At 43.0% G+C, this 72,089-nt stretch overlaps 2 protein-coding genes across 3 annotated transcripts in view; one reads left to right on the top strand and one right to left on the bottom strand.

The window, feature by feature from the left end:
- The first annotated feature begins 22,261 nt into the window (after positions 1-22,261).
- On the top strand, positions 22,262-54,873 carry CCDC197 (coiled-coil domain containing 197). 2 transcript variants are annotated; one of them, XM_054971860.1, is made up of 10 exons: positions 22,262-22,601; positions 30,710-30,755; positions 33,074-33,250; positions 34,468-34,625; positions 37,957-38,039; positions 40,416-40,588; positions 41,876-41,986; positions 48,357-48,473; positions 50,224-50,367; positions 53,489-54,873. In XM_054971860.1, the coding sequence occupies exons 1-9, from the start codon at positions 22,516-22,518 to the stop codon at positions 50,332-50,334; spliced, it is 1,062 nt and encodes a 353-aa protein (XP_054827835.1). In that variant the 5' UTR covers positions 22,262-22,515; the 3' UTR covers positions 50,335-50,367; positions 53,489-54,873. The 2 variants fall into 2 exon arrangements, with proteins under 2 accessions (XP_054827835.1, XP_054827834.1); XM_054971859.1 differs by lacking the exon at positions 53,489-54,873 and having other exon boundaries at positions 50,224-51,078.
- Positions 54,874-70,778: 15,905 nt separating this feature from the next.
- The window catches only part of DDX24 (DEAD-box helicase 24), a 21,734-nt gene continuing 20,423 nt past the window's right edge, over positions 70,779-72,089 (bottom strand). Inside the window, exons 8-9 of the mRNA XM_054972316.1 lie at positions 71,599-71,728; positions 70,779-71,194 (exon numbers count right to left, since the gene is read on the bottom strand). Of these exons, the coding sequence (XP_054828291.1) occupies positions 70,950-71,194; positions 71,599-71,728 (375 nt within the window). The 3' untranslated portion in view covers positions 70,779-70,949. The remainder of the gene's footprint in view (positions 71,195-71,598; positions 71,729-72,089) is intronic.

Below are 72,089 nucleotides of genomic sequence, written 5' to 3'. Positions count from 1 at the left end.
GACTGTCGTTCGTATTCTGGTTCTGTGGCTCCTACAGATGGTAGCAATCCTAAGAATACTTTCCTAGGAAAAAGAGTCCCATTGAATATAACGTGACATGCTTCCAAGTAGATAAGTTTAGTATTGCTGTCACTGTTGTTTAGGTCCACGCTGTGAGAAGATTCATCTGCTGATATCTGCAGGCAGAGCAATGGGTCAGACAACCCAGGCTCAAGGAATAAGCACATATAATTGAAAACAAGGCCATGCCCCTCTTGAATCTGTCTGTCTGTCTGTCTGTCTATCCAATCTCATCTTCCTCTCCAGTGGGTCGCAAAGCTGCTTACATCATTCTCCTCTACAAAGCTGAAGTTGGTTCCCAGTTCCCCGTTCCTTATTCGCAGTTCCTTATTCCTTATTCGTTATTCGCAAAGCCAAAGAAAAATATTGTGGGAAAACTGAAAAGCTATAACTCCAAAATGAAGTTTGCAGGGGCACATATTATACACCTCGATATTCAGAAGACTCAGCACTCTAAGTGGGCCTATACTGGGTCATCCTACAAAACCCAGATCTTGAGTAAACAGCTTCAAAATAGGATGCCCACAGAACATTTCAATAAGAAGAAAGGGGCAGCAGCTGCAGCAGAAAAATACTTTGGATCACCCCAAATCAAACAGATCAGACCTCCAGAGACTGTCCCCTACAAGAGGACATGTGCTGGTGCTGATCCAGTCTCTGGTTCTGGACCTAAGGCCTCGAATGTGGCCTGTCTCCAAGCACCCTGTATTAGACATGGCTTTGAATAAGGAAGTGGTGAAAATATAAGCCCTCTGAAACCCAAAACAATCTTTGGATCACCCCAAATCACACACCCCTGAACTCCAGAGACTGTCCCCTACAAGAGGACATGTGCTGGTTCCGATCCAGTCTCTGGTTCTGGACCTAAGGCCTCAAATGTGGCCTGTCTCCAAGCACCCCGTATTAGAGATTGCTGAGAATAAGGAAGTGGTGAAAATATAAGCCCCCTGCAACCCCAAATAATCTTTGGATCACTCCAAATCACACAACCCTGAACTCCAGAGACTGTCCCCTACAAGAGGACATGTGCTGGTGCTGATCCAGTCTCTGGTTCTGGACCTAAGGCCTCGAATGTGGCCTGCTTCCCATCACCCTGAATTAGACATGGCTTTGAATAAGGAAGTGGTGAAAATATAAGCGCCCTGCAAACCAAAACAATCTTTGGATCACCCCAAATCACACACCCCTGAACTCCAGAGACTGTCCCCTACAAGAGGACATGTGCTGGTGCTGATCCAGTCTCTGGTTCTGGAACAAAGGCCTTGAATGTGGCCTGTCTCCAAGCACCCTGTATTAGACATGGCTTTGAATAAGGAAGTGGTGAAAATATAAGCCCCCTGCAACCCCAAATAATCTTTGGATCACCCCAAATCACACACCCCTGAACTCCAGAGACTGTCCCCTACAAGAGGACAGGTGCTGGTTCTGATCCAGTCTCTGGTTCTGGACCTAAGGCCTCGAATGTGGCCCCTCTCCAAGCACCCAGTACAAGATATGGTTTTGAATAAGGAAGTGGTGAAAATATAAGCCCCCTGCAACCCCAAATAATCTTTGGATCACCCCAAATCACACACCCCTGAACTCCAGAGACTGTCCCCTACAAGAGGACATGTGCTGGTGCTGATCCAGTCTCTGGTTCTGGAACAAAGGCCTCGAATGTGGCCTGCTTCCAAGCACCCTGTATTAGATATGGCTTTGAATAAGGAAGTGGTGAAAATATAAGCCCTCTGAAACCCAAAACAATCTTTGGATCACCCCAAATCACACACCCCTGAACTCCAGAGACTGTCCCCTACAAGAGGACATGTGCTGGTGCTGAACCAGTCTCTGGTTCTGGACCTAAGGCCTCGAATGTGGCCTGCTTCCAAGCACCCTGTATTAGACATGGCTTTGAATAAGGAAGTGGTGAAGATATAAGCCCCCTGCAACCCCAAATAATCTTTGGATCACCCCAAATCACACACCCCTGAACTCCAGAGACTGTCCCCTACAAGAGGACATATGCTGGTGCTGATCCAGTCTCTGGTTCTGGACCTAAGGCCTCCTAAGTGGCCTGCCTGGAAAAAACTTGTATTAGACATGGCTTTGAATAAGGAAGTAAGGAAGTATAAGCCCTCTGAAACCCAAAACAATCTTTGGATCACCCCAAATCACACACCCCTGCACTCCAGAGACTGTCCCCTACAAGAGGACATGTGCTGCTTCTGATCCAAAGATTGTTTTGGGTTTCAGAGGGCTTATATTTTCACCACTTCCTTATTCAAAGCCATGTCTAGTACTGGGTGCTTGGAGACAGGCCACATTCGAGGCCTTAGGTCCAGAACCAGAGACTGGATCAGCACCAGCACATGTCCTCTTGTAGGGGACAGTCTCTGGAGTTCAGGGGTGTGTGATTTGGGGTGATCCAAAGATTGTTTTGGGTTTCAGAGGGCTTATAGTTCCCCACTTCCTTATTCACAGCAATGCCTAATACAAGTTTTTTCCAGGCAGGCCACATAGGAGGCCTTAGGTCCAGAACCAGAGACTGGATCAGCACCAGCACATGTCCTCTTGTAGGGGACAATCTCTGGAGTTCAGATCTGTGTGATTTGGGGTGATCCAAAGTTTTTTTCTGCTTCAGCTGCCGCCCCTTTCTTCTTATTGAATTGTTCTGGGGGCATCCTATTTTGAAGCTGTTTACTCAAGATCTGGGTTTTGTAGGATGACCCAGTATAGGTCCACTTAGAGTGCTGAGTCTTCAGCTTCTAGGTTAACGATAAGTTTAAGGATTGGGACAAGTTAAATTTGCCCTGGGCTGAAAAAATACTGCTAGTCAAATCCATGATTTTACCTCTTTTCTTATTTAACTTTCGTATGCTTCCTATTCATCTCACGGATCAAGATATCCAGTCATGGCAAAGTCTCATAAATAAATTTATCTGGGCTAACAAACGCCCTAGAATCAACTTCTCAACCATGAAACGTGTCTCCAATAGAGGTGGATTGGCTATACCTGATTTAAAACATTATTGCATGGCTGCTCAATTAGCTAATATAGTGCTTTTGTTAAATCCTACAGAAAATTTAGACTGGAGCTATGCTGAAACGACACACATTTCCCCACATGACATAAAAGATATAATCTGGACAGATCATAAAAGCAGACCAGTTCAAACATTTACCAATCCTTTTCTGAAATCAACTCTAATAACTTGGGACAGGGTAAGGCAGTATCTAGCCCCCACTCCTTCTCCGTTATCATCCTTCCTGGACCAATCTTGGTTTCCACCTGGAAAGGATTTAATCTCATTCCAGAAATGGAAGATACTTAAGAAAAGTAGAATTATGGATATAACCAAACAAGGGGCTATCCTAAGTAAAGGGCAAATTGAAAAAGATGCAGCTGATACCTTGCCATGGTACCAATACTTACAACTGTCACACCTTATAAACAGCCAACCAATTGCAAATGCTTTGAAACGTGAGCTAACAGACTTTGAGCTCCTGCTAAAACAAATATCATCTCAACATAAGGGACTTATAGCAAGAATTTATTCCATTTTAAACCTAAAAAAATGAACATCCACCCTTAAAATACCAAATGAAATGGAATAGGGATTGCAAGAACATACTAACGGACAACCAATGGGCCCTGATTTGGTCAGGCAGACACCTAAAAACTAAAGCAATCAATATTAAAATGTCATCTTTTAAAATAATGTCGAGATGGTACGTGATACCTAGTTCCCTCCATCACCTTAATCCTACTATAGCCCCGCTTTGTTGGAAGCAATGCGGCCAGATTGGAGATTATATTCATCTCTGGTGGACGTGCCCTAAAATCCAGTCATTCTGGGACTTAATCTTGAGGTCTGTTACAGAAATCACAGGCTATGATGTACCTAAAAATCCTGAGACAATCCTGCTGGGTCTCTGGGAAGACCCAACAGTACCAACGATCAGGAGAAACTGAATACTCTTGTTATTAGCTGCAGCGAAAATGCTTCTTGTGTTATACTGGAAACAAGACAGACTTCCAAAATTGCAGCAGTGGTACAAGAAAGTGTGGCATATCTTCTCCATGGAGAAAATAGCGGATTATCTTCACTCTACTGATAATCCACAGCATCATTCAACGTTCTTTACACAATGGATACCTTTTTTGAACCATCTTCATGCTACCAATAAACTGCCGAATGCAGATATGAACACTTTCAGCTTTTTTGCAATCTTATGAGTCTTCTCTAGTATTGTACCTTCTCTAACAATAATGTACTTTTCAGTGATAGCTGATCTCTTATTGACTGTTCCAAGGTTCACTGTTTATGTTTTTTGCATGTTATGTGTAAAATTTTTGTTTAAATTGTTATGTATTCCAGAAAATCAGAAAATAAAAAGTTCAAAAAAAAAAAAAGAACAGCAGACAGCAGGGTTTTCTGCAGTGGCTCGGGGCTTTATGTGCACCCAGATCAGGTTTTCAAACCCCCTCCCCATTGTCTGGAGTTAGCCTGGGGCTTAAAATATGGCTTCAAGCCAATACCGGTTGCCTGGCTCCAACAGACAATCAAAAAGAGATGTCCTATCTATCTATCTATCTATCTATCTATCTATCTATCTATCTATCTATCTATCTATCTATCTATCTATCTATCTATCTATCTATCTATCTATCTATCTATCTATCTATCTATCTATCTATCTATCTATCTATCTATCTATCTATCGACAAGTGTCCTGACTGACTCATCAATGCCCAGCCCAAACCCCTGAACCTAAAAGCATGAAATTTGGGGAGAACGTTCCTTTTGTGGTGTAGAGGCTCACTAAGAAGGGATTTTAAGAAATTTGGCCCCCAAGGAGGTAAAAAGGGGTAAAATGTGTTTTTCCATAGGGATACAGCTTCCCTGTGTGGCTGGGAGGCTGCTCATCCCACTCCCCCTGCCAACTGCCAACTCAGCCGCTCTGCCCTGAGGTCATTTGCATATGTGGCCTTGATTGGTCATCATCCCAACATTCTAAACAGTACTCAGGACACATTCAATGACTCCCTGTAGAGTTCCTCAACATGCTCAACCCTCCTGACTTCCAAGCCCACAAGCTTCTCCTCAAAGTGGGGGCTCCAAAGTGGGAGAAAACCACCCGTGAGGTTTATAAAGAGGTCCTTCAGTAGAAAAATAAGGTTGTACGTATTTTTCACTTTATTTCTTGCACTACAATCTTTTCCTTTTAAAAATCTCTTTAATAAATGTTCTATTTCGAAATTCACTTCATCAGTTTTAGGCATCAACACCCTTCGCTTTATTCAAACACTTTTGTGAAGCTCGGGTACTATGCTATTATACTACAAAACCAACTCAACCCGCCCCCCCAAACCAAAAACGTTACTTACCCATAAATATTATAACTGGATTTTAAGTAGTTAAATACCATAGCGAAGCACAGGCATCAAGCTAGTTAATATATATAATCAACCAAACAAAGGAAACTGCTTCCCCATAGATCAATTCAGTCAGTGGGTCAAAATGAAGGTGAATGAAACAATAATGGAAAGGGGCTGTGTGTGAACATTGAACAGTGGATGAATGTGAACAAAACTTGGCGACATGTCGGTCAGAAAGCTGCACAAAGCTAGAAGAAGTGATATTACAAGAAGGTAAGAAAGAAATTTCAAAGATTTATAAAATACTCCTAAAATGGTACATGGAGGATGAAACAGTGAAAGTACAGATGATGAAGTGGGCAATAAATTTTCATAAAGAGATAACAATGGAGACATGGGAGCATCTGTGGAAAAATACAATGAAGATTTCAACTTGTACGAACATTAAAGAGAATCTATACAAAATGATGCACAGATGGTATCTAACACCAAAGAAAATTGCGTTTGGAAATTCTAATATGTCAGATAAATGTTGGAAATGTAAAAAACATGAAGGATCATTGTATCATATGTGGTGGACTTGTGAAGTAGCTTGGCAATACTGGGATGACATAATTGAAGCAATTACTGAGGTGTTACGTACCCAAATCAATAAGAACCCAGAATTGCTACTACTGAACTTGGGAATGGAAGATGTTCCAACGCAGCACAGAACATTGCTATTTTATATGATTACATCAGCAAGACTTTTGTATGCGCAGAAGTGGAAAGTACAAGAGGTACCAACTGTAGAAGAGTGGATTTACAAATTGCTGTACGTGGCGGAGATGGACAAAATGACAAGAAAACTTAAAGATCTTGATCCAGGACAATATGTGGCAGATTGGGGGAAGCTGAAACAATTTCTAGAAAAAAAATGGGATGTGAGAGGGGAACTGTGGCAGTTTGAGAATTTTTGAACTGAGATATTATAAACAGAAGAGAGAAGTGACTTTACCTTTAAGAGAAAATTATAACTATTTTAATCTAAGCTAGGATTATAGTTAAGTATATTGTAGAATGTATTTTATTATTAGAAAGTAAGATTGAGATTCTAGTAAATTCAATATAACATATATATAGTATAGGAAATTGCTTAGACTAAGAAATATTTACATAGAGATATGTATGGTAGAAGTATTTAAGATAAAATATGTTAAGTAATAAGGGGGGTTAAGGGTTGGAAAACTGTTGGAAGTCGATAAGGAGGGGGGAAAGGGTGGGGATAAGATTTAAATTAGATAGGATGGCGATATAAACAATGTTTGGAAATTATACTCACCAATAAAAAATGTTTTTAAAAAAAAGAAAAAAAAGAAAGCTGCACGAAGTGTGGGTATTTGGAGAGGGATTTGACTAAAGCGTCAGTAAGTGCACGGAGAGATGATTCAAGCATATAGAGGAGAACAGCAGAGCTGATTTGAAGAGCGGGAGACTGGATAAGATTGCCAACCTCCAGATGGGGCCTAGAGTTCTCCTTGAATTACAGCTGATCTTGGGGTTCAGATGGAACGCAAGTTAAATATGAGCAGCCAGTGTGATGCAGTGACAAAAAAAATTATATTGGAACAGATATTAAACACGTCTGTATGCAAGCATCTGATGGACAACATAGTGATATGCGGAAGTCAGCATGGATTTGTCCTCAATGGGTCCTGCTAGACCAACCTCATCTCCTTCTATGATCAAGTGACAGGCTTACTGGATCATGAGAATTGATGTAGTTTATCTGGATTTCAGTAAAGCTTTTGGCAAGGTTCCTCATGATGTTCTGATGGGTAAACTAGAGGACTGTGGACTGGACTCTAGGATAGTTAGGTGGATAGGGAACTGGTTGGAGAACCGCACTCAAAGAGTAGATGTCAATGCATTTCATCTGAATGGAGGAAGGTGCCCAGTGGGGTGCCACAGGGCTCGGTCCTGGGCCTGGTACTTTTCAATATTTTTATAAATGATCTGGATGAGGGTGTGGAGGGGCTATGCATTAAATTTGCAGATGACATTGAATTGGGAGAAGCAGCAAACAAAATCAGTAGATAGGGATAGAATTCAATGAGATCGGAACACATTGGAAAAGTGGGTGGATGTGAACAAGATGCAATTTAACAAGGATAAGTGCCAAGTTCTACATCTGGGTAGCAAAAATGAGGAACACACATACTGGATGGGGGATACACTTCTGGTTAGCAGTGTGTGTGAACAAGATCTTGGGGTTCAGATGGAACATAAGTTAAATATGAGCAGCCAGTGTGATGAAGTGACAAAAAAGGTGAGTGCGATCTTGGGGTCTGTCAACGGAGGCATAACATCCAAATTGCATGATGTCATAGGGGGACATGATTGCTCTCTTTAAGTATTTGAAGGGCTGTCACTTAGAGGAGGGCAGGGAGCTGTTCCTGTTGGCAGCAGAGGATAGGGTTTAAATTATGGGCCAGATGATACCAGCTGGATATTAGGAAGCACAGTAAGATGGGCTTCGGAGGGGTATAATGCCACAGGCACTGACCTCCAATGACACCATTGTCTCCAAGAGAGATAACGTCACCATATGGAGTTCAGTTGTAACGGAAACAGATCTCCAGGTGGGTTGGCAACTACTGTAAAGAGGTGCTTCAGACACCCCAGTTGCCAATACCCAATACCACCATTGTCTCCAATTTAGGTAAAATAGGACATATGGAGTTCAGGTGAAATGGAAGGAGATCTCCAGGTATGGCAATCATAATATGGAGGGTCCTCAGTGGGGTATAATTCCACAGAAGCCACACTCCAAAGCCAGCATTCTGTTTGAGATAATTAAAACTTGTCATTTGAAAGTCATTTGTAACTCTCGGAGTTCTCTAGGTGGATTGGCATCAATTGTCAGGTAGTACCTATGTGGGGTATAATTCCACATAGGCCAGCCTAAGAAGCCTCCATGTCTCGGAGAATGTTAAAATCTGTCATTTGGGGATCAGTTGTAATTTGTGGGGATCTCCAGGAGCGTTGGCAACCACAGTGTCATCAAGCCAGGCAGCCTTAGCATGGACCTGCCTGCTGTCAGACCTGCCGCTGTCTCCCAAAGAACCCCAGGAGCAACGAAGGCTGAGGGTAGGGGCAGAGGCATGGACCAAGCACAGGAGTGCATGCCTGGCAGCCCATGGCCTTCCCCCTGCTGAGGAAATGTCAGGAGAGCCAGTACAGGATCTGATCTACTCCTCCTGAGTAGCAGAGATGAGCCAGCTTGGAGAAAGAAGCTTAATGAACCCAGCCTGACCTGTAGGAGAAACTCCCTTTATAAGGCCGCAGCTAGCATGGGATTAGCTAGTCACAATTGTGGTATTCTGGACTTGGCTGTTGGTGAGCTCTTAGGTTCTGGCTGCCTGAGCCTTGGTGGGTCACAGTGTTTGATTTTGGAATCTGTTACTTGACCATGGAGTTTGACCTGAGAATCTTTGTTGTTGGCTCTGTTGTTGTCAGAACTTGCCTCCAACCTAGCGAGCAGGATACTTTTAATCCTTCTGTTTCTATTTGTTGCTCTCCATTATACCCTTAGGTTATGTTGCTGCTGTTTCTGTGGGTTTGTCATGAAAATATGGTTTAGAGCACATTATACTAAGTGATACATGTGTATTCTAACGAACTTTGTTTTAGAATTTCATTAGGCTGTCTTGGTTTGGGGCATAAATTGAGCCAAATGTGTAAGTTTGGTTTTCTATAGTGCCTTTAATAAATATGAATCTGCCTTTTGGATCTCTTAGTGTATCTTTATGTTGGAAGGGTAAATATTTTTACTTTACCCTTCCAAAATAAATTTTAAATTTCAGGCATGGGAGAGACGGAGCTCTTTCAATGTGTTATCATTCTCTTCAACACCGACACCACACCCTCCACTTTTCTCCATTTCTCAGCTTCTTCTGGTGGTAGCTAGGATAATTCATCCCATGAAGTAGGTTCAGGTATTTCTGCTATTCTTAGTGCAGAGGTAGTCAAGTCACATTTATTATTATAGTCTGCGACCAGTACATATAAAACCATTTGCAAATCAGTTTAAAAACAGTCGAGATTGGATACAGGGGAAGAATGATGAATAAATATAAGAGTAAAAAAATAAGATCATCATAAATTAGTTGTTTAAAAGGTTAAAATACATTCAGTCTGCCTTATGCGATTTATGTTGCTTGTAGACCTGGCCACAGAATCTTGCTACTTGATGTGTTGTCTGGTGATTCCGATCAGAGAAAAGATAATCAAGTTTGATTTTATTTGAACTTCCAGGGAATCTTTCTACTAATGGACTGATGGTTTCTGCTCTAATTTTACTGTGACTTGGGCAGTTAAAGAAGATGTGCTCCATTGAGTCAGTTTCTCTTAGGGGATAGGAGCAAAGCCTAAGAGAGTAAGGGACAGCTTTAAACTTTCCTTCCAGAATGGCAGAGGGTGGAGTTGAACTCCTAGCTAAAGTAAATGCCCTTCTGGAGTTACTGGATTCAAGAAAGTAAAAATAGGCTGCAGGAGCGGCAATATATTTAGTAGTATCTGAAGAAATAAAACCTGGTGCTCTAAGTAAATCTGTTTGTCTTTCAATGTCTGTCACTCTCTGCTTAATGAGTGATTTTGCTCGGTCTAACCCCATGACTAGCAAACTTTGAGGGGAAAGACCCAATTTTCCCAGGGATTTCAGAGTCGCCTTTTGCCAATTAGATTGAAATTTGTCTTGGAATAACAGAAGGAGCAGACCTTGTGGGTTTAGACGTCCTGACAGCCATTTGAAAATGGAAAGGATGGTGATTCTGGCCTCTACCCTTAACATTCCTGTTTCCAGTCTAACCCATGAGTTAGGCATGCATTTGGGCACTTGTAATAGGGCTCTAAGGAATTTGGACTGCACTCTCTCAAGTTGAGAGAAAGAGGAGGATGGCAGCCCTAAGAATGATCCGTATACTAATTGGGCCAATGGTTTGGCTTTAAACAATCTGAGTGCAGCTGGTTCATACTGCCCCCCTTGTGGTCGATAGAATTTCAGTATATCGTGTGCTGTTTTTTCTCCCACATCAGCAATGAAGCGGCTATGTGTTGTTTTGATACCTGAGGCTTGCAAAACTATACCCAAATATTTGAAGCTGGTAACTTGTTCTAACTGATGCCCCTGAAGCTCCCATCGTCTGATCTTTGGATTTTTACCAAAAGCCAGGATCTTAGTTTTTTGGTAATTAGTTTAGAAGGTGTTCAGTATCACAGAATTGGGAAAAAATTTTTAGGGCTCGTTTCAGCCCTATGGGGGTCCTAGAAAGTAATACAGCATCATCTGCATAGAGCAGTACGTGAATGTGCCTATTTGCTAATTTGGGAGGGTGCAATCCAGGGTCATTCAAAAGGTTTACCAAATTGTTGATGTAGAAGATAAACAGAAAGGGGGCTAGAAAGCACACCTGCCTGTAAGTTTGAATGGGGTCAGTCAAATGCCCAGTTTGGCTGCACCTTACTCAGGGCAGTTTGGTTGTCCATAGCCCCAAAAAGGAACAGCAGTCGCCTATCAATAGAGGAGGCCTGCAGTTTCCTCCAAAGTCTATTTCTAGAGACTGTGTCAAAAGCTGCTTTTAAATCAACAAATGCCCGGTAAAGTGATGCTTGGTCTCCTGTAGCATATTTCTCTACAAGGTGTTGCATTACTAGGCAGTGATCTATTGTTGACCTGCCAGCTCTAAACCCAGCTTGCTCATCAGCAATTATTTCCTCCTGTTCTAGCCAGTCTAAAAATTTCTCCAGCAGATGTTTTGTAGACAACTTGCTTACAATGCTTAGTAAGCTGATTGGTCTATAATTGGATGGATCCTCCTTCTTTCCCTTCTTATGGAAGGGGACTACTATAGCCATTCCCCAATCATTGGGGATGTAGCCGGTTTCATCAATATAAGTAAATAGGGAGGCTAGGAAAGTTGCCCACCAGTCCTTATTTGTTTTTGTAATTCTGGAGATAGTCCATCAAGCCCAGGGGCTTTTGCATTCTTTAACTGGCTAATATAAGCTTTTACCTCTTCGGCATGAACTGGGGGGCATTTGGCCAGATTTTCTATTGTTAGGGCAGGAGGGGGTTGAATAGGATCATCATACATTTTTTGGAAAAAAGAAGTCCATTTATCTGGGGGGATACAGGAAGCCAAGGGGGAGGCGGCTGTGGAGGCGCGGTTTGACACTAGTTTCCAGAACACCACTGAGTTTTTGCTCGTAGCTGCTTCAGTTATATTGGCCCACAGTTTTCTGGTATGTTCTTTCTTACAGCGGGCAACCAGTGATTTATCTTTCTTTTTTAAAAATGAAAGAGAACGATATGCATCCTGTCTGGTCTTTTCATCAGCTCTCAGTGCTAGCTTATAGGCATAGATTAAAGCATTTTTAGCACAAATACAGCTTTGATCAAACTAAGGTTTAGATGACAAATTGGTCTTGACCAGTTTTCCCTCTCGAGCACCTACCAAAAGTGGCCTTAAGGATTGGACGAGGTCATCATAACTCTTTAAAGGATTTTCAGATTTTGAGGAAACCTTAAAAGCTTGACTATATAGTTGTAGGTTCTAGTGCAGAGGTATTTTTCCCTGCACTTGTTCCTCTGCAGCAAGTATGCTCTGCGCATTGCTACAGTAGAATTTCCCTACTTTCCTCCCTTTTATTGCAGCCATGAAGCTGACTTTCTGCCCATTTCTTTCCAGACACAGCAGAATAGCTGTGAAGATTTTAGTGTTTTCCACTCTGCCTCTTCTCTTGGTGTTGCTGGGATACAGTTTGCTCTATGAAGTGGGTTTTTTTCTTAGCACTGGAGGCAGTTTCCCACCTTTTCCCTTTTGTTTTCCTTCTCACTTCTTGCTTGGCTTCCTCAAGTTGCTGAAAAGTTTCTTTTTGTAGCATTGGAAGCTATTTCCCCACCTTTTTCCTGGCTGGCACAACTGAGTGTCTTCAACTCCCACCCCCTTCTCATGTTTGCTGTGAGACAATGAGAGAATTATGTTGTACTTGAAAAGGAGATACTTTTGTCTGCAGTTACTTTGTTTGCTTGCTTTCTTCTTTTTAGCTGGCTCTCTGGAGAGCTAAAAAGGAGTAGTTTCAGTAAGGATTGTTCCTCTCAAGTTGACTGAGACTTCTGAGATAACTTTGAGTCTCCTAGACTATTTTGAGATGCAGCAATGACTGGCAGTATTATCTGAAAGCAGGATGATATAACTCATAAGGTTTGCCTTTTTCAAGAGCTAATGATCTCATATTGCCTATCCAAAGCCATACCATACTGCTGTTATTCAAAGAACAATATACACGAATTGCTAGCATCTTTTTCACCTTAATAATTACTTCAACTGGTCCACTTTGTTGGGGGAAAAGGTTAAAAAATAGCTTTTCTTCAGAGGTGCAATGGATCTTGAATCAATAGAGAGTCAGCACACGAGTTTAGCTTTTAAAATCATTTACTTCTAAAGGAAAAAAGGTTAACAGGATTGCCTACAAAATAACAAACGCCTGGAGCTACATTCTCACTACTGGTTACAAACAAAGAGCTGGGATAACTGAATGGAGAATCTTCTTCTTCCTCTGTCTTCTTGACCCTGAAAGAAAGTCACCTGACCTGTTGACCAATAACAGTTTACAAACACTCTCAAGTTTCCCGGGCTTGCAGATTATTGGCTTTGAGCCAGGTTCCCCTTCCAGGTCAATCTAAACAATAGCATGGTAGGTAAATACATTAACCCCATAATGACTGAATCTCAGACCTTGCAACACACATATATTCCAACACATTTATGGTACAGGTTTCTCATACTTGTTTTACATATTGGTAAATGTCTTGTTGGGGTAGTGGTGCTCATTCGAGAGTCTTTCTCCATCAGGCTGCTCCCCTTGCCAAAGATTGCTGGCATTGATTGTGTGGGCCTGGTGTGGGATGCCGAGGAGAGTATAGCCATTTGTCTGGTGTACCGATCGCCCAGCGCACCAGCAGATGCTGTGCCTGGCCTGTTAGAGGCGGTGGCTGGCTGGGCCTTGGAGTACCCCAGGCTTCTGGTCTTAGGGGACATCAATGTCCATGCCGATGATGCTACCTCCTCACAGGCCATGGACATGATAGCCTCCATGGCAGCATTAGGACTCTCCCAGTTTGTATCAATGCCCACACATCGAGCAGGACACACACTGTGCCATGGTCAGACCACCTCATCCTGTGGGCTTGTCTGGGCACCATGACCCCCTCCTGCTTGGGCGACGAGCTGATTTATGCTCACCCGTGGAGTCAAATGGATCCAATTGAATTGCTGAACGCTCTGCAGGATCCGATGCCCCCTGGTGGCTCATTGGATGAGCTGATAGAGGACTGGAATGCCCGTTTCTCTGAAGCTATTGATGAGATCGCTCCCCGTCGCTCTCTCCGCCCCCGAACTAGAGTCGCTCCTTGGTATACTGATGAGCTACGACAAATCAAATGGGAGCTGAGACGGCTAGAGCGGGTGTGGCGGCGACTCCATGATGAAGTGACAAGAACATCTTATAGGACGTTTATGAAGGCCTATGAGATGGCACTGAAAGCTGCAAAGAGAGACTACTATGCAGCTTCCACTGTGTCCACTAGTTCTCGCCCAGCACAACTTTCCAGAATGATTTGGTCTTTAATGTCCCTCACACATGGGCAAATAAAAATGTAAATTCAGTAATAAGCTGTAAGGCTTTTGGAGACTATTTTGCGGATCAGATCTTGTCACTCCATCGGGATCTGTCCACCACAGTTGATGCAGTATGTGTACTGGAGGCCCCTTGGTTGTCCTCAGGGTTGATATTAGATCAATTCAGGCCACTCTCCCAGGAGGAGGTGGGCAGGGTCCTGCATGCTGTGAAACCTACCACATGCCCATTGGACCCATGCCCATCATGGCTGGTGAAAAGTGGTGGTGATGGGATTTGGACACCATTAGCTGACATCATTAATCTTTCTCTGAGTTCTGGTTTTTTTCCAGACTCACTGAAAGAGGCAGTGGTGTGGTCCTTATTAAAGAAACCATTACTGGATCCTGCTGATCCAGCCAATTATCGCCCAGTTTCGAATATTCCATTCCTGGGTAAGGTAACTGAGAGGGCGGTAGCGGAACAGCTGTAGGTATACCTGGGTGATGCCTCTATCCTGGATCCATTCCAGTCCAGCTTCAGGCCTGGCCATGGTACAGAGACGGCTCTGGTTGCCCTCACAGATGATCTGCGGCAACACCTGGAACGGAGTGGGTCGGCACTGCTGATACTTTTAGATCTTACAGCAGCATTTGACATGGTCAATCATAATCTTCTGACCCACTGCCTTGCCGATGTGGGGATTCGTGGAACAGCCCTGCAATGGCTGAACTCCTTCCTTCACAATCTAGGACAGAGGGTGGCACTCGGGGAACAGATGTCTGCTTACCATTTTTTGGTATGTGGCATCCCTCAGGGGGCGATTCTTTCCCCGATGCTATTTAACATCTATATGTGCCCCCTTGCCCGGTTAGCCAGCAGCTTTGGGCTAGGTTGTCACTGGTATGCGGATGACACTCAGCTCTATCTGCTGATGGATGGTGTTATGAGCTTTACTTTCTCCAGGGGAGATTTTTCTTTTAATCTATCCCTTAACCCTCTGGGTAGTCTGCTGCCACCAGGAATATTTTATTCCAAGATATTTTATTTAACGTGGTCTTGGCATTGTAGTTCCTGACGTTTCGCCAGCAGCTGTGGCTGGCATCTTCAGAGGTGTAGCACCAAAAGACAGAGATCTCTCAGTGTCACAGTGTGGAAAAGATGTAGGTCATTTGTATCTACTCAGGAGGGGTGGGGTTGAGCTGAGTCATTCTGTAAGAGTTTCCCAGGGTGTGGAATGCTAATGGCGGGAGGCTTCATTGTATCCTGAGGAGGTTCTTTTGCATATGGATTGGTGCTTGATGCAAAAGAACCTCCTCAGGATACAATGAAGCCTCCCGCCATTAGCATTCCACACCCTGGGAAACTCTTACAGAATGACTCAGCTCAACCCCACCCCTCCTGAGTAGATACAAATGACCTACATCTTTTCCACACTGTGACACTGAGAGATCTCTGTCTTTTGGTGCTACACCTCTGAAGATGCCAGCCACAGCTGCTGGCGAAACGTCAGGAACTACAATGCCAAGACCACGGCAATACAGCCCGGAAAACCCCCAACAACCATCGTTCTCCAGCCGTGAAAGCCTTCGACAATACATATTTTATTTAAATTTTCCCTTTGGTAACGTTCCTAAGCGTCAGGCTCCTTCGTGGTTCTACGTGGCCCTGAAGATAGGAATGGGATATAGCAATGACAGCTACACTGGGATATAACAAAACAAAAATAAACTTTTATTTAGTCAAGAAGCGTATCGGTTTCATAAATGTAGTTCTCGGTTCTTAAAGTTACTTCATTGACTCTCATTCACACAGCTGGCCTCTCTTTCCCTGACTGAGTGTCCTTTCACAAACATGCTCAGTTCAGGTTCCACACAGGTTATATTTCTCTCATAAACACTTCAACATATTCAGGCAGCACACAGCTAGCCTGCTTTCTTCTGACTAAAAATTTTCTCTCTACTCTCAGTCTCAAACTGCATTTACTCCGCCCACCCTCTCAGTCCTCAACCAATCATATCACTCACTCATCCATCTCCTTCACCCTCCACTCTTCACCTATCTCATCAAGCATTTAAAGATACATGCACACATTTACTTGGAATCATTACAGATGGCCAGTCCGATCTTGCTTTGGATTCCTTGGTCAAGGGTCTTGAGGCTGTGACGGTATGGTTACATCAGAGTCGCCTGAAATTGAATCCCCTGAAGACAGAGGTTCTGTGTCTGGATCATGGGGCAATCGAGCTGGGAACCGGCTCCCAGCCCTCGATGGGGTACAATTGAAACCTTCACTGATGGTGAGGAGTCTGGGTGTGACCTTGGATGCCACACTTTCAATGGAGGCCCAGGTCACGACTGTTGCCAGGTCTGCCTTTTTTCATCTTCGACAGGGCAGGCAACTGGCGCCCTATCTTTCACCCCAGGACCTGGCCACAGTAATCCATGCAATGGTCACCTCCAGGCTAGACTACTGCAACTCACTCTATCCTGGACTGCCCTTGGGCCTGACCCGGAAGTTACAGCTGATCCAGAATGCAGCGGCACACGTCCTTACCGGAACGCCCATCCAAGCGCACATTCATCATGTGCTGTGCCAGCTGCACTGGCTTCCAGTGGAGTTCCAGATCCGGTTCAAGGTGTTAACCTTGGTATTTAAAGCCCTTCATGGACTGGGACCTCCATACCTGTGGGACTGCCTCTTCCATTATGTCCCCTGCAGGGTGTTGCGCTCTGCAGACAAGCAACTCCTGGTGGTCCCTGGCCCAAACCCTGGCTCAACCAGGGCAAGGGCTTTTTCTGCCCTGGCCCTGGCCTGGTGGAATGCTCTCCCCACTGGAGATCTGGGCCCTGTGTGACCGGTTACAGTTTTGCAGGGCTTGTAAAATGGAGATGTTCTGCTGGGCCTTTGGCTGAGTGCCAGCGAGTGTCCTTCTTCTTCCATCTAAGACCACCATTTCTTCCGGAGCTGCCCTCAGCCGTCTGCCATGCCTGTATACGGACTCCCAATTTATTTATTTATTTATTTATTTATTTATTCAATTTATATACCGCCCATCCCAGGGGCTCTGGGCGGTGAACAGTTAAAATTGATAAAAACAAAAACTAAAATCAATATACAAATAATAAAACAAATTAACAAGGTGCAGTGGTGGGGAGAACCTTCCCCACCCCAAAGGTGGGAGGCTGACATGGCACCGCCCCCTTCAATCACCAAACGCCTGGCGGAACAGCTCTGTCTTACAGGCCCGGCGGAACGATAATATGTCCCGCTGGGCCCGGGTTTCCATTGACAGAGCGTTCCACCAGGCTGGGGCCAGGACTGAAAAAGCCCTGGCCCTGGTTGAAGCGAGGCGGGCTTCCTTAGGGCCGGGGACCACAAGTAAATATTTATTCGCTGATCGGAGCGATCTCCGGGGAACGTACAGGGAGAGGCGGTCCCGATATTTGTTTAAATAGCCTGCTCCTGGAGTATTTTAATCATTTTTTAAAAAATATTATTGATTGTATGTTTCTGTGATTTTAATGTGATTTTCTGTGATTTTAATGTATTTTTTAATGTTGTTAGCCACCCTTAGCCCATCTGTGGGGAGGGCAGGGTATAAATCAAATAAATAAATAAATAAATAAATAAATGTTACGGTGAGCTTTTGAGCTGCTTGATGTCTGTGGACAGGACCATTTAGGGGGTGCTCAATAGGTTTTCTTAGTTGCATTTTTTTCAAGAAAGTAATCTGTATAAAACTATGCCCCTCCTGAGGTCTGTGCCCAAGGCGGCTGCCTAGTTGGTCTAATGGTAGCACCGGCCCTATCTATAGTTATGGCAAACAGAAATGGGGAAAGGGGACAGCCTTGTCTAGTTCCCCTTGCTATATGGATATCTATCGAATGTACATTGTTAGTCCTAACTGTAGCTTTTGGAGAAAGATAAAGACCATTAATGGCATTTTAGAATTGGTCACCAAAACCCATTTTTTGAAGTAAAAGTTTTAGATATGGTATTTCCACTTAATCAAATGCCTTCTCTATATCAAAGGCCAGAAGTAATGCAGGGGTTTTGTACGCTTCACAGAAATTAATTATAGTTAAAGTGTTACATGTATTGTCAAAAAGATTCCTTATTGGCATAAAGCCAGTCTGGTCAAGGTGAATGTAGTTGGTTATTTAAATTTAGAAAATCTTTTGGCAAATATGCTTGTAAAGATCTTTTGGTCTTGATTCAGTAAGGGTATTGGTTAATAAGATTTAGTATTTGTAATATCGTTGTCCTTTTTTGAAGTAACTACTATTTCAGCCTCTGACCAAGATAGAAGGATGCTACCTCCTATCATAACAGAGTTGCATGTGGCAGTTAGTGGAGTTGAAAGTAGGTGAATGTATTTTTTTGTAAAAATTTGGCAGGGAATCCATTCCTGTCTGAAGCTTTATTATTTTTTTCAAGGATTTGATATTGACTGTAACATCTTCTGTTGTGATTGGTTGGTCCAGATATTGTTTATGTTCTTGTGAGTTTTTTTCCAAATAATTTCCTATGATGATAAATAATTTAAAATATGATTAGTGTCAGGATTGTCTGATGTACAAATGGTTTGGTAGTATTCAGCAAATACATCGGCTAATTTTACAGAATTAGTTTGAGTTTTTCCTGGGTGCCTTTAATAGCTTGTATAGAATGTGAGGAGGTTTTTTCCTTTAATTTTCAAGCAAGTAAGTTTATAGATTGGGTGGCCTTTTTTGTGTTCATCTTCTAGTTTTCTTATTCTAGATATCATTTCATTTCTAATGTTTTCTTTTTGCTCTTCATGACAGGAGGCAATGGAGATTAATTTCCCTCTAAGTACCACTTCCATAGCATCCTACACGTGGATTTGAGGAATGCCACATAGTTTATTTGTTTCTATTGTTTAATGTCTAAAAAGACTTCAGAAGAAATTTATTTGTTAAATAAAAGTGATTTATTTAGTTTCCAATTTGTTTGATGTCATTTATTCTCAGTGTACATTCTGTCCAAGCATAGTCTGTCCACAACTTGTCACCAATCCTTGATATAAAGAGTTTGACTAATTAATTTAGGAGATAAGAATATGTCATTTAAATATGTAATTTAGAAGATAAGAATATGTAATCAATCCTTGTGTGTATATTGTGGATAGAAGAGAAGTATGTATAGTCTGTTACCAGTGGGTTTTGAAGATGTCACTAGATCAATAGATAAAGCCTAAGAGCCATTAATTGATCTTAGCAGCTTAGTAACTATATTGTTAATTTTAATTGCTTTGACACGATAGGCAGTAAAATTTAAAAGGTCATTCAGAGAGGAGTGATACAAATGTTTACTGCTGACACATTGATTTACCCATGCTGAACGAAAGCAGAATTGAAAGCCAAGAGAATTAAGTGCACTCTGCATGAAGACAGCTCGCCAGGTTGTTTTGATCTACAAGCAGCTCTCCACACTGAAAGCAGTGAAAGCAGCTTTCTCAGTAACCATGCTTTGCGGTATTATCCAATACAATTTTTAAAGTTTGTATATGTACACTCACACATTATGCAATGCATTTATATTTTGTAGCATTTTCATATTTATCAAAATACTTAATTTCACAGGTCAAGGGATGGTGTCATGGAAATATAAATAATAATAATAACTGTGCTTAGATACCGCTCTTCTACACATATTAGTGCCTCACCCAGAGCAGTGAACAAGTTAGTGTTATTCTTATCCCCACAATGGAGCTGGGGCTGAGAGGAGTGGCTGACCCAAGGCCACCTACTGAGCTCATGTCAGTAGTGGGATTCAAACCAGTAGACTGCTGATTATGGTTTAGAACACATACTTAGTGAAACATATGCATTCTAAATAACGCTGTATGAACTTCACTGTTGTTCTTTTTCTAGTATGGTGTATAACTGGTGCTTCTTTATCTTTGACAGCCAATTAAAAATAGTGAACAGTATCAGATAACTGTTCTGTAATTGTTAGCAGAGACCAAGGATGATCTGGTCATGTAACTTTTCCTGTCATTTTTACTATCCATCTCTCTTATCTTGCAGCTGGGCATAGTGGTACTTCTGGCTAGGTAGAATGTCACATGATTGGAAATAGTAAAAAAGAATTAAATTATGATTGGTTTGATATTTATCTATGTTATCATATGAAAAGATCTTAGATTTCTGCATAAGATAATATATAAAAATGGTAATCCAAATAGCAGATCAGGGTTTTGGCCAAAAGGAATCTCATGAAGATCTAGGCAGGAAAGTTACCCTTGTAATATGTGCTACGGCAACTTGAATGCATTTCATCGTTAATCTGACTGAGTTAGATTTCATTAAGAAATGTTAGGAAACTTAATTCTTGTTGTATTCATCTGTTCTATTTTTCTATGTTTTATTTAAATAAAGATTTATATTTTGATACCTCACTTAATGAAAAAGATTAGCGTTTGTTAATGAAAGAAGCCATTAAACTCTTAGGAGGAGTCTGTCTCCTGGTTGGGAGAGTGCAACAAAAACATCCATCCCGTTTATTTTGTACTGACAAACAGTTTTTCTAAAACAGAGAAACGTGTTTTCAGTTCTCACTTGAAGGTTTCAAGCTGCTCAGGATTTAAGATAAAACCTTCAACCCATCTCTACCGAGTATTTAATACTTTTTACTTAATGTTTAAAAGTTATGTTTAATATTTATGCCTAATATGATTATAGAAACTATACTGTTTGAATTATCTATACACTTATTTGAGTTGGATTGTTAGTAAAATTACAATTTTATGAAATTTTTACCATTTTATAACATTACAACTTTGTACCACAGAAGTTTTAAGTTTTGCATGTAGAAGAGGTTGCCAAAAATAAATTTCCGCATCCCCATCCCCATCCCCATCCCCATCCCAAGGCAAAGGCAAAGGCAAAGGCACCCGGCCCGCCGTGCAGTCTCTGGAATTCAGATCTGTGTGATTTGGGGTGATCCAAAGATTGTTTTGGGTTTCAGAGGGCTTATAGTTCCCCACTTCCTTATTCACAGCAATGCCTAATACAAGTTTTTTCCAGGCAGGCCACATAGGAGGCCTTAGGTCCAGAACCAGAGACTGGATCAGCACTAGCAACCAGACTGGATCTAATACTGGGTGCTTGGAAGCAGGCCACATTCGAGGCCTTAGGTCCAGAACTAGAGACTGGATCAGCACCAGCACATGTCCTCTTGTAGGGGACAGTCTCTGGAGTTCAGATCTGTGTAATTTGGGGTAATCCAAAGTATTTTTCTGCTGCAGCTGCTGCCCCTTTCTTCTTATTGAAATGGTCTGGGGGCATCCTATTTTGAAGCTGTTTACTCAAGATCTGGGTTTTGTACTTAGAGTGCTGAGTCTTCTGAATATCGAGGTGTATAATATGTGCCCCTGCAAACTTCATTTTGGAGTTATAGCTTTTCAGTTTTCCCACAATATTTTTCTTTGGCTTTGCGAATAACGAATAAGGAATAAGGAACTGCGAATAAGGAACTGGGAACTGGGAACCAACTTCAGCTTCGTTTCTCCTCTCCTCTATTTTACCCTCACAACAACCCCATGAGGTAGGTTAGGCTGAGCAGGTATGACTGGCCCAGGTTACCCAAAGCTTTCGTAGTAGAATGGGGATTTGAACTCAGGTTTCCCAGATCCTAGAGCAGCACTATGACCAGTACACCACACCAGCTCTCACACGGATTTTATGAAGAGACGTTAAAAAGTACACAACGCTCCCCTCCCCACAGTGACACAACTTCCCCAAAATATACTTTAAAATACAACTTTATTTTTGCTTCTATTGAAATCTTAAATGTTTGTCAGCTTGCTTTTTAAAAAACAAATCTGCTATGTGTCCTTTCTGATGGGTAAGAGTATGCAATCCACACCACAAGTTTTTGTTTTATTTAAAAAAAAGGTGGTGTAGCTTTAGCATGGTTTGTGTATAACTATGCTAAAGCAATAACTCCCTAGAGAACTGTGAGGGTAGGTTTCACTTTGTGCTCAAGGCCTTGATCCATGCTCTGTGTGCCCAGGTTGCTAGGGGAAACAGAGAAAGCAACCAAATGCAGAAAGGTAACTGTAGCAACCCTGAAAACTCACCTCACACATGAACCCTGTGCTTAAAAGTGTGCAACTGGATCTGGGTGTGCTGTTCCTCATGCACATAACTCTGTAATGCAGCATTAACACAGTTGTGCTGAGAAGTTTTAGGGGGGGGGGGCATTCTCAGCCTTCTTTTTCTCCAACTTCTGCAGGGGAAATTGTTGCAGATACAGTTCCTCTTTGGCAGCAAGGAAAGTCTTTCTTTCTTTCTTTCTTTCTTTCTTTCTTTCTTTCTTTCTTTCTTTCTTTCTTTCTTTCTTTCTTTCTTTCTTTCTTTCTTTCTTTCTTTCTTTCTTTCTTAAAAGAGATATAGGTACTCTGACGACGATGGAAAAAGATAGTGATCCCAAATACGTATTGCAGGTGGAAAACAGGAGGAAAAACATTTTTGTAACTCAGCTAGGAGAACACAGGTAAGGTGATCACTATGTGTGTGATATTTGCCTTGAAGATTTCTTAGTGCCAAAAGGAGAATTAGAGAGTTAGAGCTTGTCTGCATTTGTGGTATGTTATGGATTCATTGCCAAACGAATGTAACACATAGCCGGCCACTTTACAAGTAGCCAGAAAATATTTGCTCAATAAGGATATGCAAGTGTATTATGGTATGAGGGCATGCTATTGTGTTCATTAAAGATGGACAGACCTCTGTAGTAGAGTACGTGCTTTGTATCCGTAAATTTCCAGGTCAGTATGCAAAACTCCTATGAAATACTGTGTAACCCTATCATATGCATTTTCACTCAGAAGTTCCTTGAGTTCAGTGGGACTTATTCTCTCCCTGTGAAGGGAGAGAAAATGTAAATATTAGTGACATCACAGCTTTAACATCCAAGGAATTTTCAGAGATGCTTGAACTGGCATCTTCAAATTCATGTCAAATTTTTGCTTTAAGCAAGATTCAGAGGCAACATAAAGTTGTATCAGCGTCTCCTGAGAAATCTCAAAACTCCTTAGATGGCTTGCTCAGGTATATAGGAGCCTCTAAAGTTGTTTCTGCTTTTAGTTTTGGTAAAAATTCAGTGGCAACTCAAGCTTCTAGCTTCTTCATTAAAAAAAGTTGCCAGACTGAGAAAGACCTGCTTTTAGTCTGTGTGAAAGGGTTAGCAATCTAATGGTGGGGCAGCCAGATTTGACTTCAAGGGGGCTGGGTGGTGGTGGCCGGCTGCAAGAGACGAAGCCTTATGGTTTCCAATGGGGCAGAACAAAACTTTCTGTTTGCTTGGGTGGCAGACTGGCAGATTTGGAGGGCTTACTTGTTTTTGCATTCTAAGATGGAATGAAGAAGTTGCATAGTTGCATGTGGTGCAAGAACATTTCTGCAGCTACTGCTTAGGGGTAATGTATATGTAACCTCCAGGGTTACAGGGGAGAGGAGGGACTAGATTGAGGACACACTGTTGGGGAAAGGGGGTTAATTCTTCCTCCTTCCCTTATTGAAATCACATACCCCAGCTCCTGCAGTCTCTCTGGTAGCTGCGAATTTTCTGCATTGTGTAGGGGGTTGGAATAGATGACCCTTGGCTTCTCTTCCACCCCTATGTTTCTATATTTTTTTCCGGTTCTGCATCATTCCCCACACATCCTGTTTGAAGCATGCTTGGAGAATTAGCAGTATTTTCCTACAGCAGACTGCTGTTCAAAATTGTGCACAAAGGTAGAAAATTGTGCATGACAGTAAGAAATCTTACAGGAACCAAAAGACTGGAACACTCCTAATTGTTGCAAAGAAAGTTGACATTTTTTCTTGGCAAGGCTTCTGACCCTTAAACAGCTAGCAAAACAAATAAAACCCATGCAGCAAGGAAGCTTTCCCCATCTTTCCCAAGCTCTGCATCAGGAGCTGGGGTGATCCTAGCAATTCTGGGGCCCTGGACAAATGGCTAGGATGGGGCCCCAGAATCACTGTCTACACCCCCAATCCCTCCATGGCCAAGGGAGGGGTGATTCTCACATCTCACCCCTTGCAAGGTGGGTGGGAGCTGCCACAGACAGAAGCCATCTGCCTGAGCCCCAGACAGGGTGGGCATGGGTGGCAGCAGGAACTCGTCCTTTGTCTTCTCCCTTCTCCTGGGAGGGCTAAGGATATGGGTGGCCGAGAGCCCTCCCAGCATGGGTCCTGGGGCAGCTGCCCCTGATGCCCATTGGCTAAGACTCCCCTGGTCAGGAGAAGCTGCACCTGTGAATTATTGTCACATAGCCGGTAAAGCTTCTACATGAAAGGGGGAAATGCACTTTGCAGATTACCTGGGGATGCTCAAGTGCAGGATTTTATGTGTGGTCCTCAATTCATGTGCAGGCTGTTCTTGCTCCATGCATGTGAATGCCACTTTCACAGGAGCTCCCTTTGTGTGATTGCATCTGCAAGTGTGTCTGGAGGGCAAAGAACCAACTCAGCTCTGTTTTCATTGCGAGAACAAGTAATGTAGGCTCCTTTGACTTGTCAATTTGGATTTCTTTAAGGTATGAGGAAGTGTCAGGATCTGCATTTCAATGCCTGGAGGAGGAAATGGGGTTACTTTTAGCAGTTGAGGAGTAAGTGATACCGAATGTGTTAATGTACTCATGGGGAGCAAACTGAAGTGTGACTGTGTGAGCCAGTGAATGGAAAGTTGGGAGGGGACACATTAAATGAGATTCACTTCAGCACCCCAAGGTACTTAGTAACATATCTTTCCATCCTTTGTAATGAGGCTAAAATTATTAGTTGTAGCACTGCCGCAGAAGGAGAGCAGAATAGCCACACTGAAGACTGGCACATTGCCTTGGAAGACAAACATTTTCACAGGCACAATGATTTCTGCCCATGAAGTATTATTTTCCTGTGCCCCCTCCCCATGCAGTAATCTGACTTGTCCCCCCCCCAAATCCTTTTCCCAGCAGAAAATCCAGACTGTGAAAAAGTTGCATGGGATAAAATAGGCTTCTTATACCTTAGCCTCATGCTTCTCTTTCTCTGTATGGTTTCATCCATTTCCCCTGAAGAGGAACACACGCAATCACGTGAGTTTATCTTCTCCCCGCTTCGTTGTGTTTCCATCATTTTGCAGTTTTGTGAAATCTAGCTTAGGGCAATGGTGGTTTGAAAGTCAGCGTACAAAGTCTTCCGACATCATACAAAGAGCATTCAAAATTGGCTCAATTAAATTAGTTGCTGGCAAGCACCAATGGATCCCATCGAAATGTGTCCAGAGATGATTTCACCGCTGTTGTTTTCCACAGTGTAGGAGTCAGACCGAGATGGCATATGAAACCATTCTCACACTTAGTCCTCTCCCCCATGATTTGACCTTTATGCTGTGAAGGGAGAGAAAGTTTTTATGCTAAAAAGCTGAGCCATGCTCTGGAATGTCTTCCCATTGACTGTGCAAATGGGCATTATTTAAATTCTCTCTTCATGAGAAAGCAGAGCTTGGTTTGCCGAAAGCAGCAAAACATGGGACTGAAAACACTGACCTTACAAAAGATCCTATGAGGTATATCTACAAATCCACCATGCAGAATAGGAAGCATATAATTCCAGCTGGTAAAGTCAGTTTTGGAAGGACTAGGAGAGATTTGGAAAACTATGTGCAGCTGCTGCTTGTGGGTGTCTGTTTGAATAGCTCTCTACAAGGTGTCCATCAGTCTGCCGAATTATGCTTTTTGTTAAACTTGACATCACTCTCTCTAAACCTCAGCTATGTCTGTTTTCCATATATATCTTGTTTTCTCATGTTGTATAATGTATCCTCCTCTGTGGGGAACTGAAACACTAATTACCCCTGGCTACCCCTGCCATCCCAGAGGAAGTGAGCTATCTACCTTCCTGTGCGGTAGGGGTTCCTGTTGGGTGTGTTGTGCCACAGTCAGCTCCCCTGTGTGTTTGCCAATCACCACACAGAGGCTGGAGAAGGCAGAATGATCCAAAAACTTTATTGCAACAAAGGAGAGGAACAGAGCTCTCAAAAGCAAGCCACCATGCCCCTCTGACTTGGGTCAGAATATTCAGAGCTTTTATAATGCTACTACAGCAAGGCATACGTGTCCTCTTTGGTTGGGTATCACGCTCCAAACTCGCGACTTCCCCTTCAGCTATGCATACCACCCTGTGAACAGCCTGTGGATTTTGTCACATCTTGTTGCAAAGTCTGTTACCATCATAAACCATTAGCTAAAGCAAGGTGTTTGCTACTATGTATTACTGATAGCTACGTTGCCAAGCAAACCTGGTTGCTAACTGTAATTATTGGTGTAAGGAAAACTGCTGCTACACAGTATTGACTGATGGGTCAAATCTATGAGGTGGTTGCTTAGACATCGGAATTAGACAAAAAAATCTTCTGTAATTCCTTTCCCACCATGCATCCCCATAGGTGACAATGGTTGGGGTCTCTACCAAGCTGCAAAATTTTCTCCCCTTTCTAACATGGCTGGATGATCAGCTGTGTTCATAATCTGTAGCTACTGCTGAATGTGGAAGTTCTTTCTGCACCCTGTAGAGTCTGTGTCAGTTTCTCTGCATTTTCTCCATGATTTTCAGATTTCACAATGCACGTGTGTTTATGTAAAGCAAAATATTTAAGCAGCAGTTTCCACAAGGCGTTGCTTATTATTTTGTCATTTATGCATTTGTGCGTTTATTGTTTTCAATTTACTAAGAAACTGTACTCTGATATCTCTGAGGATGAACCTTGTGTGATGAGAGGTCTGTTGGGCTTTTTAATACATAAAGTGAACCTTTGAAGGTTCCTTCTAATTTTGAGGCACCATAAAAAAGCAAAACCAATGTGAGCAATGAACATGTGTAGAAAATGGCCATGAATACTTTAAATTATGCACAACTGGGACTTGTTTGGGGAAGGGGCTATAGCTTAGTGGCAGAACATCGGCTTGGCGTAGAGAAGGTCTCAGGTTGAATCCTAGATCAGGTACCAGTCAGGTTAAGACCTTGGAGGGCAGAGCCACTGCCGGTCATAGAGCTCCCTCCCCTACTCACACCAGGAAGTTGATTTACCATGGAGTTACTTTCTAGCCACTAGATCTATCTACCCAATTTCCTGGGGGTAAAGTGTAGATGACTGTGGAAGGCAATGGCAAACCACCCCATAACAAAAAGTCTGCCAAGAAAATGTCGTGATGCGATGTCCTCCCATGGGTCAGTAATGACTCAGTGCTTGCACACCTTTACCTTAGATTTATCTCATCAGGTATGTCGGTAACAAGTTCCTGCTAAGTTGGTTGAGGCACTATATAGAGTTGTGGTTGATACAGCTCTCATATCTTTCGGAATCACATTATAATAACTAATCCAATCCCCATATGCACACACTCCCTGAATGGGTCTTCTGAGTTTAAATGCAGCCTCTTCTAAAATTTAGTAAATGAATGGGACTTATGAGTATTGTAAAACCTGGCCTGTGTTTGATCCATGTATCTGATGAAGTGGGGTCTAGTCCATGAAAATAGATGCTGGAATTAAATGTGGCTGAAAGACTTTGGTTGGATTTGCTGCAATAACATACTTTGTATGCCCTGAGTAGGCATTAAGTTGTCCTGAAGGATGGTATATAAATCAAATATCATTATTATTATTACTTAGGAAATTGCAATAATGACATTCAGCCAATATTAACATACCTATGAACAGGGCTCATTTCCAGGGGGAATGTGCCAGAACGAAGTTCCGGCAGTTCCCCCAACAGTCAGGTGGCCCTGTCCACCTGTCCTTTTGACATTTTGGGCCCTTTAGGCCTTGATTGGGGCCAAAACAGCCCAGATCGGGTCAGTGCTAGGTGGGGGAACCCTCCCCTTCCTGGCACCTACCTGATCCCAGCCGTTTCGGCCTCGATCCAGGCTGAAATGGCCATTTTGGGCCCGTTTCAGCCTGGATTGGGACTGAAACAGCCCAGACCGGGCCACTGCCACGTGGGGGAACGCTCCCCCATCTGGCAGCAGCTGAATCCCGGCCATTTTGGCACGATCAAGAGGTGTGGCATATGCTAATGATTTATGCTAATATGTTCCTGCGGCTCTTTTTCTATGAAATGAATCCTGCCTATGAAAACTTTAGCATGCAAGCTTTTCTAGGCCTGTTGGACTGCAACTCAGAGATTTAAATGTATGTACCAGCAAAACGGGAGACAAAACAGCTGCTATCTCTTCCTCCTTCCACCTCACTGCAGAAACCAGCATACTGGGAATGTTGCACTACATGGGAAAATAGGGAATTAATGGGTAGAAGAAGCTGCATACAGTTTGTATAATCTCTTCTGAAAAACAGTATCATAAGACTAAAAAAAGTTGCTGAAAAGGATAACCAAAATAGTAAAAAGTTTGGAGCATTTTCTTATGAGAAAAGGCTAATACGTTTGAGGCTTTTAATTTAGGGGGGAAAGATTATTAAGGTGAGATGTATGAACAGTTTCCTCTCTTTTCCATAATGCTAGACTTTATTTATTTATTTAGAACATGTATATGCAGCTCACAAAGTAAAAACAGTAAAATCATTAAAAACTGTAAAAATGAGCCATAAAAACATAATAAGTGGCTTAAAATAACACCCATAAAATAGCCTTCAGGCTAAAAATGAACAATAAAAATAGTTAAAATAAATGGAATAATTCAATTAAAGGCGTCCAGATAAAGAAAAATGTTTTGGCCTGGTGCCTAAAGGACAGCAAAGCAGGTGCTCAAGAAAGCCCCAGCAGGGAGGGGATGGCAAAGTAAGGTGTCACCACCAAAAAGGTGCTGTCATTGGTTTTCCGCACACGAATAATTGTTGAATTCACTGTTCCCGACATAACAGTGGCTTAAGTGGCATTATAAGGGGATCAGTCACATTCCTAGAGGATGGCCATGATGGCTAAATGAATATTAAAAACCAAGTTAGGGGACCCCAGAAACAGCACTGTGTTGTAAGAGACTACAGAAAGAGGGGGAAATCAGCAAAAGAATTACCCTCTTCTTCTGCCAGCAGAAAACAAAGTTTGGTTCCAGGCCACACTTTCCTCATATTGAAAGAGGAAGGTCCTCTGGTCATACATTTGCATTTTCAAAGATTTTTTTTCTGTCCATGAGGGTCCTAAAGGTTGAAGCAGAGATGCCATAGAGAGGTCATTGTGATGCTCTGTGCAGCCTCTGGTACTGTCACTGTTATCAGCCTAGGAGCCTTTGCAGAGGGTTTGACCAGGGGAGTTTTAAGGAACATGCGGTAATTACTTATTTTGTTTGGACTCTGATCTGTGCTAGGTAGCCCAGTGGCCATGTATCAGATGCTTTCTGTCATATTTGCTGCTATAAACTCTGCATAGCATATAAACAAGAGAACAGAGGGCGCAATGAATTGACTTTACTTCCACGCTGCGCAGCTCTTACCTCTCAGCAAGCCTTAGCTCCTCTGACTTTTAAGTGCAGCTATATCTGGTTCAGAATGCCTGACTCCATGTAGAGTTGCAGCCCCACATTATTTAAAGCAGAGCTTACATTTACTTTCTTTTCTTTACACGGCATTTCCAAAAATTGCTCCCCTAATTACAGTCATTCATGACTGAATACTTTTGGTCCCTAGTATTAGTCATCATCATCATCATCACACTTCTTTCCAAAATGATTCTAATCGATTTGTGCTCACGAAAATAACCTGTTTCTGTCCTTATTTACTCCAGCGACTGAAGGCTGAACTAGACATTATATTCCCCCCCGCCCCAATTCGGTTCATAGCAACATCTTGTGTACAAAGAACAGATCCTGCAGGGGGCAGCAAGCTCTAGTTAGACAGGACAGTAAGAGGAGTAATTTCTTTCTAATAAGTCCCCCCCCCTCGTCCATCTGCAAAATGCTACTCTCAGGGTAATCTCCTTAGAACTCTCTCAATAAGCAAGATAGCTAGGCTTATTTTTCTCTTTCTTATCTAGTTTGTTCTATTGATAAAACTTTTGTTACTCTTAATCGGTTTCAGGGTCTTGATTGCTGCATAGGGACTCTGCCAGCATCCCGGACCCTGATTCTCATTCCCCTCCGTTAGATAAATAATTTCCCAAGTACTCCACCGGCCTGTTTCAGATCAGTGCCTCAGCATGGGGAGAGAAGGCACTTCAGTAGGGATCCCTGGCAGTTTACTTGATTGCCTGCTGGTCACTGGTGACTAGCAGGAGTTTTGAACCACATGAAGATTGCCCGCCATCAGCAGGCACCCCAAGAACATGCGCGGCACATGAACTCCCAGTGGACTCAACAATGTCACTTCCATAAGTGACAGTATGCTGGCAGTGGGAGTGCTCCCGTGTTTTGTTTGGGGCCTATTTTGGGTCTCCCTCCTCTGCCTGGGGACCTGGCAACCCTACACTTCAGTCTCCCACACCCTTCCTGCACCATTTTCCTGACCCAAAATGGCCCCATTGGGGAACTCTGTGTGCTGCTGAGTCAACACTGCAGGTACCTCCTCCTGTATTTCATTTCTTGGTCACACTAGAGTGAGACAGAAGGCTGAAATCTGATTTTGTTCTATGCATGATGATAATCCTGCTATTGTATTTTACAGGGAAGAAGAGGATGAAGATGTCTCTCGTATTCCTATCATTCATGAGGTTAGCTGTGCTTGTTATTGATGGAATAGATGATTCAGCATGCCTTGGACATGGGGGGGGAGGGCTGCATGCCTCTGTGTATTTATAACTCTTTTGATAGTAAGCGGATTCTCTTTGTCTAAGGTGGGAATGCCTCCTGACTCCTCCTCTCTCTGTGCATCTCTTGGGAGATTATCTTTCTTGCCTTATGTCCTTCCAAGAGTAAGGATGTATTCTTCAGAACTCCTGCCATGAAGGCCTTCTCCACATACTGACATGCAGCCCCAATGCTGGATTAGCTGGCCGTTGGTATAGGGAAAGTGACTCTTTAGACTAGGACTCTTTCTTTCTACTCCCAAATATTGCCATGAATGGAATCTACCTCAGTAAACTGTAAGTTCTTTTCTACAATTTAACTGCCTAAGGATTAATTACTGCATGTTGGGGGAAATGCTTCTAAGTAACTCTGCTAACAAATGAGATGTAACTATTTCTAACAGTTATACCTTGTGGGTAGGGGTAAATTAAGAAGCAGGTGGCCCAGGTAGCCTCCTGGGTTGCTGGACTTGTTAGAGGGGTGGGGTGACACACCATTGTGCACTGTCTACTCATCTACATTGTACATTAGTACAAAATGTAGGATTGACGTTCCAAGTGGTCATCTGCGGTATCACTATTTTAGTTCAATTTCTTGATTTAGTTCAATTTCAGTTATTCTTAACATTAAAAAGTTTATGGGAAGAATTAATAATGAGTGACGGGTCTTAGCATACTGGTTAGATGGCCAGACTATCATCCGGGAGACCCTCATTCAAATCCCAATCTGCCATGAAACTCACTGATGGCCTTGTCCAAGACATTCTCTCTCAGCCTAACCTAACCTTATGAGAATCAAATGAAGATCGCATCGCGCAAATCTCGTGCGAGAAAACGCAATCCTCCACGTTTTTTGCACGATGTTCCGGGTCGTTCCAAGGGTAGGTAAGCCGTGTGGAAATGGCCAATGTATGCCATCCTGAATTCCTTGGACGATAGGTGGGATAAAAATGTACTAAAGAAATCTTATATGACAGGGATAAATCATGTCTGCAAACCATGTAACTAAGTTTGAAACAGGCTACTTAGAAGCTGAAAAAGCAAAGGGGGAGCACCAAAGACCCTCCTCTCCTTTGGTGCCTTTTAGCCTAGGGCTGACCCTGCTCATGAATCTTTTCCTTAGGTTGAATATAGGACAAAGTGCCAGTGTTTTCGTGAGGCGAGTTAAACTAGAAATATGGTAAGGATTGAGCCGTTGCAGCTTCAAAAGTAATAAAAGGCAAGAGGGAAGTTAAATCCTGTAATAATAGAAGATCCTAAGGCTTCTAAGGATGCATTTGCAACCATTTGTTTCCGGCATTTTATCCAGATAAAAGTTTGGGCTGTCAGTGCCGGCTCCCAAGGAGAGTCACTGCTCTATTTTTGGGCCAGCTGCAAGAAGAGATGAACCAGTTTTCTTCCCCCCCCCCCCGCCCCCCGGCCAAGTTTTCCGTGATGTTCAAAGAGGATGCCTGACCTGCTGACTCACAAGATTGAGCCTCTGACTTGAAGCAGAGCCTTCCTGAGTGAGCAGCTTTAGCAGGGTAGTGGTTAGAATACTGGGCTAGCACTTGGAGAGCTGACTTTGATTCCCCACTCAGGTGCCAAACTAGATGATGCCAGGTCCTTGAGTGGGCACACGGAGCCATTTTAGAACCTGTTTTAAAATCACTACAGGAGCCAATCCTGCTGGGGACTGCGGAGCAGCAGGATGAGGGGATCCCTTCTCCCCTCGTGCCATTTTCCAGAGACAAAATGGCCACCAATTTGTTACTTCTTGTGGAAGACGAGGGGTAGGGGGCTGAGATCCAGACTTCTAGACTTATATCTGCTGTATTTCCACCTTTATGATAAAACAACATGAGTCAGAGAGCTGAGTGCTAGCCCTGTTGAGTGTGCCAAGAAAATTCCAGAATGTGGGTGCGTGGGTTAGCGCTTTGGCACCACCACCATCTGTTTCAAGGAATAATGATATTTTGGGCCTGAGGTGGGAAATTTGAATGGTAGATTTCAGATTTTAGTAAGCAAGGAGATTTCATTGGCAGAAGGAAAGCAGATCTACTCTTGGATGCCATTGAGTTGAATTTGCAAAACAAAACAAAAACAGTGGATTTGAAGTTAATTTACTGCGGTTACTGTTTTATAATTCACGCTAACCAGAAACATAAGTGCTCAGATGCACAGCTCCACTTTCTCTGAATGGTGCCCCCCTGCTTAGCAAGGGCCTTCAGTTAACTTAAAATACGATACAATTTGTTGTGTAGGACCCCCGCAAGATTCTTCAGCATCATGGAAAAACACTGCAGAGGACGTTGCTTTTGCAGAAAGAAGTTGAACATGACCAAGTTACTGCAGAACTGATTGCCAAGAGGCAAGAATTTCAAAAACAGATGGAAAAACTGGCTCAGCGAAGTGCAGAATTTTCGCTGAAAGAAGAGGCTGTAAGTATCACGTCATATTTGCAACAAGGATGATTAGAGGATGGATTTAAGGTCAAGTGAGATGCAGGGAGGTTGATTTCCTAATATTTTCATTTTCATTTTAGAACACCCACATCAAGCTGTGTTAGATCAAAACTGTGATGTTGCAGGTCCTTCTGCCCACCTCTCCAGTTTTCTGATGTAAATTGCCGAACTATGACCCAGTTGGGAGTGTCAAAGGGATGTGATTTTTGATCAGGAAAGGGGGTTAAACACTCCCTCCTGCAACACCACTGCTCCATTCTAATTCGATTTTCAACTAAAATTAAAATGTTGGCAGATCTGATCATTGATATCTCATAGCACATCTGTTTTTGCCATTAGCCCATGCCTTCTTCCATATATCCTCTGCAAACTGAGCTCCATGTTCAGTGTGCATACCTATAGCAGACAGGAAATGAAGTGCAATCATCCTCTGTTTTGACTCCTACCCCTACACCTAAGTCACATCTATAACTGGCTTTTCTTTTTGGTAGAATAATCAAATCTAGACGACGCCCATGTTTGTAAGGTTATGAATCTCGAGGTGAGGCTTAAAGCTCTCCCAGAGTTTCACATGATCTACAGACTACAGAGATCAGTTCCCAGGGAGGTGGGTCTGCTAACTTTGGCTTGGGAAAATCTCAGAGATTGAGGGGCAGTGCTTGGGAAGGACAGACTTTGGGGAGGGAGCTCAGAGGGAATGTTAAACCATAGAGTTGCTATTTCCTCCAGGAAAATGATCTGTTTCATCTGGAGATCAGTTGTAATTCTGGGAAAATTCCAGGCCCCTACCTAGAGAAAATGACAACTTTGGAGAGCAGACTATGAAGCCACAGTCCTACTGAACTCCTTCCCCCTTCCCAAACTCTCCCAATCCGGTTCCAAATCTCCAGAAATTTACCAAGCTGGATGTATTGTCGAAGGCTTTCACAGCCGGAGAACGATGGTTGTTGTGGGTTTTCCAGGCTGTATTGCCGTGGTCTTGGCATTGTAGTTCCTGACGTTTCGCCAGCAGCTGTGGCTGGCATCTTCAGAGGTGTAGCACCAAAAGACAGAGATTTGTCCACTTAAGATGTTTGTATACTTCCAGTAGTGTTTTTCTCAGTGTGCATTCTCGCACTCATCATATTCAAACTTCCTATAGTTTCAATAAAGTTCATGCATTCAATTAGCTTTCTCTCTCCTTCTTTGGTCAGGGCAGGGCTCGAGCTCTTAAATTTGACAGATACCTTAAAGACTGTGAGCAGAAGAAGGAACGTGCAATGAAGAAATACCAAAATGAGCAAAAGCTCAACCAAATAAAGAAGAGTGAAATCCATAAACTGAAAGAAGAACTTAAAGAACTCAGAGTTAGGTATGCAATTTTTTTGAAAAAGGGGGTCATGTGAATTTGGGCATATTGTTCTACATGCTGAAGAAGAAGGCCGCACCAAGTATAGTGCAAGGAACAACAGCAAAATAAAAGGGCAATGCAGTTGAAACAGTAGTTTTATTTGAATATACTGCCCCAACGCATTTCACTACAAACAGCATGTAATGTTGATGTTCTTCATCTGAAGGTTCCTTGCAAGAAAGAATAATCTTGGAGTCATCACAATTGTATTTTAGAATGAAGACTTGGCTAGAATCAAATCAAGAGTCATAGGCTGTGTGTATTTATATATTTAAATATTTTTATCTCACTTATCTCCTATACCGGGTACGCAGAGTGGCATACAAAGTAAAACAACTCAACAATGCAAATTTAGGCAACAGTATACAAAATAACATCCAACAGCACTGCCCTTCCTACAAACCTAAGACAGGTGATGAGGCACATGGACATCCTGGCTGGTGTATTGTTTCAATCCCATGGGTTGAAACAATTATTCATTACATTTGTATTCTACTATTCCTCTGAGGAAGTCAGAGTGATGTACAATGGAGGTTGCCCCATTTCAATCTCAGAACAACCCTGTGAGGCAGAACCAGAGACTACCCAATGTTTGCAGAGGGAACTTCATGGCTAAGATGGGATTTGAATCCTGTTCTTCCTAGTCCAATGCTCTATATTTGATGCCATACTGGTGCACACTCTTTTGGGGCCAAACCAGATGTGATGTTTGTCACGTGTCCCCTGCAGGGACTGGCAACCATACCCCAGTTTCTGGTCCCTATGGTGAACTCCCTGCCCTGTACAGCCAGATTACTACTTTTTTGTTAGAGGACTAGCTGGGCCCAGGATTTTTCTTCTGTTTTTTCACCGGCACTCTGAAATCTAATTTAACTTTTACTGGACTACTTTTCCTTGGCAAAGCTGATAAAAAAGAGGAGAAAAATTCTGCCTCTGCATGGTGGTGTAGCTTGCAGAACAAAAGTTTGTTGGGTATAGTTGTTAGTTAGATTAGGATCTGGGAAATACAGGTTCAAATCCTCCTTGTGCCATGATGCTTGCTGGGCTACCTTGGGCCAGTCACTCTCTCTGTCAGCCCAATATACTTCACAGGGTTGTTGTGAAGGAAAAATGGAGGAGGGGAGAAGGATATAGGCTGCCCCAAGCTCCTTGAAGAAAGAATTGGATAAAGAAATTGTACTCATTTTTTAATTTATTCGTTGATTTGCTTTATTTATAGTCCGCCTTTCTCACTGAGACTCAAGGCAGATTACACAGTGTAAATCAATATGATCAACAGCTGGGACATTCAGTAAACAATAGAATAGGGTATAGATGGCAGAAATTTGGAAACAAAGCAGAAATCTGATACAAAGCTAAACAATGTTGAAACAATAAATAAATGTGCTCCACCAACATTCTTAAAGCACTGGATATACTTTTCTAAGTGACCTTTTTCTGGAAAAAAAAAGGGTCATATATAGAAAAAAATCATAATTGTAGTGCCAATTAATGTAAAGGTGGAACTCAGTGTCATTTTGTTGCAAGATAGGTCTCTGATAAATGTGAGTGGATTTGGTCTAAAAGGGCTGGACCAAAGACCTATGACAGAAGGACAGTGTTCCTTAACAGCAGTGGATATGGGAACTGATATGGGATGGCTCCCCCCACGCTCTACCCAAATTAGCGCCCATCAGAACTTGGGGAAACGTGTGAAGAAATGCCATTTTGAGATGGGAACAGCAGAGAGAAAGAAGTGGAACAGCAGAGAGAGAGAGAAGTGGGCAGCTTGCTCTACATTGGCTGAAACACTTCAGGGGCTACAGAATCTTCCTGTCTCTGGGGATCTGGTATGGGGTAGTACATTAGCTTCCCTTGTAGATGTGTTTTTTGCCTCCAAATGTGCTCTGATAATGTATTTATAAATCAAGCTTTCATCTCTCATTGAAAGGGAAACAATACAGGTAAATGCTTCCCCTAGTACTTCTAGCTACAGAAACATGGGGAGCATATAAAAATGTATTTCTGATTCCTCTTCCCCTTAAAAGAAAAAACTCCCTATTTAACCTTTATAGTCCACATGGTTCAGGGTCGAAATTCCCCATTTCAAACCCAGAACCAGGGCTTTTTTTTCAGCTGGAATGCGGTGGAACGGAGTTCCAGAACCTCTTGAAAATGGTCACATGGCTGGTGGCCCCGCCCCCTGATCTCCAGACAGAGAGGAGTTTAGATTGCCTTCCCCACGGGCAATCTAAATTCCCCTCTGTCTGGAGATCAGGGGGCGGGGCCACCAGCCATGTGACCATTTTCTCCAAGGGCAACCCACTGAGTTCCACCACCTATTTTCCCAGAAAAAAAGCCCTGCCCAGAACTATAGGATTCTTCAGCCTGTACTGATCTCCCTGCTGTGGGAAGAGCTCTGTGCATTTAATTCTCTGCAGTTAGCCTGTGGGAAATGTTTGTTGTCTTTTCCCATAACATATATCTGTTTTTCTAAAAGAGCTACAGCAATTATTCATATACTATACAGGGTTATTCAGCATTTTCACATGGAAAAAGTTATTTTGCTATGATAACAACAGGTAAAAATAGAAGCTACTTTTGGCACAAGGTTACAGTTCTGTTGTGCACTCCCTTGGCAATACGTTCACTGAATAGGATACATCTTATTAATTGATATCCATAGAGGAGTGAGGCTGTAGCTCCACGGTAGAATTTAATTATTGAATTTACTTATTGAATTTACTGAATATTTCCTTTGCGTGCAGGTACGAAGGATGAAGTACTAGGTGGTGTAAAAGACCTCTGCCTCGGCCCATGGACAGTTGCTGCCTCTCAGAGTAGACAGTACTGACCTTGGTAGACCAGTGGTCTGAGAGCCAAACTTGTAGTTACAGCAGCTACAAGTGATACCATTTTAGACAAGAATTTGTGTGTATTATGTGCCATCAAGTCACTGCCAACTTATGGTGACCCTATGAATTAATGACCTGCAAAATGTCCTGTCACTGAGGAGAATTTAGCCATTTAAAGATTGATGTGATCTAGCCCACAGTGTAACAATACCAGGCAATCTTGTATCCTTCCCCTCCCCCCCCTATTTTAAAGTGCTAAAATAGCTCCCCATGGCTGATCAGGATCAGGCCCTTGTTGACTAAAGATAGCAGCAGACTAAAGATAGTTGTTGACTAAAGGCAGCAGCAGAGCATCCTGGGAGTTTGGAATGTCACCCTATAGTTTCTGAATGTTGTTGTTTTGGACGTCTCCTTTGGTTGCCGAAGTTATCCTGAACTTTGCTGATCTATTTCTTCAGGCAACAGAAATTACAGAGAAAGGTGGCAAAATGCAAAGTGTATGAAGATTTCTTGCGGAAACTGATTGAAGCATTGCCGGCCAGTGAGTACAGTCGCTAAATAATGACCCACATTTCCCTTTTGGTTCCTAACCATTCTCAAATGTTCATGTAATTGCTTAGGTTTCTACTATGCCTATCTGCAAACAGTTTATATTCCCATCTCAAACCATTTTAATGCAGTTAAGAAATAGCAAACAAAGAATGAGACAGGCATAAAACAAATGTCCAAAGAGGCAGAAAGTGAGATTCTTGTGTCTTCTACTTCCATGGCAAACAGCACAGCCGTAATCAGAGCTGCACCCATCTAAGTCCATTGAAATCAACAGGATTTGGAGGCTGTATCTCTGCTTCGGATTGCCGTATAAAAAGTATCTGATCTATCATTTTTCCCTTCCCCAAAGCCTTTTTAAAATAACTGGGTCTCAACTTATTCCTCCGTCAATCTGTTGTAGGTCAAAGATAAATAAGGGTAAGAAAACTGATTCATTTGAAATGTGCTGTTGGAGGAGTTTTATAGATACCATGGACCATTCCCTCCCCAAACAAATAAGTGTGTTCTAGATCCAATCAGTGTAGTGTTGTATAGTAGTTAGAGGGTTAGACTAGAATCTGAGAGACCAAGGTTCGAATCCCTGCCCAGCCATGGAAGCTCACTGAGTGACCTTGGGTCAGTCACGCACTCTCAGCCTGACCTACCTCATACTGCTCTTGTAAAGATAAAAAGGAAGAGAAGAGAATGCTGCAAGCCAATTGGGGTCCCCACTGGAAAGAAAGGGGGTATATAAATGAAGTCAATAAATAATTCCCCCTAGAAGCTAAAAAAACTTAACTGAGACTATCATACTTTGGCCACAGAATGCTATGAAAAGCTGAAGGCAATAGTAGAAGGGGAAGACCCTAAATGAGATGGAATGTCTCAGTAAAGGAAGCCACAGCCTTCACTTTTCAAGACCTGAGCAAGGCTTTTATTGATATGATATTTTGCAGGTTGATAATTCAAAGTCTCCATAAGTCAGAAGAGACTTGATGGCACATAAAACATACACATAGACAAGATACTAATAGATCTGCTATTGCATTTTTAAAATAGAAATTATAGCCGCAAGAGGCCACAGTGGAGGAGTTTAACTATTATACTCCTGCCCAGTTTCTCATTCTAAGCAGAACTACAAACACATACAAACTATTAATAGTCTAGGATGGGAAAAAAGACTAGCACCCATCTTTTCCCTCCAGAGTCAAACAACACCCTTGGGGTGGTGGAAGAGTAAAGTCTCTTTTCCCCACATGGACCCCCAATTTGAATAGGAATCCCACACCAAACCTGGCCCTACAGATAGGATCTCACGTGATTCCATCTGCCAAGACTCACCTTTTCTCCTTCCATAAACCTTCCTCCTCCCACCCTGAGTTTGCTCAGTCATTCTCATTCCCTGTAGCATTTCCAAAACAAACTTAGGATGAGAACCTGCTAGGGCGATTGGTATTATGGTCTGTATTTTATGGCAGCATTTCTTTTGTTCTTCAAATACTTCCTCTCCAAATCTTCACAGTCCAGCATCTAGAGAGCAGTACCTGAGAGTGCACACCAGAAAACTGGGTAAAAGGGACATGATATTGGTCAGGTCACCAACACTGGGAGAGGTGGAGTGTCAACTGGTTTTCTCCCTCCCCCTGCCATGCTTTGTCCCTTATTGGGGATAATAATAGCAACATTCTATTTATATACCACCCTTCAGGACAACTTAACGCCCACTCAGAGCGGTTTACAAGGTGTGTTATTATTATCCTCATGACAATCACCCGGTGAGGTGGGTGGGGCTGAGAGAGCTCCGAAAGAGCTCTGACTGACCCAGAGTCACCCAGCTGGCTTCAAGTGGAGAAGTGGGGAATCAAACCCGGTTCAATAGATTAGAGTTCTGCTACTCTTAACCACTACACCAAACTGGCTCTCTGGGTTATGTTGTCCTGATGGAGATGGTGAAACCCATATTGTGCCTATCTTTCTTCACTACTAGGCCTAAAAGCAAGTGAGGGGAGTTAGATTCATGAGTTAACCTCTGCTCTGCCAGCTCCTAGCATCAGGGCTGCCACAAGCTACTACCCCCCCCCCCCCGATTTCCTTTGGGGACTCTCCACATCACCAAAGCACAATTCAAATATTATAGGAAAACCAATCACAAGAATTGTATGATTTTGTGGGGCCCCAGAATGATCCAGTACCCTGTAATTCTGTCCCCTAGTCCCTTTCTCTCAGTAGCCTTGCCTAGCTCTTCAACTTCATGACTGCTTTTTAGGGCTTCATAAGAAAACAACCTCTAATGTAGACCTGATTCCTAAATTTTGGCCAGTGTTGAGTCAGCATACCCTTATATTTCTTCTCTATGTTTAACTGTCTTCCCTGTTTCCTATTGCAGACTACCTAGAATGCGGGGAAGAGTCTTTGATTAGAGCCCTCATAAAAAGACATGAGACTCTGATGACCGCAAATCAGAACTTGACAGAGAATTTGTCCAGCCTGCTACATAATCTTGAGAGAAGCCGACAGGAATTTGGGACCTTGCAAGAGGAACATGACACTGCGAAAGTTGTAAGCGAATAGCTTTATGAAACTTGCATCCAACCTCACGGGCCTGATAGTACATTACACTGAGCTCTCTTCTGTTGAAACCTTAGAGAGGGTCAATTATAATTGCTGAAAAAGACAAAGCTTTAGCATGAACAGCATGTAGCAAAAAGTACACTGTGACAAATATGAGTCCTGCTGGTCTGGGCCCACTGATTACCAGAAGATTACCAATGATACCAAAAGGCTTCAAAGAGCTTATGGCTTGCAGGGGGCAGGGGACATTTTTCAGCCTGGTCCTTTACTGTATAAAGAGGTAATTTATGACCTATGTTTATGAAGTAATTATAAAGTATTTTTATTTATTTAGGCATTTTATCCTGCTTTTCTCCCCATAGATAACCCAAAGCATCATATAAAAATACCAGAATTTAAACGAACAAACAAACAGGAAAAACCACATCCTGATCTGGTCCTGTATTCTGCTTGGGCAAGGCCCATAAGTTCCCTGGTTGATCCATTGATATATATGTATGAAATGAGATTGTATGAAATATTTATGAATTATCTATAGCACTTGCACTTTCAATACATTTTTGTGAATGATTGTTAAATTGGCACGATTATCTGTATTGTGCTTCCCGTGAATTTGTTCCTCTTTTGTCCTGCTGGATTATTACAGGGGCAGCCTTTGTTTTCACCTGGGCAAGGCCCATAGGCAGCAAGCCACGGGTCAAGAGCCTTTTGGCTCATGCCAAAAGCTCACACCTCTGGCCATAACTGGCCTTTAATACCTGCTACAGGCAGTAAACATAAGCCCAGTCTGATTGCTGAGCAGCTGTCAGATAAATCCTCACAATTCCTCTCCCTTGTCCCACTATTATGGTGGGCGGGTGGCAGAATGAGGACTTTACCAAATAGTAACTTGGGACAGTAGTAGTATGGTGGGAACAGAGATAGTGGGAGAGATCTCTGTACTTCAAGGGGACTATTTATGTACAAAAATCTAACCTGGAATATTTGAGTACTCCAGATCTGTCTGGAGTTGGAAGCTAAACAAGGGTCGTCCTTGTTTAGTTATTTGATGGGAGATCTCCAGGATTGCTATGCAGAGGCAGGCAATGGCAAATCACCTCAGTCTCTTGCCTTGAAAATCTCAGCAAGGGTTGCCATAAGCCAGTTATGGCTTGATGGCACTTTCTACCATCCACCATATGTGTGTGTGTGTGTGTGAGAGTGAGTGTGTATGTGTGTATGGAGATCCCATACAAAACCTAGATTTCCTCTTTTCCTTTTTATATTTTTACTTAGATGCTGATTAGCAAACTTTCAGAGCTTCAGACAAAATGCAGTACATTACAAGGCAAAAATACACAGCTGGAGATGTACATTAGCCATAAAAAAGGCCACTTCAGAAATCAGGTAGGTGTCTACTTGCATTTCCGCCTCCCCCCACCCCGGTTCCTTCCAGCAGAGTTTCAATCAAAATAGAGTGGGGAGCAAAGAATGCTTTCCACTTAAGAGACGTGACTTTAGCATTTCAACAGTGTCACTGGTTTATGGGCGACTATTCTAGAAATCAATCTTCCTCTTTTCCTTGCCAAAAGTTAAAGGCAAATGCAGACAGCCATTTCCTGCACTCTCAAGTAAATGCAGTGGCATACGGCTGGGAATGTGGGATTGCCCTTCAGAAAGGCGCTACTGCCATCCTTACTGGGGGAAGACAGTTATAGAGGCTCTCTAGAGGGCACTTAATGTGGAGAGAAGAGAAGCAGTGTGGCCTAAAACATTTGTGTTCCAACTTCCAACTATCAGTCATGAATGCCCGCTAATCTAAGACACGTCACCTCAGCGGTCCTGCCACCATTTTCTTGTCAAGGAAAAAGCAGGGATAGAAAGACAGAAGCTATGCAGAGATAGTGGCATAGTGGAGAGAGCTCTAAAATCTTTGCTATACTGTCTCAGCAGCAGCAAGCGCACAAATTCTAGTGTAGATCCATGACAAAGAAGGGGGATTTTTGTAATGCAATAATGTAGACATGTAACAGTATCTCACCTATGAGGAGGAGAGTCCAGGAAGAGTTTTACCATGAGATTTGCTGTCTGTATGACTCCCCATTCACTGACTGGCTCCTCCAGCTAACTTGGAAACATTCTGGCTTGTGAGGAGCCTAGAAAGTAGCAGATGAACCAACAGCTCTTTCATCCTGCAACATGTCAGAATTCGTCCTGGGCACTGCTGTGCCAGACACTGGGGTGCCTGACTCTGGCTCTGGGGTGTTGTCAGGGATACTGCGGGGTCCCGCTTTGTGGAAGGAGGGGAGGTATACCTCACCCTTACTCCTTCTCAGTCCATTCGCAGGCCCGCTCACACCAACCCCGACCCCGACCCCGACCCCGACCCCGACCCCGACCCCGACCCCGACCCCGACCCCGACCCCGACCCCGACCCCGACCCTGTTCCCACTCCTTCCACTCCTTGCTTGCTCATACTCCTCCTTGCCATCCAACCTCCAACAACACCACTCCTACACAACCCACCCCGATCTCTCTCCTAAGCCAGCCTTTATAGGGTTTCCTCTAACTTCCCCCACCCTTCCTCCCAGGCTCCTTCCCACTCCTGACACTGTCCAGCTGTGTATGCCCTCAGGTGTTTCTTCCCTCATCCCAGTTTCTCCTTGCATTCCTCCCTTCTCTTGCAGGGCAGGCCTGCATGTATCCCAGCTGGGGCTTTCCTCAGGTGTGCCTCCTTTTTCTCTTCCCTTCTCTCTTATTCTTTCCTGCAAGACAGGGCTGGCAGGGCCCGTCCAGGCAATGCAGCGTGGCCTCCTCTGTCTCTGCTCATGAGGTGCTGTGCCGGTCACCTGGGGTCCAGCCGGCTCTCCCAGGTGGCTGTTGCTGCTGGTTCCTCCCAGGGCTTGTGCAGGGGCTTCCAGTACCTCCACCCCAGTGTTGGTATCTCTGGCAGGCTTGTGTGCCTCTTGCCCTTTGGGGCGGGGTTGGGCAGAATGCACTTGGCTGGTTTCTCCCCCTGGGTCCTTTTGCCCTTCCCTTGCTGCTGTCTGGAGCTGAACCCCCTCCCTGGGGCTTCCTGTGCCTGCAGTCGGGGTTCCATTGGCCTTCAGGTAAGGGGTCTGTGGCAAGTCTGGGGTGCTTGGGGTGCTCAAACCTGGACACAACAGATGGATATGCATTTTGCATCTAAAAATTTTATATCTTTCTCCCATCCTGTCTTTTAAACCCAGCACTTTGAAAGGTACACTGTCAATGAACTCCCAGTTGGTACCACATATAAGGTGGTCAGGTCTCCTGTAAAGCAGAACTCCCATCCAGTGTGATGTCAGCACAATTTAGGTAGAATTCTAGAGCATTACACCAATGTGATGACATCACTTCCGGATTTGTGCCAGAAATGACATTGCAGCATTGTGGTGATGCTAATCTTGGATGTCCCCATCCCCTCCAGTTCCTGCTGGTTGCTAGCACTTGGCTGACAACCCTTACTACCTAGTACAAGAATGATTAAGAATTACTATTTTATGGATCAATATGTGAAGTTTTCCTCTAATGATAGTTAAATACCTCAGGCCTGATCTACTCAGGCAGTAGAACAAGGTGGTAGATTGGGGCTATACTGCGACTCGTGGAGGGGTGGGTCATATTCCTAGCCAAAATTCTCTGCAAATGAAAATTAGCACATCAAGGAGAAAAATTCTGTCCTCATGCTGCGCTAGTTTTCCTTTTAGAGGGAATTATTAATCTAGATGTACTTTAAAGATGTAATCCCTCCTCTGCCATTTGCAATGGTAAAGTCTTTTCTACCACCTCAGTATTTATTACCACATTACCATCTCATTCAGCTGCTGCCACTTCGGTAGCCAAGATATTTGTGCTGAAGCAGTCACACGATTGTTTTGAGTCCAGTGGTATGTGGTTAATGAATACCATGCAGCACAATGCTCACTATCAACCACACCATTCACAAGAAGGCTGTAGCTCTGGGGGATTTTTTTCCTGTGGTCTCAGGACTCGCAAGCAAGAGAAGCATAGAAGTCTCCTAGAAAAAGCTTAGCAATTTTCCATCTAGCAAAATGAGAGGGTCTGAAGCAGCTTAAAGAGGGAACTCTGTGATTGGCTGGATAACTGGAAGGTAAAGGATGAAAACTTGATTTTGTAGTGGGAAAGTTTGAAGAAGAAGAAGAGGCTTCTCATTGCCAGGAATGGCTGGGAGAGAAGTTGGGATGTGGTTGCCTGGAAAATAAGTAGATTTGTGAGAATGCCTACAGTAGGCATGAATCAGAAATTTTGTAATTTTCAGATTATTCTTCCTACATTTTAATATCAAAGAGAGGAAAGTTTTAGACATAAGGAGAAGGGATTTTGTTTATTTCTTATTTTCCTTTCCCCCTTAATTATTTGACAATTTTAGCTCAAATATATGCCTTTCCTTTTTGTAATAAATAACTGCAAATATGTATATTTAAATTTCTCCTTTTATGAAACTGGTGCTGTTGTGGCTTTCTGCTCCCACCCCAAAGCCTATTTAGGCCCATGCTTACTAAGGCACAAAGAAAAGGTTGGAAGGCACCTGCCTGGATCTGAATTACTCTAATTAGCAAGATTTCCAAGGCTTTCCCTACATCCAGGGTAATTTGGTGTAGGTGGCCAGAAAAAGCCTGTTTTTCTGAAGAAATGTGAAGAAAAGTTCATGAATACTTTCTGTTTCTGGAAGACTAAACAGTATATCTTTAGAAATTTTGTGGTGGGAGTGTTAAAGGAATCTTACTTCTGTTGGAGTGATGGAATAAAAATGTGACCTTCCCATTGGGGTCCAGTAGTTTGGGACCTGAGCCAGCTGGTTAAATTCCCCATCCGCTGTAGCAGAACGAAACTCATGACTTTCAACCCAGGGTTTCAAATGCAGTTTGCAGTATAAAAATGAGCAGTAAAACAATAAGCAGCCCACCTCCAGACACTTTAACAACAGAATTGCACCAGCACAAGCAGTAATAGAAAAGCCTAACAAAATTTAAAATCCTCAATAATAAAACCAGTGGTGGTGGTGGAAAGTGCTGTCAAGTCATAGCTGATTTATGGTGTACCCTGCTGGGTTTTTTTTATGGCAAGAGACTAACAGAGGTGGCTTACTATTGCCTGTCTCTGCAACCCTGGTCTTCGCTAGAGGTCTCCCATCCAATTACTAAACAAGGCCAACCCTGCTTAGCTTCCAAGATCTGATGAAATTGGGCTTGCCCGGGCTATCCAATTTGGGGCAATAACACCAGTACAATATTATAAAGTATTCAAAAAGCTTACAAAAAACCCATGAGAAAAACCAGGTGAAATTCAATACTTGTACACTCAAAGCATAATTAACCTGTGGAATTCACTGTCAGAAGATATAATTTATTTTATTTATTTTATTTTATTTGGATTTCTATTCTGCCCTCCCCATGAAGGGCTCAGGGCAGATTACAACATTTTAAAAACACATTAAAATTAATTTATACAATTAAAACCATGAATAATTTTTTTAAAACATTCACACGTAAAAATATACACTCAGATGGCAGCAATCAATAGCAGCAGACACAGCTCGACAAGATAAGGGGGTGGACAACCCTAGTAGGGAGGGATTCAGATTTTATTCTTCTCCATTTTCATTTTTCGGCCTGTGGAGGCCAAGCCTGACCTCAACCATATGCCTGGCAGAACATCTCTGTCTTCCAGGCCCGGCAAAACGATCACACATCCTGCTGGGCCCTGGTTTCAGTGGACAGAAAGTTCCACCAGGCTGGAGCCAGGACCGAGAATGCCCTGGCTCTGGTTGAGGTCAGGCAGGCCTCCTTGGGGCCAGGGACCACCAACAGATGTTTCTTTCCCGATCGGAGCATCCTCTGGGGCAAGTATGGGGAGAGGCGGTCTCGCAGATACACTGGTCCCAGTCCACATAGGGCTTTATAGGTTAATACCAAAACCTTGAACCTGATCTGGTACTCCACTGGCAGCCAATGCAGCTGGCGTAACATAGGTGTTATATGCACTCCAGTCAGCGCTCCTGCAATAACATGCGCTGCTGCATTTTGAACCAGCTGCAGTTTCTGGGTCAGGCTTAAGCTTTAGGTTGGTGGGATAACAATCTCTTCCCAAGCACCACCCTTTGTCCCCGACCATGGAGAAAGGAAACCAGCCACTGGAAGGCAACCCCTTGTATCCCCACATCAGCAAGGCGGTGGGTCAGAAGTTCATAATCGACTGTATTGAATGCTGCTGACAAATCCAATAATATCAGCAGCGCCGATCCACCTCGATCCAGGTGTCTGCGGAGATCATCGGTGAGGGCGACCAGCAATGTCTCCGTCCCATGCCCTGGGTGGAAGCTGGACTGGAAGGAATCTAGAGCTGAGATTACATTCAGGAACCCCTGCAGCTGTTCCGCCACCACCCACTCAATCACCTTACCCAGGAACAGGAGGTTTGAAACTGGGTGGTAACTGACTGGGTTGCTGGGGTCCAAAGATGGCTTCTTTAAGAGAGGCCTTACCACGGCTTCCTTTAGCACCCCAGGGAAAACTCCAAAGCTCAGGGACAAGTTGACAATGGCCTCCAAGTGACTCCGTACTCCATCAGCACTGGCCTTTACCAGCCACAACAGACACGGGTCCAGGAGGCACATGGTGGGTCTCCCCTCTGGTCACGAGATGAGTTTTTTTTACAAGGAGATTAAACAGATTCATGGAATATGGGGCCATCAATGCTAGCTGAGATGACTCAAGGGAATGTCCACATTCAGTGGCAGTAGATCTCCAAATTCCCATGCTGTGAGGCAATATAAGGAGAAGCCTTGGGCTCTGTGTGCTATTTGTTGGCCCTCTGAGGTATGGTGGTAATCACTGTATGGAACATTCTTGCAGGACTAGGTGAACCACTGGTCTGATCCAGTAGGGCTCGTCTTATGTTCTAGTGTCACTCAAAACATATTCATGGTGAATAGAGTTACGTTTGACAAGTGCAGATCCTTGAAGCCTGTAGAAGTTAAGGTTATAGATGTAAACAGCTGCAGAAAATGTGCATGCAGAGGGAAAGCATAGTTGAGATAAAAGAAGTAGTAAAGGTGTACAGAAGATTGAACTAAATAGCATAATCAGCACTAATTTGTAAAAGAGGTTGGCAGAACCTTTGGGGAAGATAATGGGGCTGATTTGGAATTGCCATCATTACATTCAGTCCAAATGTACCTTTTCCTCCTAAGGGCTAAGAGCCAAGCTACAAGAGATGAATTACACGAGGAGGAGCACGTGAATGGAATTGCAATGTTAGCTGGGAAGCTGAGTTTTAAAAGAGATCAAAAGGCTCTGTCAATTTTCCCTCTCTACAGAGCCAGGGAGATCACTGCTCAGAGGGTTTGTTTATTTCCTCTTTGCCTCCCAAAGGTTCTGTCAGTTTCACCTCCGGTTCTAAGAAGATAAGAGGAAATAAACCTTCTGAGCAGCAATATTGTTGAGGATTTTAGTCAGCTATATTACTGCTTGTTGCTGAATCAGTTGTGTTGTTAAATTCTGTGGTGGTGGCCCTAATTGGACAGCGAGTGGGTGTACAAATCTTGTAAATAAAATAATAAATATGCTAATTGCAAAGATGGAAGAAAGGTGAAAATGAAGGTAAAAATGCTGTATTACTCTTTGAATGTGTTTCCTGATCTCAGCCTCTGAGATCTCAGCCTGTTTTGATTACACTCAAAATATATGGTTGTAGGAGTTGCCTGTCTGTTCACTTCTATTTATCTTTTCAGAGAGAAGAACTAGGCAAGATGTTGCTGGCAATCTCTGACCTAGCAGAGCAGTGCTGCATGTGGCACTACGGCCCTTTGAAGGAAATGCCATTGCTTTCGAAGCTGGACATGATCCAAGTAAATAAAAATATTGTTGCTGGGATTTTCTTGAAATCAGAATTGCCCAAGATGAATTACAACTTCTTATCCTTGACTATTATGAGAATCTAGGCTTGACAGCCACGTGGTAGCAACTGATGAGTGCTTTGGAGGGCAGGGACATTCAAGTTCACTTCCGCTGCAAACCCAGAATTGATGTCAGTGTGTTGATGTGATGCCCTTACATTCCACTCTGTGGAACTCTGTGGTTTTATCTTACAGCTACGTGCCAGTGTGCGGACATTACTTCCAGGTTCACACTGGAAGTAACATGGCATCATTTTTCTTTCCACTATAGTTCCACTATTCTGATTTTGGTTTTATATATATATATATATATATAAACAATAAACAGTAAACAATACATAAGAGATTAAAAACAAAATAAACCAGAATAGTGGAACTACATTTCTCCTCTCCATCCTCATACATACTTAAAATCCTTTACATTCAACATTTTATATTCAACATTATATTCAACCTTATGTTCAGCATACTAGCTTACTAATTTAACTATTTAACTTGCCAATTTTCCTTTTAATTATAATTAATTATAAGTAAAATGGTGAGTTATAATTATACTTAATTATAATTATAATTATTAATTAATTATAAAAATGGTGAGTTATAACTATACTTAATTATAGTCTACCATTTTTCTCCTGCTACTGCATCAGGCAGCAGCAGGAGGCCGGGGGGGAAAGGAGGTCTCCCACTGAAGTGAGAACCAGTGTGTATTGTGTTCAGAGTGTTGGACAATGCCTTGGAGCATCTGGGCTTACTCAACCATGAAGTGCACTTAGTGACCTTGGGCCATATCTCAGCCAAGCCTACAAGTCTCTCTACACAAGGCATCTTACACGGGGACGCTCAAATGACTCATTTTCTGTGTGGTCTTATGTTCAAGTGTACTCTGTGTCCCTAGCAGTGCACGTGTATCCACAATGGGAGACAAGTGTAGGATCTTTCACTTGAGCATCCCCATGTAAGATGTCTTGTGTAGAGAGACGTTACGTCACAGTGTTGTTGTGAAGATAAAATGGAAGAAGTAAGAATCATGTACAGAATCATGTACAGAGGCAGAATATAAGCAACTGAAAAAAATACAGCTTAGATCAGGAGATCCCTGTATCTAATACTGATGTGCTGGCCCCTATCAAAGGGAACTGGATGCAAGCTTTGAGTATTCCCCTCCCCACAGCAGCAGTTTTCCACTCTGGGGAAGTTGATTCTGGACTGATAGCCATGCAGGTTAGGGGGGTCTGTGCTGAGGAGGCCAAAGGGGACAAATCAGTCTCTCTTCCTTTTGTTAGTGCAGTTCCACTGATGGAAGAGATCGGGCAGGAAGGATGGTTTCATTCCCTTCCTCTTCCACAGTGCCGCCCCCCTGAACCATGTGGCTACTAGTCTATGTAGATCCTGGGTGTCTAGAAAAGTTTCCTGGAGTCAGATGGGACTGCTGAACATGAGAAAAGATCCACAACCATCGGTTCCTTCTGTTGTTAGATGGCAGAATACAAACAAAAGATCTCAACCACACCTTTTTTGTTAGATTTCCATTGGCTGCTTGGCTGCTGGTAAAGATAGACTGTAGGTCAGATGTAATTTCTGTTGTGACCTTGTAAGGCAATTACTGGGTTCTTAGCCTCCAGTGCCACTCATTTTAGAAAATAATTATAACATAGTCAGTCTTGGCAATATTAAGAAATCTTTCTCTTTCTATGACCAGGAGTTCATTTTGGAAAAGCAGACTATCAGAGAGCAAACAGTGCAATCAGATGAACTTGAAACATCATCTTGTAGCCTTAAGGAACGACCTTACAAAAGCAAAAAGCTGTGATGATTGACAAGCGATAAAAGGAAGTTCTACAAGGTGGGATAGCATAAGGCTTATGACTCGGAAAATTCTATATATTTTGAAGTTCAGCTGGGATAACTATGGCATCATAGTCATGATATGACTATCACGTGATACCATGATTAAGACACTGTGGTTAATGAACAAACTTCGAACCAAGATTCATATTCTGGTTTGGTATATCCTAACTAACTATGAAGAGGTGGCCCACATTCAGATGACCATGCTAACCACAGGTTTAATTAAACCATGGTTTGTGTGATGATGTCTGAGCCAAACTGCTGTTTCATAAGGATGTGTTTTCATTTATTGTATTTTCCTTCTTTCTACACTCATTTATGTATGGAACTGGGAGCAAACTTCAGTTTTCCACAGCAACTAGTTGATTAATATCAGAAACGGGGATGAGATGGATACATGGTCTGCACTGTCAGAACGTCTCTCAAAATTTGGCATCCTTCGCACATCTGGAATTTTAGCAGTAGTAAAATAAGTTTACCAGCCTGTAGAAGAGCTGCATTAATCTTTTGATATGTGTTTTGAGCTCATCCATCACTGTGTGTGGTTCTAACGCCTGATCCTGTGGAATGTTTGTAATGAAATGAATAAGAAAATATTAATTACCTTATGCTCCTTGAATGTGGAGGGAAGAATACTATGAATATGTATATAGATCAAGATGGGTAGCCGTGTTAGTCTGTCTGTCACAGTGGAAAAGAGCAAGAGTCCAGTAGCACCAATAAGACTAACCAAATTAGTGGTAGGGTATGAGCTTTCATGAGCCACAGCTCACTTCTTCAGATACCTGAAGAATCTGAAGAAATAAGCTGTGGCTCACAAAAGCTCATACCCTACCACTAATTTGGTTAGTCTTATAGGTGCTACTGGACTCTTGCTCTTTTCCATGAATATGTATGAAATACAGTGGAAAAACTTGGAATTGATTGTGAAACTTACTTAAACTAATTTATATAGGACATACTAATAACAACAACAACAACATTCAATTTATATACTGTTGTTCAGGACAACTTAATGCCCACTCAGAGCAGTTAACAAAGTATATTATCCCCACAAAAATCACCTATGAGGTGGGTGGGGCTGAGAGAATTCTGGAAGAGCTGCGACTGACCGAAGGTCACCCAGCTGGCTTCAAGTGGAGGAGTGGGGAATCAAACCTGGTTCTCCAGATTAGAGTCCTGCCATTTTTAACCACTACACCAAACTGGCTCTTCTTAGATTCCCTCCCATGCAACCCATATCTTTTAGGTGCTAGATGATAGCTGCCCTTGTCTTTCATGCTTTTAATGAAATCTAATTATGAAACTACTCAGGGTTATTTTTACCTGTTATTACTGCTAATACATTTCTCTTATTGATTTAGCCTTCTGTTTTCCATTGTATTCTTCATTGCTTTAATTTTTGTATGCAAGGTGACTTGGGAATCGTTGCTAAAAATGTGGGTTATAACTGTGGTGGAGAGAGCCATCAAGTCATGGCTGATTTATGGCAAGTGACTAACAGAGGTGGTTTGCCATTGCCTGCCTCTGCAACCCTGGTCTTCATTGGAGGTCTCCCATCCACTTACTAACCAAGGCTGACCCTGCTTAGTTTTGATGGGAGATGTAGGCCGCTTGGCGGAATGTTGGACAAGTGACAGTTGAAAAATCCATTGGACAGCAGTCGAAGAACCAAGCTGGAAGACCAGGATGCCTACATTTCCCATCAAAACTTGAGGGAAGCTGACAAGTGTCCAATCTGTGCCTTTTGTCACTTGTAGTTCTGCTCTGAGATCTGATGAGATCAGGCTTACCTGGGCTATCCAGGTCAGGGCAGGTTATAACTAAGAGGAAAATTTTGTGTTTATCTACATCTCTATAATAAAAGTAAGACGGTTTTCTGAAAGAGAACAGAGCTACCAGATATCTACAGTTGTGACATTTACAATAGTATTTATTCTTATTACTATATTCCTTTAAAATGTTCAGGGCAACATATTAAAGTATTAAAATACAATGATACAATATGTATGATTTCTTTTGAGGTAGTCAAGACTGGGAGAGAGTGATTTGTAAATAGTCACATTCTTGAAGAACCATCTCTCTTAGGGCCAAGCTACACATGACGAATTACACTTGAACGGCAAGTGGATTGAGTGGAGGGCAAGTGAACAGGGAGAAATACACTTGCTGTTCAAGTGTCATTTGTCATGTGTAGCTTGGCCCTTAGAAAGAGCCCGAGCACTAAATTCAGTCTTCCCAGAGCTTCCTCTTGAGCCTCTGACCCCTGAAGTCTTATTAAATCTACCACAGTTCGAACACATCCTTTCTCAGCTGTGGCACCTGTTCTTTGGAACAGTCTCCTCTAGTTCAGAAAGATACTAAGGTAGTTTTGTGGTGGAGCATCCGTTTTACATGCTGAAGGCTCCAAGTTCTCCAGCATCTCCAGTTAAAATGATTATGTAATAGGTGATGTGAAAGCCCTCTACCTGAGACCCCGGAAACCTGCTGCCTATCAGCGTAGACAATACAGACTTTGACAGACCAAATGTCCTGATCTCAGTATGAAGCTGCTTCATGTGTTTGTATGTGTTCACCTGAACACTTTTCTGGAGACATTGTAAAAGGCAGGTGAAATGATGTTTATGTCACTCCATGTATAGTGGAGAAGTTAGGGCTGCTTTTTCTGATATATTTTTTTATATTTATTATGTTTATGTGTTTACATTGCTGTGGATCTTATGGAAGATTTCTGTGGGTGGAAGGCTGAATAGTTTTCACTGATTGCCTTCTGTTGTTGCAAACTTCCAATTTCCCCCCCGCCTCCGCTCTTCTTGGGGATTCCCTGTCCTCCAGGAATAGCAGTTTAGGGGGGATTTGGGACTCTAATGGGAGGGGAGGGGAGAAAGTCGCACTCAGTGGAAGGAAATTGCTTCTGTCGCCAGAAATTCTCTGATGGATTCAACCCAGTATTTGTATGGTAGGCTTGCCAACCTCCAGGTGGGGACTGGAGATCTTGCAGGATTGCAACTGTCCTCCAGACAATTCCCCCCTGGAGAAAACAGCTGTTTTGGAGGGTTGACTCTACAGCATTATACTTCATTGAGATCCTTCCCTTCTCCAAACCCCACCTGCAGGCTTCAACCCAAATCTCCAGGAATTTCCCAGCCCAGAACTGGCAACCCTGTGCTTGTAAGCTGCCTTGAACTGCTGCTTGATGGTGGGAATGGTGGGATATAAAAGTTGTTTTTAAATATACGAACAGTGAATTTCATGGCTGAGCAGAGTTGTGAAACCATAGAGGCAGGCAAAATACTGGAACGCCAGTGTTATAAGATGGCCGTCAGCTGCAACACAGCCATATTAATTCCCAGGTTGTTGTATGAGAATGTGCAAAGAATTTGTGATCCAATTTAGAACCCTCACTGAACATACTCAGTTTGGAAATCAGGCGAGCAAAATGTGCTGTGCTGGAATGCTAGAGAGACAAGCCACACAGCTCCCCTCTCCCCACAACCGAAGAAAGCACCATTTTTAAAAAGTTTATGGCTTGGATCCTGTCAATGAGTTCTGTGTTTTGGGCCATTTCCACGCGACTTACCTTTTGCAAAGGTACGAAATCGTGCAATAAAAGCATCTTCCTGGTGCGATTTCGCATGAGAACATGCTGCATCCCCGCAAAAGTTAAGCCGTGTGGAAACGGCCCTAGATAGGTTCTACCGTGGAGTGCACTTCTTCTTTCACTAAAGCTTCCAAATGCGTAAGGGTCTATTGAAAACCATTGATCATGCACAAGCAAATTTTATTGGAAGAGGAAGTAAACTCCATGGCAGAGACTATCTAGCAATAATGGCACATTCATAGGATCCAAGCCAATTTTTTTTTGTCATGTATGCAGATCAGAGAGGGGGACTGGGATGACTGCAGAAAAGCACCGTGAGACTACATGTGCACAAAATGTTTGCAATGCAATTGAGAGCAATATTGCATGCTTGATTTAAAAAAATGCTTGTAATTTGGAATCAAATTACTGTTCAAGTAGAGGAACATTCATCCATTACTGCTTCTGTGTGGTTGACTTCCATACTGGACTACAAATACGTGAAATAGGAAGATTGTAGGGGACATGTGAACTATTATGGTATAGGATATGCAACCACCCTGGAAAGGTAATGTAAGAATTAGACCAGTCTGTACATAGTGTGGAAGTCTGATCCATTCTCATTTAGAATGTACATAACTCTCACCCTTTCCCCCATGTATTAGATTATGAAAAATGTCTGTTTTTATTCAATGCTAATTAAAAATGAACAGAAGTGCTCTGCTAATGGAAAAAATCATTACTGCCTCTCAGTGCTGAAATGAAAGTCTCCCAGATGTTCAAGGTCAGTGGCCTAAACATCACTGAAAACTATCCCAGCAAGACAGCTGATTACTCTGAGCTTATATCAAAGGTGGCATGATTCATAAATTCGCTAATTTATATTGCAGGAAGTGAATAAATGGTATGCTTAATTAATAGTAATAGGAATGCAAAGTAATCTGTTTTAGGGTGAGCGATTGAAAAAAAACCCTCTGTAATATTTCTTATGTTTAGGCTTGCAGCAGCCTGGTTAGATTGATCTTTTATACTTAATGAGCGGGTTACTGAAGGTCATTTCTTTACACAGAGATAGGGTTGGGAAATTCCTGGAAATTTGAGGGTGGAGCCTGGGAACAGTGGGTTTGGGAAGGAAAACGAATTCAGAGGGGTATAATGCTCATAGAATCCACCCTCCAAAGCAGTCATTTTCTCTAGGGGAACTGATGTCTAGTCTGGAGATCAGTTGCCATTCTGGGAAATCTCCAGGCTCCACCTGGAGGATGGCAACGTTACACAGAGATAATATTGTTATAGGAGAACCTCTGAATGCATTCCTGTGTCTATTTTGCTATGCTAGACATGTTGTTCTTCCATGTAGGAAGAAAGTCCAGGGATGACTGCTTGTTTGTTTTGAGTATTTTTTCCCTAAGAGGTAGAAAATGGGGTACTTGTCCTTAATCTGGATTAGTGCAATGCAAGAATGAAAAGAGGCTTCTACAGGAAGGGCATTTAGAAGCATCCCTACCTGGGACTGCAGAAGTAGATGTTCAAGCACCTGGGAAGCCATGATACCCATGTACCTGGTAAGCTACATTTACCTTGTCTGGCCCCAAGTAGAGCAGGTCTGGTGTATGGAAGACTGCCAGGGGAACATGGCCAAGTCCAGAGCTAGGTCTTGTAGAGGGAGGGGGGCAGGCTCAGATACCTAAGGAAATATTTTAAGTAAATTAATTAATTAAATAGAGACACAGTAGTCTTTTGGTTCCTTCCAGCTCTTCCATTTTGGAGAAAGAAGGGCAGCCAAGAAACGCATTGTCTGTTAATAGTGCCAATAAAGTGTTCATATAGCTCCTTATATGTGTTTCTTCCTTCTGGCAGGAGTGTATTGATGCCTCTGTATTATTGTTGAAGATAAAGCATAGACCACTGCCTTTGGAAGGATATTCTAATAGTGGAAGCCTAAGCCCATTGACTCCAGTGGACTTTAAACTTTAAAAGGTTTACCTCTGTTTATGATTATGGTGTTGGCTCCAAATACTGAAACAAACCTCAGAAGAACTTGAGTGTCTGTTTGACTCATGTTTTGTTAAAGTATTAGGTGGAAGCTTTCAGAAATCACCAATCCTTGCTTCTTTCAAATGGGAGAAAAGCCTTGAGATTTGACATCTACAAGCTTCTGCCAATTATCCATTAAGGATTACAGTGTTGTAAAGAGTAGGTAGTATGTAGAATCACCACAAATGCCTGATAAATTCTGTCCTGGGAAATAAACTAAAGGCTAGCTGATGATGGATCCTGTAATTCCTCAGGCTCAACTGGGATGGTATACATGCAAGCTAGTTACAAAGCCCTGGCTCAGTTTCTCAAACGAAAATGAGCGTGCTACATGGAATGGTTCAGCGGATGTACTTCACAATCTTAGAACTGTGTGTGCTCAAAAAAGAACTTCATAACTAACTTCATAACTAAGAAAGCCTAGACTTAAATCTTGTAAAGACGATGCAATTGAAACCCGCCCTTTGATTGTTACGGAGCCCTTTATTTTTGGAAGTGCAGCTCCCAGGATTATCCTGAAGCTAGTGGCCAAATCTGAGACTTCTAGCTTTATTTTCTGATAAGTTATACTTGCTGCAGACAACAACCTTAGCATCCATTGGAAATAGTACAGTGGGTAGTGTTCTGGTGATAATCCAGACCAGCATGGACCGATTCCCTTAATTTTTGGCACTGCAACACCCACGTCCATCTAGACTCCGTTGGCCATTTTTGAGAATCCTAGCTTCATTTTCTGATGACTTATGCATGCCACAGGCAGATGGCTCCTTTTATTATTATAGATTTACTCCAGTTCTACCCCACCTTTCTCCCCACTGGGGACCCAAAGCGACTTACATCGTTCTCCTCTCCTCTGTTCTGCCTCTCCTGTGAGGCAGGTTAGGTTTTAATAGTGTGTGACTGGCCCAAAGTCACCCATTAAGTTTCCATGTGGCAGAGTGGGGAATCGAACCTGGATCTCCCAGATCCTATTTATTTATTTATTTATTTATTTATACCATTTCTATGCCACCTTTCCTCTCAAATAGGGCCCCTAAGGTGCCGAATCTCAAACATTAAAACATTTTAACTTTAAAAGCCACCACACTGGCTGTCCTGTGCAAATGGAACTATGCTGAATCCAAGACACTGTTTATACACTAATCATAGGTAGAAACTTTTTTTTAAAAAACGAAAGTTCATTTTCAAGATATTCTATATTTGCATAGAATCCACAGTACTGCTCCCAGTCACTGTAGTCATTTTTTAATGGTAATCCTTTTTTCTTATTTTTTGTAAAAACAACAACGGCGACAACATACTATCTTGAAAGTGTGGCCACACTGTTCTTTGCAGAGAAATCGGTATCTGTTGCATGAGTACCACTGTACATTATGTAGCATGGTTAACCTCCTGAACTCTTTGCATGCCCCTCCATGGCAGAATTGAATACAAAGTGATTACTGTTTTGAAAGCAGTGAGCAAGCAAAGACATATCAGTCAGGGCAGAGAGTCGAGGAATTTATGTGCTCTCTCGCATATGGAATTAAGTTTGTGTAATTTGTGCGCAGATGGATATACTGTGTGGGGTCTAAAGGGGGGAAAAAAGTATCCTGGAGGCTGTGAACAGGACAGTGCAAGACTGCGTGGAACAACCAAATCCACAAGCCAACATGGAACAGGAGCAGTTTGAATAGCAGTTGGGAAGGAACTTCATATTATGTGCTGATTTTTAAAAAGGGGAAACTAGGCCAACTTTTTAAATCATAGGAGTGTTCAAATTTTTGAGCTACACAGGGTTCTTTACCAGCACAGGGGATCAGGTAATGTCACTGATAAAGGTGCATGTCTAACATGAAGGTATGGATGTTATCACCGCCCAGAGCCCCTGGGATGGGCGGTATATAAATTGAATAAATAAATAAATAAATAAATCTTCACCTCTTTGTCTAACGTGCCTATATAAATTCTCAGTCCTTACAGAGTAGCTGCTTTTTGGACTGGCATCTGTACAGGCACCCCCTATTTAATTTAGCCTGGTGCCCTGAAACCCACTACCCTAAAATGAATGCCCTAAAGTAGGGCGCTTGCCAACTGAGAAATCCAAAACCTTTATTCCACTCTCATACAGAAGCCGTTGATACTCATGAAATGAACAAAGCTGTGAAATACCTCGTATTAATTATTTTAAAAGTCACAGGGCTTTATTAAATTCAAAACAGATTCTGATGAAGAGCTTTCCAAATGCAGCCAGGGTCCTTGGTGGGTTGACCTAATGTTATTAATTACTAGACGGCAGAGGAAGCTGATGTTGGATTCTTGAGTAATAAATAGAAGAGGTCAGCCAAGCTTATTCTCAGCATCATAAATCAGGTACCCAATTACATTTGCTTTCAGGCTTTTTAGTACAGGATAAACACAGTGGTTAGTGGTCATTAATCCAAGATCTTCCTGTTAGAAGCTTTTCCTTGATAACCAGAAATGCATTTGTATCTACAGCCCCCACATCATTCCTCTGGGCCCAATTTTTAACAGGAACTTCTCATACACACAATCCCATTTCCTTCCCATATGTACATTCTCACAAGCCATTCAATAAAATTTTCTCTTTTCTATTTCTAAAAATGACATAAATTTAATTGTAAGGAAAACTGAACATGTGAAGCTGCTGTCTAATGAGTCAGGGCATTGCCTTATCAAAGTCTGTTTTGTTCACTCTGACTGGCAGAAGCTCTCTCACCTGACGGTTTTTCACATCTCCTTCAAACTGATCCTCTTTTAGCTGGGTATGCCAGGGATTGAACATGGGACCTTCTGCAAATAAAGCAGACGCTGCCACAGCCCTAACTAGCAGTATCCTAGGTATGGCTGCCAAGCCTCCAGTGGAGAAGGGGAATTTCCTGCCCCAAACACGTTACCTACCACCACTCTGAAGAGAATTTTTTTTTAAATGTCATCACCAGCATGATAAAATTACTTCTGAAGAAAACCTGGAAGTGAAAGCAGGTAGCTCTAGGAATTGCCAGAAACTCTATGGTTTACCACAGAGTTTTGGGTGCTTCCTAGAGCTACTCATTGTTTTATTTCTGCATTTTCCCTGAAAGTGATGTCATCATGCTGGTAACAGTGTCCCCCAATGTCCCTGCTCCTCAACCTTCTCACTTGTATCCAGCATTACTACTAGAGAATTTTTTTCCAACTTAAGTTTATCCTGGAAGATGGCCCCCCTACTTGGAATCAACTGACCTGGCCACCTGGATTCATGCCATGGTGACATCAAGACTAGATTACTGTAATGAACTCTACATAGGTATCCCATCGACATCAACTCTGAGACTCCAGTTAGCACAGAACACCACAGTTTGGTTATTATCAGCTGCTAGGTAAAGCATGCATATAGCACAACTCGTGATATTTTTAAGCAGGGACCTGCCTTTTAAAGTTTCTCTGTTCAGCTGCACAGGGGAGGGAAGGTTTTGGGCTTTCCTCCTGCATATTTGCCCATAGAAGTGGTGCTGGGGGGGGGTGGGGCTGCATTCTCCTTCCTTTGACTTCACATGCCCTTCAACGGACATGTGGTGGCAGAGGGACAGGCAAACAGGGGGCCCCCTCTGGCGCAGTTTCCAGTCACACAAGTGTAGCAGGAGGGAAGCCCAAAGCCCTCCCTCCCCGTGCTCTGTTTGCAATTGAATGGAGAAATGGAGAGACTTTAAAAGGTGAGTCCCTCCTTGAATGTTTCACCATGAGTCAGGTTGAGAACTTGGGTCCTCCTGACTTGGGGGTTTCATACTGTGTATTTTGGCCCTAATGTATGCTAATTGTGAGAGAAAAAGAAGAAGGAAATCTGGGATTTTTTTTCTCCCTTGGTGGTATGAAATTTGGGGGGGGGGTCAAAAGTTTGACACTCTGAGATGAGAATTCCAAATTAAGAGCATAAACCCTAAAAAAGCTTTGATAATACTTGGGGTAAATCTGAGAAATGATGGTCCTTTAGTGTCATCTAGCGTTGGTTCTTGGTATCTCTCAAAATACCATCTATGAAAGAATTTCCCTTCTTTATTCTGACTAGATAGCAGAGGAGTGTTTAAAAGAGAAGAAGTAGCAGTGAGTACTAGTCCTAAATGGATCTGCTTCTCTAAGGATCTGCCTCAGGTCTGATCCAGTTTAGATAGTTTATACATGATTGGGAGCTGGGACCATCCCAACTGCAACGTAATGCACAAAGATCATTTGCCACACTGTCTCCCCTTAACTGATTTGGAGAGATGTTCCTGGAGCTGTTCACAATCTGCTTTGCTTTTCACCATGCTGAATAATTTGGGGTCATCCATGGTCTTAGCTGAGTCACTAGTTGTCCCTGATTCCATATGTTCCACATGATTCCTATATGTTGATCCCCCCCCCCCCCCAAGCTAGGCTGATCTAGCCATGTGTATCCATGCTAAAGTTACCTTGAGGCTAGATTATTGTAATGCGCTCTGCATGGGTCTGCTCTTGAAGACAACTCAGAAACCCCCTGAACTAGTTTAAATCATATGGCTTCTTATCTTGACATGGCTGACCTGGCCACTTGGATCCATGCTATGGTAACATCAAAGCTTCACTATTGTAATACATAGGTCTCCCATCTAAGTCAACTAGGAGGCTCCAGTTAGTGCAAAATGCTGCAGCTCGACTGTTATCAGGAGCGAGCAGGAGCATGAACATCACTCCCATCCTACAGTCACTCTATTGGCTACTCATCAGTTGCCGTGTTCAGTTCAAGATATTAGTTAATACCAGGGCTTTTTTTCAGCTGGAACGCGGTGGAACGGAGTTCCGGAACCTCTTGAAAATGATCACATGGCTGGTGGCCCCGCTCCCTGATCTCCAGACAGAGGGGCGTTTAGATTGCCCTCTGCGCCGCTTGGCGGCACAGAGGGCAATCTAAACTCCCCTCTGTCTGGAGATCAGGGGGCAGGGCCACCAGCCATGTGACCATTTTCTTTGAGGGCAACCCACTGAGTTCCACCACCTCCTTTCCCAGAAAAAAAGCCCTGGTTAATACATAAAAAGTTCTTCACAGCTTTGGTACCTATGGGACCACCTCCCTCCCTGTGTTCCTCCACTGCAGCTTCACTCATCTGAACAGGGTCTCCTGCAGGTGCCAGGCAGCACACGGGTGAAGTCAGCAGCAGCCCGTACACGGGGCTTTCTCTGTAGTGTTCCCTATCTTGTGGAATGACCTCTCCTGGCTTTTTGTAAATGATGCGAAACCGAACTTTTCAAAAAGGCTTTTTACTCAAATGAGAGTGCTGTATCGTAGGGATGGGGTCTCAGATGCTTCACTAGTGAGTTAGGGACCACAGACTTCATCACTATATTGCCTTATGTATTATCTGCTGCTTTAAATATGTACTCCTATGTACCACCAGTGCTCCATGTTGTCTAATGTCAGTCCTAGAATTGATTATGTTCTGCTTCAGTATTTTTACTACTCTGTATTGGATTCTTACTAATAAACTTCTTTTAAACTTGTATCTATTTACCCTATGGCATTGTTTATGGAAATGTCCTTGATACTGTATTGAAATGTACTTGATACTAATTGTACTAATCTCATACTGTGTAATCTGCCTTGAGTCTCAGTGAAAAAGGCAGACTATAAATAAATAAATAAATAAATAAATAAATAAATAAATAAATAAGGCAAGCAAGCAAGCAAGCAAGCAAGCAAGCTGAAGCCTGGTTGCTATCGGGTGCTGCTAGGCGGAATGCATTTTGTCTGAGACAGTTTTGTTTGCCTTGTTTTCCAGTTCTGCAATCCTAGTGCTACTGCATTGTTTATTGGAGGACTTTGCTGTTTGATTTAATTGATTTTTATATTTTGTCATTTGCCTTACATCTCAGCCACAAAGGTGGGCTATGAATGAAGCAGAATAAAATAAAGTAAAATTCCAGCTCATTAAGAAATATATTAAATAGCACCAGTCAGGACACATATCCTGGGTGAGAGTGGACCTCCTCTGCTTCCTATCACTGTATAAACTGTCCATTTACTCCTTCCTACCTTCTTCCTGTCATTTCATGAGTTCCCATTTCCAGTTTTCTTTTAGGGTTGCCAACTGCAAGTTGGGAAATTCCTGGAGATACAGCGATGGAATGTAGGGAGGGCAGGGTTTGGTCAGGGGAGGGACCTCAGTGGGGTAAAATGCCATGGAATCCACCCCTTTAGAGCAGCCATTTTCTCCAGGGGAACTGATCTCTGTAGTTTGGAGATCAGTTGTAATTCTGAAAGATCCCCAGGCCCTGCTTGGAGGTTAGCTGCCTTATTTCCTTTCCAGGCAGCTGATAGAACTAGGCCCCTTTCCTCCCTTCAGCAGTCAGTTCTCTGGGCCATTGCTTCTTTCTTCAAGCATACTTTAAAATTTCTTACTATTCTCCTATTTCAATTTTTAAGCACTCACTGACTTTTGAATAAAGCACAATTAAAACACCGATGACTTGTGAGCAGCATTTCTATCAGTTACATGCGAATTAGGACTTCTGTTATTTGATTTTAGCATCTAGGGGTTGAGAAGGATGCATATGAAGTGGCTGTGTCACTTAACAGGATTTACAAGCATATTTCTTACTCACCCCCGCTCCCACAAAGGTTGCCAACAGACCACACAAAAGGTTGCTCTGGCTGCCTAACAGCTGCTTGTCTGGTAGAAATCAGCAAGTGAGAGATCTAATGGCATGGAGAGAAATATTAACACTTGGTAACGCCTGAGGATCACATTAAAGGCAGAGCCTGTAAAAAAGTTGGCAGTCCTATATTCAACTCCCAACTTGAGGGCAGTAAGTTAAAGTTAGACCTCTGTTGTGACAAAGAGTTGTGCTGTGCTGTAAAACTCTCACAGAACAACCCCTAGCTACACAGTGCCCATCTCCATTCATGGATTCACCACTCATGATTTCACTTCTGGGCGGTCCGTGGCCCCACCACAGGATGCAGCTAGCCCTAAGTGTAGAACCTCTGCCACTCTGCATTCTCAATTAAAGCTCAGAGAGGAGAGGGAGAGTAGGTGGGCACAAGTAGGGTTCTCAAAAGTCTGGACAGAAGTGTCCTGTCCCTTTCATAGAGGCTTAATGTGTAGAAATGGGCAGTTGAAACTTTTCATGGCATGGAAGTAAGCAGTATTGCCTAGTAACTAACATTCTGTTAAGGCTCTAATTAAGAGTAGAGGTGGACACGATCCAAAAAAAATTACCGATCAAGCTGATCGGGGATCGGCGCCAGTGACGACCCCAAATCATCGATCCACACCGGTCATCTCCCGTTTCCGATCCGTGGATTGGGGATCGGGGACGCCAAAGCGGAGGGGCGCCCTGCTGTTCCTAGCTATGTGGGAAGGTGGGTGGTGGCGGCAACCACCGGATCCAGCGGGCACGGGGAGGGGACGTCTCTCTCTCTCTCTCTCTCTCTCTCTCTCTCTCTCTCTCTCACACACACACACACACACACACACACACACACACACTTAGAGCAGAGGGGGGGGTTTAACCCGGCGATGAGCTGCCTCCCCTCAGGGAGGGAACGTTCACACACACTTAGAGCAGAGGGGGGGGGAGTTTTTAACCCGGCAACGAGCTGCCTCCTCTCAGGGAGGGGACGTTCACACACACACAGAACAGAGCGGGGGGGGGAGTTTTAACCCATCCCTGCCTCTCCAAATAGAGAGAGAGAGACACCCCGTTAACATGTTTCAGCCAGCTTTTTAAAAAAAGCAGGGACAGAATCCTCCATTCCTCCCCACCCAATTTTAAAAGCAAGCAGCCAGTCTTCCAAAAGCATATTTTAAACACACACACAGAGCTGTGAATGAGGTTTTCCCACAAAATAAAAGTGTTTTAAAAGTGTTTTAAAAGCAGGTTAAAAACAGAGAGTGACAGACAGAAAAACACCCTCCTACAAAGCCCCGTTTTTTTAAAAAGCAAAAAACGTTTGGAGTGCCCATGGCTGCAGAACACCCCTCCCCCCTCCCTCCCCTGGCTGTCTTCCAACTGGCGAGTGCATTGCTGCTCCGTGGTTGGAAGGAAGCCCTGCTGATAAGGCAAGCTGGGCTTCCATTCGGGTTTCCAGGGTGACAGAAGGAGGGCAAACTCAGCTCAGGCATTCCCCTGGCTCCGTTGCCAGGGGAATAGATTACTGGTGCCGGTCGCCCCGATCAAGCCCCGATGAAGCTCCCCCCCCCCCCGAACGCTGGATCGGTCGCCGTGGACAGCACCGATCCGCTGGGTCCCGATCACGCGAACGCCATTATCGTGGGTATTTTTCTATCGTAATGCCAATTGTGCCTATCTCTAATTAAGAGCACGTGTGCTGGTGCTTCTCCCTGCCTCTTCACAATCATCTTGACATAATAATTAAATACCACAGTGCCGCCTCAGGCTCAAATGGCAAGGGTCATGTGGCCTAGAAAATACAATCTCTACGGTTTACATACAGTCCTTTGCCATGCTTCTTTCCTTCACAGAATCTGAATCTAAGAGGACAGGATTTGAAAATGTCAAACCAAAAAAATATCCAAACAAGTCATTTGGATTACCTTTAGCATTTTCTTCTGGTGAGGCTCCTGGCCTTTTCACACTTGTGTGACAAGAAAGCCATGCTGCCTTTTCTTGGTGATACTGGGAGATTAGATTTCTGTCTGTCATAAAATTGTCATGCCCAGCCGGAAAAAAAAGGTGGCAATTTAGGTCCATAGATTGTAAAAGACAGGGCTTTTTCAGTGATGGCTCCTCTGCTTTGGAATGCCGTCCTCCTTTGAGGCTTGCCTGATGTCTACGTTATTGTTCTTTAGGAGTCAGTAGGGTAGCCAACTGCCCAGAGAAAAAATGTCCTGTTCCTTTAATGGAGGATGACTTGAACATTATTTAACATTTGGTGCTGTTGACTTTTATGCCATGAAAAGCTTCAATTGCCCATTTCCACACATTAAGCCTGTATTAAAAGGATGGGGTATTTTTTTCTCTAGGTCTGTTGGCAACCTTAGACATAATGCCGAAACATTTCTCTTTATCCATGCTTTTAATGGAAATGTTTTGTCCTTTACAACTATTTTTATGGTCCACTTCTACTCTTCCCCAAAAGGGCCGTTTTATGGATACCAACAAAAATGTTTTTATAGCTCTTTAATATGATTCTGTGGCGTTTTTGTGACTTTATTGTATTTGTTTTTACTTTGTGAGCTGCCTCTAGCAGTTCTCTAAAGAAACAATTTATAATTTTTCTAAAAGAAATACTTATGGCTATTCCATAAATTAGTAGCTTCATATATGAATAATATAGATGCCACACATAGTCTTAGTCAAATATATTCTTGGTTTCCAAGTGTCAGCTAGCTGGTATATTTATGTATGTGCCCAGTATTTCAGTTCAGGAATCTGAAGTGAATTTCTCACTGAGTGATAACTCTAGATTGTACCACTTCAGGCTGTAATGGATATTCACACGATGAAATGTGCCTTCATATGAAACATTCCCTCTGCACATAAAATTTAATGTCAGGGAGAAGAGTTTAAGGCTAGTTTCTTCAATACTGTTTTTTGTGGAGTCTTTTGTTCTACAGAAAAGCATTCAGAATGACCCTCAACCTGCTGTCTGAAAATTAGCCCAGATACAGGTTGATTGCCACTTAGCCGAATCTAAGCAGCTTTAAGATAAAAGACCTCCTTGGAATACTACATAACTCACCTTGAGTTTCATGATGGGAGAACGACAACCTGTAGTTTTAAGCAATAATTGTGCTGTCTTCGTGATCAACACCATCTTTGCATGATACAGTCCCATACTGTACTCTTAAGTGCAGCACCAATATGGGCAGTAGCAAGTCATTGCTCTAAGGTTGCCAACTGAGCACTGGCAACCAGAGGGAGGCTTGGGAGACGGGGACATTCAGGTCACCATCATTTTACCATAGAATTTCAGTGGAATCCTAGAGCATCCTTCTGACATGATGTCAACTTCCAAGATTGTGCTGGAAGTGTTATTCTTCCATCAGAGTGATGGTATTTTCATAGAAGCAGAGTTGGAAGGGGCCTTACAGACCACCTAATCCAGCTTAAAGCTTCCCCAACAAGTATTTGTCCAGCCACACCTTGAAGACTGCCAGTGAGGGGGAACCCACCACATACCTAGGCAGCAGATTTCACTGCTGAATTACTCTTAACATGAAGAGGTTTTTCCTAATGTCCAGCCAGTACCTTCCCTCCTGTAGTTTAAACCTATTGTTTCAAGTCCTTTCCTCTGTTGCCAACAGGAACAGCTCCCTACCCTAAGTGACAGTCTTTTAAATACTTAAAGAGAGCATCATCATGTCTCCCCTCAATCTCCTCTTCTACAAACTGAACATTCCCAGGTCCCTCAGTCTTTCCTTGTAGGGCTTGGTCTCCAGGCCCCTGATCATCCTGGTTGCTCTCCTCTGCACCCATTCCAATTTGTACACATTCTTTTTGAAATGAGGCCTCTAAAACTGCATACAATACTCTAGGTGGGGCCTGACCAACATGGTATATAGTGGGACAATGACATCCTATAATTTGGATGTTATGCCTTTGTTGAATGCAAGGTTGTGTTCACCTTTTTTTGCTGCTGCATCACACTGACTGCTCATATTTAGCTTCCCATCCTCCTGTATCCCAAGATCTTGTTCACACACATTGCTACCCAGAAGCAAATCCCTTATCCAGTATGCATGCTTTGCATTTTTGTTACTCAGGTGGAGAACCCAGGTCTTACCCATGTTAAATCACATCTTATTTGAATCTGCCTACTTTTCCAGTGGGTTCAGATCTCATTGAATGTTACTCCTCCCAGTTTGGTATCCTCTGCAAATTTAATGAGTAATCCCTTCACACCCTCATCCAGATCATTATAAAAATATTGAAAAGCACTGGGCCCATGACCGAACCCTGTGGCACTCCACTGAACACCACCCTCCAATCAGATATGATGCCACTGACAACTACTCTTTGTGTGCAGTTATCCAGCCAGTGCTCTATCCATCTAACCATCCGAAAGTCCAATCTACAGTTCACCAGTTTACCCATCAGAACACCATGCGGAACCTTGTCAAAAGCTTTACTGAAATCCAGATAAACTACTTCAACAGCATTCTTGGGATCAGGAAGCTTGTCACTCTATCATAGTAGTTGTGGTTGGTCTGGCAGGACATGTTGGGGACAAATCCATGCTGACTTCCCCCATATCACCATGCTGTCCGTCACATGCTTGCAGATTGATGCCTCTAATATCTATCTGTTCAAGTATCTTCCCTGGGACAGAAGTTAGGCTGACTGGCCTGTTAGTTCAGTTCTTGAAGACAGGGTGACATTTGCCCACCCTCCACTCTTCCGGCACATCACCAGTCCTCCAAGGGGCCTGGAAGATGATCAAGAAAGGGTCTGCAGGCTCTTTTGAAACTTCTTTAAACACTCTTGGATGCACCCCATCTGGCCCAGGGGATTTGTACACATCCAGTGCAACAAAGTGCTTCTCCACATCTTCTCTGCCCATGTCAACCAGCAACCCCCAAGCCATGCTTTGCCTACTATCATCTCTAGGTGGTCCTGAGACAAAATAGGCACTGAGCCTTTTTGCCTTCTCTCTATCCTCTGTCAGTTTCTCCATTTCCATCTTGCTGGAATGGTGATAGCTTGAACCTGCAAGAGCTCTTCTTTTAGGAGAGCCTGCGCTTCACTCGCTCCTTTCTCTTCCAGTATTCTTGTCCATGGAATAACTCTCATCGTATCTCTAAGTTTATTAAAGTTTGCCCTGCTAAAATCTAACTAGCGTGTTTGGCTACAAACTCCCTTGGTGCCCCACAGCATAAGGAATTCTCGGAGGGCATCCCCTTTCTGTTGTCCCGTTGAATGGCAATGGGAGGGTTTGAGGCTTCCAGCTGACAGCCCTACTGATTGCACCTATACCATGTGATTCCTATTTTATGTGCTACTGGACTGACACATGACCAGGCCACGGAGCAGCAGCTCCAACATCACAAAAAGAATGTAGGATAGAGGTCACAGAGCCCATCTGATAGCAAATGGGATTGGATGCTGGACGTGGTGCTAAGGACATAAGGGGGACCTCGCTGGCTCAGGCCACTGGTTGGCTTTCCAGCATCCTGTGGCTGACCAGATGTCTCACAAGCCCATAAACATGAGCTAATGCTAAAACCATCCCCCATCTTTGTATGTGCAAAACCCCATGTGGGTCACACCACATTTCCTATGTGGGTCTTTCATAATGTGCAAACCTACCCTTAACAGCCCTCTTTTGGCTCTCCTACGTCTTTTCATAACTCTGCGTAGTCATTTCTGCCTTTATAAATGTCTATTTCCCCTCTCTATGCATGAGCAGACACAAGCTATTACAAGCTAAATTCCCTGTATATCTTTGAAAGTCATGAATTCATTTTATTTACGATTATATTTTAAGATTGGTAGCCCCAGGGCAGCAACAACACAGAATAAAATAATAATAATAAAATTACAAATACAAGAGTGGTTATTTCTTTCTATAGGCAACCAGCAGCTGGAGTACATTAATTTTGGTGAAACTACTCCCTGTGCATGACAACATTCATACCAAATTATCTTTGTAAGGTTATAGAGTGAGGTGACTGTGCTTATTCTTCCCCTACGCATCTCATTTCTTCCCCCCCCAAGTCAGTCATTCCCACTGTAATTATATAACTCCTCAAAATTGATCTTCCTTTGAAGTTTTATTTTAAGTTGAGGGCAATGGATTCTGAAAACACAAGACATTTGCAAACACCTCCATGGAATAACTGTTCCGGATCGTTTTGACTTCTTCCTCTATACAGTTTAAAGCAGATTTTCTCAACTTGCAAGTCCAGAAGGCCTATCACCGCCGCTTGCTTTCTCCTCCTACCTCCTGAACTCTAAAAGAAAAAAAGGGGTGTGTGTATTTTGTGTGTCTTAAGAACCTGGCAAGCCACATCGTGCTGTCACAAGTTACACAGATCTGGTTTAAAACATATTAATAACCTGTTTGATAGACGGCATACTAAAATGCAATTTGTAAAACCCTGATTAAATTTCAGTATTGATGTTTAAAGCCTGTCACTCCAGCAACTCTGTTTAGTAGGAACAAGAAGGCCACAAACTAGGATTCTTAACCTGTAGCTTCCCAGCTTCAAATCCTGATTTGGAGTAACTGGGGTTAGTCTATGTCTGGACACAGGTATCTCGGCTTAGAACTGGCTTGCATGGTAGCACTGTCTCCAGAGCACAGAGCTCGGGGCAGAGTAACAACATGTGAGAGCCAACATGGTGTAGTGATGACAGTGTAATACTAGGATCTGGGAGACCCAGGTTCAAATCCCCACTCTACCATAAAGATCATTAGCTGATCTTGGCCAGTCTTTGGCTTATGGGTGACTTCTGCCCACAGAGTGGGCAGCCTGAAATCCCGTTCCAGGGAGCTCTGTCGCCCGGGAAAGGAATTTCAGGACACATTATTTACTGATGTGGATCATGCTAAGCCATCAGAAACCCATGCCCCAGCAGAAACTCTAGTCTAGATCCAAACTACTCAGCCTAGCCTGCTTCACAGGACTGTTGGGAGATTAAAATGGGGAACAACGTATGCTCCCTGAGCTCTTTGAAGGACAGCGGGGTGCAATTGTTCTAAATAAATAAAAATACTACTGTGGCTCTCACTAGCAGCAGACAAAGGCATTTACAAAAAAAAGTATGAAATTTAGGATATTCTGATCGCAACAAGAAATTGGATTAGGAGGTGGCTGAGAGAAGCAAGAAGGAAGAAAGCCAAAATACCGCGTAAGGGACAATGTCCAGTCCTTCCCAGACTTCCCATTCACTGTCACCTTTGCCAATAAAAATCATCCATTTTCTTATAAAGTATATTCATGTAAGCCCCATTTCAAAATCAAACATTTTAAACATTTTAATAAAGATTTCTGTAGGGCAAGTGAAGAAAAAGATTAAGTGAACATTTGCTGCTTAACTTAATGAAGCTCCTGTTCTTTCCCATGATATGCTTTAATTTCCCCTCTCCCCAAAAAGAGAATAGAGCATGGGCGGATCATTCTAAATCTATGCTATGTATAAAAGTCATGTGACAACATAAAAGAATTGTTTATTATCTACAAGATGGAAATGCAATGCTCCCCGCTTCAAAGGAGCGATATCCCTCTATCATGATAAATAAGACCCCTTTATATAAACCCGTGCCAGCTTGGTTACTGCTGTTAGTCTCGACAGACGTGAAGATTTCCACGTACAAGTTTCTTCTAGGTGATGTGTTTAAATGACACACAAGTGGCACATTCAGCCAGAGATGGACAACACTGCTGTGAATTGGGCTGGTTTCAACCTTCTGCAAATTGAGGGAGTTTGCAGAAATGGAACATTCCTGCTTTTCCTTGCAGTTTCTGTAGATCAGCAGCTGAAGGACAAGAGGGCCTCAAGAGCAACATGCGATGTAGCTTAAGAGGCTCCTGTAAGTAGCAGGTAATGGATTTCCTGCCTCTTTCTCTTACAAGAGAAGCGCAGGCTCAGTGAATGAAGCAAAACATTCTACAAAGGTGAAAGGGAGCAATTTATCCACTTCACCCTACCGGCTACAGCCCCTGTGCAACGTTTTTTCAGGAGATCCCCAATCCTCCACAATGGCTTTATGGAGAGCACTGGGAGGGGTTATGGGGGAAAGGCAGGAAAGACCCACTTCTGCAAACTTCTCTGTTCATAGTAGTGAGAATCCAAAGCAATAAAAAAATAAATAACCACACAGGAGGAACTGTATTTGTATGTAATCACAGCAATACACAAGAACAGAAACAATGGGGGGGGGTGGCAACCATTCCAGGACAGGTATGTTTATAAAGGTGGTCAGAACACTTGGTGGCCAGACGTAGCTTTGAGACGGAGAAATAAGTGTTCCTCATCTTGACTCCCTACAACTCCTATCAGATGTCCATACTTTGCTGCTGCTGCTTCTTCTTCTTCCTCTGGGCTTTGGACATGGCACCCAGCGCAGACTGGGAACTTGTCTCCAAAAGGTCAGGCAAGAGCAGTTTTCCAGACTGGGTTGGGTATTTGGTCTTCATAAGTTTTTTAAATACTGGCTGAGAGAGCAAGTGTTTCAGATGCTTCTTCATCCCTTTCAGCATCTTCTGCTTCTGACTCTCTTCTTGCTCACTGGGCCGGCCTCCTATAGAGATGTTTAAAATTAATTAAAAAAACAGAATAATCTCTGTGGATCACAATAAGCTAGAATCCATGAGCTTTCCACATGCATAACAATGCCGGTTTCTTTGGGAAGTATCCAGAGACGGCATCCCTTGAGTTCCACAGTGACTGGTATCCATGTGTTTTCTAAATTTCCAAACTGGCTTCTTGTTGAGTTTGAATGGAGCTTGTGGCTTAAAACCAAGCAAACACATGCAGTCCCAGAATGTGTTTTAGACCCAGGTAGAGACATGGACCAGAATTCTCAAGAGGGAGTAACGTGGGCTACTGCATTCATCTCTGCGTCTCGGGTGATATGCAAGTAATCCCACCTTCCTGGCAGCCCTCTCCCCATTAACATATAACCATCACCACCCCCTGACTTGCCTATCAGGGCCTCGTCATCCAGATCAAGCTCGAGGGCGTCGGCGGCTTGCTGCAGCCAAGAGTTGTGCTGTTTTGCTCGGCTGCTGAAATACTCCACCTTCTCGATCTGTCGCGCCAAGTTTACCCTCTCCTGAAAGAAAGCACAGGGACATTCTCTGCCAATCCGTTCTTTGTGCCCTGCAGAGGGCACTCAGAACAGCACAATTCGAAAGGCCAGCCTTACAGCCTTATAGGAAAGGGCTGACAAGGCTGGGACACTGAGCTTAGAAAGTATGAAAAAGCAGGCGTGGTAAAAATGGTACTATGAAGGAAAGGAACCTGGGGAGGCAGCAAACTAACTTGGCACGCAGAAGATCCTTAGTTCAGTCCCTGGCCTCTCCAGGTAAAGACCCCAGGTGGCAGACCCTGGGAAAGGCCTTTCTTGAATACTGCAGAGCTGCTGTCTGTTAGGAGTATTCAGCAAATAGCCTGACAGTCTAAAGCAGCATCCT

The sequence above is a fragment of the Eublepharis macularius genome, chromosome 2, assembly GCF_028583425.1.
Source record: "Eublepharis macularius isolate TG4126 chromosome 2, MPM_Emac_v1.0, whole genome shotgun sequence".
NCBI classification, from domain to species: Eukaryota; Metazoa; Chordata; class Lepidosauria; order Squamata; family Eublepharidae; genus Eublepharis; species Eublepharis macularius.
Note: the sequence above shows the minus strand (reverse complement) of the source record. Positions and strands in the feature narration are given on the sequence as shown.

What these genes read in the sequence shown, in the direction of transcription:
- CCDC197 (XM_054971860.1), top strand. Translation starts at nt 22,516, where the DNA reads ATGGAAAAAGATAGTGATCCCAAATACGTATTGCAGGTGGAAAACAGG. An exon ending in TTTCGCTGAAAGAAGAGGCT is followed by an intron (nt 33,251 to 34,467) that starts GTAAGTATCACG and finishes TTCTTTGGTCAG; the next exon opens with GGCAGGGCTCGAGCTCTTAA. An exon ending in GATTGAAGCATTGCCGGCCA is followed by an intron (nt 38,040 to 40,415) that starts GTGAGTACAGTC and finishes TTCCTATTGCAG; the next exon opens with ACTACCTAGAATGCGGGGAA.